Raw genomic sequence first — 64,510 nt, 5'->3', positions numbered from 1 at the left:
GAATCGGTTCAGTAGATCAGAGATTACCCCCACAGTACTTACTATACAAACTTTTTTTATAATATTCGTACTAGAGATGAGCCGAGTACTCGGTTGATACTCGGTACTCGGCATACTCGGCGGATTTTTTGATATTTTTTTGTTTTTTGATAACTCGGCCGAATAACTCGGTCAGTGAATGTCGAGTATACCTTGTTTAAGAAAAGCATTATTTAGGTACCTACATATAATTATAACAACAGTGTTAATCAAAAAGTATTAGTAATTTAGGAAATCTTTGAAAATCTCAGTTAAATTTTAATATAATTAAAATGAAAGATTTAAAAGTTGTTGAGTTTTCTGTCGCTCTTCTCAACAGGAGACTGCGCCTTCTGAGCGACTACAAATAGTCAAACTTAACGTTTCTAAAGAAACTAAACTTAAAGCTTGTAAACTAAGCCTACTTGAAAAAAACAATTTTGAATTGAATTGAATTGAATTATCCTTGTTTACACGCGCGAAATGGGAATTTGATTCAATCGAGTTACTCGGCCGAGTACTCGGTGAAAAAAAATTTAACCGAGTAAAACTCGGTACTCGTTACTCGGCAAAAGTGTTACTTGGCGCATCTCTAATTAGTACCTATAAACTACCAGAGGCCCGCTACTTCATCCGCCCTTATGTCTGCAACATCAAGTAAGCTCACATGCCTTCAGAGCTAACGGCTTGACATCCGATAAAACTGATTGTTTGTTGGTCGCGTTAATCTGACTCTCTCGGCTTTCGCAATATGGGGTTTAGCAGATGTCCACTAACTATTAACTACCTTCCTGCCAAATCTCAACTTTGTACCTACGTCAAGCGGATTTCCAGACTCCGTGATGAGTTTCACTTTTAAATTTAAAGAAAGAAGAAAAGCTAAAAGGTGACTGCATCATTTGAACGATTTTTTTCTCTTATCTCTACGTATAATGTATTGTTCTATTTTGTAATCTTATCTATGCCCCAGCTAAATAGGTTACTGCCTCAGCACAATGATTGCAACTGCAGCGCAATTTTTCAGACTTAATGACAAAGACGCTTGGAGGCCATTGGACCAGCTTCCACCTTCACACATTATAATAGTATGCAATAGGAAATTGTAATTAATTTAACCATTATACACTATGTATTATTATTTAAAATAGCAACTGTTGAATATAATTTAAAATTAAATTCAAAGCGGATTGGCACTTGTTGTGGGCGACACGTGGTCAGACTGACAGACATATGGAAAGTGTCTTATATAACAATTCATGCTATGAAATATTTGCCAAATTTGTTCAGCCTGAATTTTTATTCTTTCATGAATAGATAACAAAAATCAAAACTGCAAATTTGACACAGCTTGTATCGATATTTTTTCTGGAAAATCATATGCTAGCCTTAAGATAAAACAACAATAATTGTTGGAATTTTTTCTACTTGGATGATTTGTATTCACAATATAAAATATACTAACCTTTATATTATATAAAAAATCTATAGATTTATTCATTTCTGAATACCTATAATACGTACTAAGGTGTTTAACATTTACAATTCACAATTAATCGTTTAAGTAGACAATCAGGTATAAAAGCCTTTTTTATGAGTATTTTTATGATTCGTTTTACTATCTGTAAAAGATATATGAGTATTATGAATTGAATACAATATTTTTTTTTTATGGAAAAAACCCAATAAGGAACTTAAGCTAACTTATCCTATTAACTATAAAAATCATGGAATGGTGGCAAGATTACTGGCTGCATTTCTGCGCTGGACAGCCAGGCTGATCCTTTGCGCAAAAAATGAGCCAGCCCTTCTGTCACCTGTTGAGGCGACTAGCCGCGGTGAAATGATCCGGAGACATTTTTTGGCATTGCGACTCTTTGGGCCAATGGTCTCCACGGCAAAAGGAATAATTATGTAACTCTGAGACAGAGAGGCACTTACCGGTTTCAGCTTTTCGTAGTGAAAAGTATAGTGTAACACGCGGGGCTAAATCCATTATAAACTCGGTTTCTATTTAGTGGCCCTCACCTTAGGGATCGTGCCCTAAAAAAACCTCGTATACAATGGGTCTTTTTAGCCCCTTGTGTAACAATCTACTATTTTAAGGAAAGAATCGACCAAGAAGATTTTGGCTCTGTCACCAGTTAACTGGATATCCAAATATGTCACGTTGACAATGTCTACAGTCGAAGGCCTCACTCTACTGCAGACTTCTATACCAGACAACTTGGACCATGTTATAGACATTATAAACAAGTATAAAGTAAGTACTTTTTATAACTTACCCGACTGCCAAGAAAGGTTATGTTTTGGTGCGTATCCAGTATGTATGTATGTACGTATGTAACATTATTTATTGCCTCATATCTTCCAAACCGCTGAACGGATTAACGTAATTAAGATATCGTTATATTTGTCGTAATAACCTAAGTGCATTTATATAAGTATAATTAATAAAACAAAATCAACATGACGACTGTGAGACGCTATAGACTCGAGGTGAGGAAAATTATTTTTTTCCAATACTACAATATGGGTATCAATTTAAAGGGTTCATTATATTATCATGGTTATGTTTAAAAAAATACAATGTGAATAACGTTATTTTATTTATTATGGACGCAAGGTGGTTGACTATGTGCGAACAGGTTATTTTACGCCTAAATAACAATAATTATTGTTCTTAGAAGTATGAAAACCAGACAAGTGCAAGTCGGATTCGCCCACCGAGTGTTCCGTACTTTGTAAGATATTTGCCTAAATTCGGTGGTTGATAAGCGATTACGTACTTTAAATAAAGACGAAACTAGCAAAGTATATCCTATTGTTAGCTCAGTGGATATGACTCATCCTTCGATTCAAAGGGTGTAGGTTCAAATCCGGTACGGAGCATGCACCTCTAACTTTTCACCTAAGTACAATTTAAGAAATTACACGTGTCTCACACAAACATCGTGAGGAAACCTGCATAACTGAGAATTTTCGCAATTCTCTACGCGTGTGAAGTCTGCCAATCCGCATTGGGCCTGCGTGGTGGTCTATAAGCCTAAAACTTTTCATTCTGAGAGGAGACTCGTACTCAACAGTGAGCTGAATATGGGTAGTTAATGATGATGATGATGATTTTCTGTAATAGACCAGAATGACATCAAACATTTGCCGTAACAAGTATAATTTCTCAGAACGATACCGACACAACGTTCGCAAAAATTCAAACAGGTAATTAGTAAACATGAGTATTATATTATGTCCAAACAAAAACGATGCATTATGTTTCTCGTACGAGTTGATGGGGCGTGTTATGTAATACAACTTGTAGGATTATGATCAATGATAATTTTGTATACTATAGATCGGTTACGTCAATACAAAATCACCGCAAACAGTGATCCGAATAATAGGCTACAACACTGAGCGCACACATGCACAATTTTGTCTTTAATTCCATTATATATTTATGTATATTATACATATAGTTTTTACACCTCCTGAACACACAACTCGATATTGTAGACGATATTTAGGTACTATTTGCTTGAATAATCTTCGTTATTGACCACAACTAACATTGAGTTGTGTATAAATTTCTTCTTTTGAGCGCCTCATTTATCATGCGCTAGTAACAAATCTAACATTTAACATCATTGATTATGATGTAATTCCGTTTGTTTTTCCCTAAATCACCTTGGCCTCTGCAATTACTCGTACAGCTATTATCTCACGTGCCTACTAATAAAACTTCATGTAGGTACCTACAACTTTGAGAACTAAACGAGTCATCATGATAATCATTTTTTACTTAAAATAGACTAGCGGATGCCCGTGACTTCGTTTGCGTGATATTCTTTTGACAAATTTCGCAGAAACCATAGATTTACAGGGATAAAAAGCAAGTTAGAGTGATCTCCTCTATCTTTCAGTGACAGTCCCACGAACTTAAAGTCAGATCGGCCCAGCCCAGCCATTCCAAAGATAAACATATAGACAGAAAATGGGTTAGATAAGGGTAAGGTAGGTTAGGGATAGGGGAGGGTAGGGTAGGGTAGGGACAGGGCCGGCCCGTTCATCCGGCGAACGGAGCAGTCGCTCCAGGCGCCAAATCCTAGAGAGCGCCTAAATGATAATCCTACTCAACCGTAGACGGTACTGGGCCAGATTTTCAATTGGTCACCCCAGAGTATGGTCGAAATCTTCGTTCTATTCTTACTTTACATTCATAATTTGGTATAGGTATCTGCATATTATTAGGAGCAAACAGGAGAGGCGCCATAATTGGATCTCGCTTCATTTTAAAATTTACTTCGGGACGGCGCTGGGTAGGGAAGCTTCACAGGGTCCGTTATTTATAGTATACTCGTATATATTGTTGTGATGTAATTAATGCCTTATAAGTGGGGTATGATTCGAGGTACCTACTCAACTTTATCATCATCATCATACTTCACTAACAAATTTACTGGGTTATGCCACATAACGCAGGATAATGTTCTGCCGATTAAAAAAACAAATTTTGTTGTGTGGCATAATGCTCTAATAAGGAGTTTTTCTTTCTTTCTAATTTCAATAAATGAAAAAAAGTAGTATACCAATTAACCAAGTACTTAAATAGGTACCTGTTCTGTCTGGACCTTTCTCTCTTAAGCCTAAACTAATTTCTGTGTCAGTGGCGTAGCCTGCTTTGGAGGGGCCCTGTATCAAAATTTGTTAGGGACCCAAATGAAGGATAAAGATTTCTCACAAAAATAACAAAAATGTTTAAAATCTATAAATTTATGCCAAATCTGTTAATTTACACAGTATTTTAAATTTAAATTTAATATACTGTGTAATTAGTTTTAATTTATATATTTTATTCGTCATTCTATTGTACGGTATAAAAGATTATCTGCTGATCTTGCTAAGTATTTATATAAAGATAAGTATCTGCCATACCGATAAAGGGCAATAAAAATAACTAATGTTTATAAAAAAAAAAAAAAAAAAAACTATAATCTTTTTTTCAAGGTAACTCATTTAAAATAAATATGTATTGGGCGTACGCTTAACCCGGGCACAGAATACATAATACACTGGGAAAAAAACCGATTTTTTTAACTTTTGTAATTTCTGAAGTGAAAACTACAGCTTTTTTGTTTTTTTTTTCGGGAAGCAACAGATAAAGTGAGATTGTGGATTGCATTGTACTACTAATTTTTGCTTTCACACGTAAGTGGCTCCTGTAGTCCGGGAGCCCCGTATCATTGAGACGACTGATACGGCGGTATATATAGCTAGTTTAGCTGTTCTGTGTCAAGACAAACGTGTCTTCTATTTCTTTGTGTAATACCTGATTATGAATAATTATATTTTTTCAGCCTGAATCAACTTTATTCAGTCCCGCAATGATTGCATGTCTGCTAGCAAGGAAAGATGAAGTCGATCTAACTTGTTTCGAAAGCATTTCTGTTGCGGGATCTAAGATATATCTTGATGTTCTTACAGAATTTAAGGTAAATAATCCATCTTATTTTAATAAATCGGACAAGCAAGTGTTGAATTCGGCCACCGAGGGTTCCCAAGTCAGGAAGAGTGACCAACCTCCTCCTCCTCCTCCTCCTCCTCAACCTCCACACTCTGGAAACTATGCATTACCGTGGTGTCACCTGGATCAAGGTCTTCAGTTGAAAATCAGCGCTGTGTGTCCTATTTGCTTGGTACATGCAGCATAATGCTGAGCTGGATCTTTTTTCAAGGTTATGCCTATTGTAAAATTAAATTGTTATTTAAATATGATGTTAAGTTGTTAAGTGTGGCACAATTTTTGGAATAAATGTTTTTTTCTTTCTTTCTTTTTGTCTTTCTCACAGCTTTATCTATAGTATCGATCAACAACTGCCTTCTGTATTTGACCCTCGATGCAATAAACAAGCGAAAGGTTCATATTATAGTGTTGGTTGAAGCTTTTGCTTGTATGTACGAGTACCTATATAAAAACAACTTCAACTTATGGTTGACGATCTCCGTGGCGTATTTACAAGACGGAGGTCCTGGGTTCGATCGCCGACTGGGCCGATTGAGGTTTTCTTAATTCGTCCAGGTCTGGCTGGTTACCACTCTACCAGTAAAGTCGTATCGCCAAGCGATGTCGTGTAAAAACCGAAAGGGGTGTAGATTTTCATCCTCCTCCTAACAAGTTAGCCCGCTTCCATCATAGAATGCATCATCATTTACCATCAGGTGAGACTGTAGTCAAGGGCTAACTGGTAAAAAATGAAAAAAAATATATCAATGGAAAAGATGTCATGGTTATGGTTTTATTATTCGAACTGACTTTTTACTTTGTTTCAGAAACTCCTAGACAAAAAGTGTATGATTATAGAAGCTTATGGTCAAACCGAAATGCTTGGGCCAATCCTGGCGTTCAGCCCATTCGCTCCGCCTGGCAGTTGTGGAGTACCTGTAGACATGTACAGTATAAAGGTATTATTAGTAAAATAGCTACATATCGCACCTTTAGAATTATCGAGACCTAATGCAAAAAAAGTTTTTGCAAAACATCGAATAAAGATTAGGTCACTGTATACACTCCTTTTACACGATTTTTTTATTAACAGACGATGGGTATGTCTAAAAATTTTGGATTAGGTCTCTATAGTTCTAAGGGCGATATTGTTACTTATTGCCACTAAAAAATAAACCTCTAATTTTATAATAAAAAGTCATAAATAAACGTTGGTCTTGTCTGTTTTTTGGTCTTGTTTGTTTTAAAATAACTAAGTTTTTTCAAATGCTCAAGCATTATTAAGTGTTATTGATTGCACGATACTAATACACAAACATGCTTTTTAAAAATTTGTTTGTCAGTTTGTCCCGGCTGTTTGAAACGGCAGGACCGATTTCAATGGGATTTCACTGGGAGACAAAGAAGGTTAACAAATTAAGACACTTTTAAACTAAAAAAATCCTACTCGCGGTATTGGTGAAAAATTCAATTTTAATCAGCAGCAGCTGACGAAATCGTCCGCTATAGTGTTTTTTAGATAGCATATGGGTAAGGTTGCAAAACTTGAAAGTTTGCCGCGATTCACGATAATAGTACGTATTATGAACGTCATTCAAGCAACTGTCACATTACCCATGCTAACTGAAAAACACTTTAGTCTTAAATTAAATTAAAACTTCTTTTTACCTTACTTATATTAACTTGGTTCTATCAAAATGTTTATTTATTCATGACTCAAACTTGGCGTGTGTGATATTCACAGACAAAATTATGAACGTAACAATCAATTGATGTTGGGTCTTTTTCCTTCCAAACCATTTTAGACTTCGGTGCACCCTATAACTTTTCTCGAAAACTCATCATTGAATATTTTCTTCTTTCTTTTCCTGGGCCTTTTCCGCACTTGGCCACTAAGGTTTGGCCGTTGAAGGTACCAAAATTTTATATTTTATAGTTTGTGTTAATTTCAGTTGGTGAATCCAGACACTGGTGAAGAAATAAAAGAGGCGAACGTGACAGGCGAAATTTGGGCTAAAGGGCTTAGCTTCTCGGTTAGTCATCCGCATTTTGTACGGTGCCCTACTTTCTTTTTCTTACATCTCCACATATTACCTATGCATGTTTATGTCTCTTATGAGGAGATCCGCAGAAGAACTAAAGTCACCGACATAGCTCAACGTTGCCGATGGACGTTGCTGGAATGGCGACCCCGCACTAGTAAGCGCAGTGTTGGCCGACCCCCCACCAGGTGGACTGACGACATCAAACGAGTCGCCGGGATTCGCTGGATGCAGGTGGCTCAGTATCGTGGTGTTTGGAAGTCCCTACAAAAGGCCTATGTCCTGCAGTGGACGTCCATCGGCTGATATGATGATGATGTTTATGTCTGTCGATTGAGTAAATGAAGAATCCTGAGTTTATGTAATGTTTATCTGCAAAATTTTTCGAGATTTTACTTTACGATTTTATCCGCGCGCTTAATGTATAACCTACTCATGCTAGATTAAAGCTTTCTAGTAGGTGTTAAACAGCAGATGGACAGACGGACGTACATGGGGTTTGGCCTGGAAATTATAAGGGTTCCTTATTGACTACGGAACCCTAAAAAGAAAGTCAATAACAGGTGTTTTTCATTAGGAATACTACAAAGACCCGGAGGAAACTGCCCAGGCGTTCACTGAAGATGGCTACTTCAAAACGGGAGATTTACTGTATCGCGACCAAAACAACAACTATTACTTTGTGGACAGAATTAAAATGTTAATTAAGTACAGAAATTCACACGTGAGTTAATATTTTATTTTTCATTGGAAAATAATACAATAAGGAACTTAAACTAACTAATCCTAATAGCTATATAAAAGCCAAGACAAAAATGAGCCAGACCTTTTTGTCACCAGTCGAGTCATATAGCCGCGGTGAAATACTTTCGAGGATTTTTTTAGCACTGTGGCTTTATGGCCCAAGTATCTTCACGGCAAAAGAAATATGTAACCTCAGAAAGGCATACTTGTGCTTACCTGTTCTACCTTCTCATCACACTAATATTGTAAAGGCGAAAGTTTGTGTGTAAGTGTGTAAGTATGTTTGTTACTTTTTATGCTGCGGCTATTGAAGCTATTTGGCTGAAATTTGGAATGGAAATAGATTTTACTCTGGAATTTTTTTATTATTTTTATTTTTTTTTATTTAAACAGGCCAACAACATTTATGCACACAAAATAATTTACATAATATAATAAAAAAAATGGTAATACAGGAAATACAGATTTAAAACATAAACATCAATAATTGGCTTGTACAGTGGACACAGAAATTCTAGTATATAAGTAGAAAAAAAAACACTATAAAATAATAAAAACTACAATTAACACAAAAAATAAAACAAATAAAGAAAGCAAAAATTTGTAAGAAGAAAGAGCAAATTAATATTAAAAAAAAAATAAAAAATAAAGTAAAGTACCTACACTTAATCATTAACTTCCCTGCGCAGGGAGTTTATAACGTTACGACGAAAGCAGATCGTTTTAGAATTAAAAAGGTTGATGTCTTTATTATTTTGATGCAGAGAATTAAATAGGTTACAAATTCGATTAATGGAGGAATGGCTAGCAACTTTAGTACGGCAGCAAGGAATAACACATAGGCTACTTTTCATCCCGGAAAAATCCATGGATCCCGCGGGATTTGTGAAAAACTGAATTCCATGCGAGCGTCCGCTAGTGGTAAATAAATTTGGAAATGCAGTCACCACCATTCAAGTGGGCATGATTTGATTTGATGATTATTCAGACGTAGGTTCGGAACCCTTTAGATAAGTTATAGGACTTGTTCTATGATTTTATGTAGTTTTAGTATAAAGGATTACAACTTCAGTTTTGTTCAGGGGTAGTAGGGGTTCATAAAATCTGATAACAGGCGTGGCGTAGTGATCCTGCCTTGTATCTGCGGTCGTGGGTTCGATTCCCACAATTTGAAAGTATTTGTGTGTTTTTTAGTGGCTACATTGAGTGTTTATGCGCAGTCTTTATGAGGTGAAGTTTTTGAGGTTGTACGGGTAATCTCTGGATATACTAAGCCGATTTTAAATATTCTTTTACCAATAGACGTTATATTTTGTGAGTGTCATATGCTATATTTTATCCACCTACGGGAACTTACGGGAACGGATATCCCGTTCGGTACAGAGTACCTAAAACAACTTTAATTTTATTTATATGTATTGGGTATTGATTTATTTACATTTGTTATGTATATTTACAGGTATTACCGACAGAGTTAGAGGAAGTAATACAGAAACATCCAGGGGTGAAAGAGGTTTGTGTTGTGGGTATCGATGATCCCGTCGATGGCCAGAGACCGCTGGCTTGCGTCGTTAGACAAAAGGGATCTGACGTGACGGCACAGGAGATCCAGGAATTGGTAGCAAGTGAGATGATTTTTCATATAAATGTTGTATAGAAGTAGGTAACTCTCCTTTAATCTTTTTTTTACAATTCTTTACAAATTAGCCCTTGATGATGCAATCTAAAATGGATGCGGGCTAACTTCTTGTTAGGAGTAGAATGAAAATCCACACCCCTTTGGGTTACTACACGACGTCGTACCGGAACGCTAAATCTTTACGGTACGTCTTTGCCAGTAGGGTAACTAGCCACGTCCGAAGCCTCCCACCAGCTAGACTTCGACCAATTAAGAAAACCTCAATCAATTCAGCCAGGGGATCTTGTTAATCCACCGAAGGCCGTCAAAAAGGTCGTCGTGTTCCTCAAATACGAAAGTCCACTTCCTTGACTTTGACTTTTACTGTGTCTCGCTCTCTTGTCCTGTCTTTGGCCATCCGGATTGTAGACTGTGGTACTAACAGGTACGTATATAAGAGTTGTTTAAGATGCTATCGGCCTTCACTTATAATCTAACTGGTTTATGAGCGAAGCGAAGCGATTGCGAATTACTCAACCGCTTGTAATTTAGTTAATTATAATTTTTATGAGTAAGTACCGGGGTCACCTTCCTACGATTAAGCCCGAATGACCGTGAAATCGGATTTTTTGAGTTACGAACTGAATTTTGACTGTGGGTGATTTCCAATGATAATTTTATACTATAGATCGGTTACGTCCCTACAATATCACCGCAAAACGTGACGTCCAAGATGGCGGACAGGCTATTTGAAATGCACTTCCATGATATGGGTATCAAGCGTGTTTCTTAGTTTTTAAACTATTCATTTTTCAGGTAATCTTTCGTCAAAAAAGGAACTTCGCGGAGGCGTAATATTCTGTGAAAGTCTACCATACACGTCTTCAGAGAAGCTTTGTAGAAGTAAAATCAAAGAGATGGCTCTAAGAATACTGAACAACAGTTAATGTCTACAGTAGTCTCAATAGTTTAACTGGTGGTGGACTGACATTCAATTCGCCTGATTAGCTTCGATTCAAATGACCCATGGACTATTGTCATACAATTAGTATTTTTAGTAAATTGGTATACAATAGTCCAAATTAGTATTACTTTCCGTTTAGTTAAATAAGAATTATTAATTATAAAAGTACAAGTAACCATTAAAATATAAGATATTTAAGTATAATCTTTAATATATGAGTAAGCAAAACATTTTGAGAGATTAAAATAATTGTACCTAATAGTAGTATTCTTAATATATTCAAAATAGTATTATGTTTAATAATTTTACACAATAATAGATGAAATATGAAATGTTATTTTGAGCTGTATTTATTTGCCTTGCCTGCACCTTACCAAATGCACAAATATAAGAAGTAAGAAAGAAAGAAGAGTAATTTTAAGAAGAGAAAGGAGAGAGAGAAAGAAGTTTATTTGACACACACGCACGCAATACAGAGAAGAGACGTTAATTTAATTAAAGTGACTAAAGATAAAAGAATGAAAATAAAATAAAAAGATCATGTGTTTGGTATCAAAAGTACAAATAATTAAGTACCTAAACCTTAATTGTAGGTTAGGCATAACGAGGATGAAGTCGCAGGCGTTGAAAAGCTGCAATCGAGAGACTTTTAATCTATACTAATATTATAAAGCTAAAGAGTTTGTTTGTTTGATTGAACGCGCTAATCTAAAAGGAAATACTGGTCCGATTTTTCAAATCGGACCAGTATTTCCTCCGATTCCTCCGATTCCGATTTTTCAAATCGGACCAGTATTTCCTGAGATTAGCGCGAATCCAAAACGTGAAAAATCGAAAATGTATCCAAAACTATATGTTTTCAAAAAATTAATTAAAGTATATCTTTTAGAGCTACAAAAAAATTAAACCAATATTTTGCAATACATTTTTTCTTTATTAGTATCCCCCCCCCCCCTCTATTTATTATTTATTAATACTCCTAAACTTTTCTTTAAGCTTGATGATGTAAGATTAATATGTACCTATTATTACTAATCGTATATTATTTTATATAATTTTATTATTTTATAATTATTGTTAGCGACGCCGCAAAAGTATGTCCGATCGGTCCGTGAGCTCACCCTGGGGTCATGCCTGAAAATCAGCACTACAGCTCTCAACTGTAGTATCGAGCTGAGGCAGCTCCCCTTTCAGCTGAATTTCTTTATTATATTATTATACTAAGTACAGACAGAGGAACTTTGTAATTTAAGCAGGTATCTTGATTTGATAGGTTTGTAATTTCTTCTTGATTTTTTTCATTTGTTTTTTTTAGCTGAATAAAGGATTTTATTATTTGTATTAAAAATTCTTTCTGTTTTAGATAGCCCATTTATCGAGAAAGGCTATAGGCCATATATTATCCCCGTACTCCTACGGGAACAGGAACCATGCGGGTGAAACTGCGCGGCGTCAGCTTTTGGAAGATAAAGGAGGTTATCGAGAAATATACAAGCTACTTTTTATCCCGGTAATATTCCTATGGTTCCTGTGGGGTTAGTTAAAAACCGAAACCACGCGTACGGGTGACCTCTAATTTTAAAATAAAACACTGGTCGTCCAGATATTCATAAAACAAAGTGCTCCCAAAAACGGCTGAACTGATTTTCGACTTTTATTATTAGACGGGGGATCAGAGCATGAGGATGGATTATTCTTAGCGTCAGTTACCACCCTACCTAGTGACGGATTTACAAATACAATTAAGTAATATATATTCTACAGAGGATTTAGCAGTTTTTCAAGCTTGCTTAATGGGGATGATGACTAGGTTTGAATATATTGATTTTTATGATACACTAGCGGACGCCCGCGACTTCGTCCGCGTGAAAGTCGTTTTAAACTTTCAACTACCCCTATCCTACCCTACCACTACCCTACCACTACCCTACCCCTACCCTACCCTACCCCTGCCCTACCCCTACCCTACACTACCCCTACCCTACCCTACCCTACCCCTACCCTACTCATTAAGGCTGCACTTCTTTATTTATTCCTCCCACCGCGAGTCGCGTCGAGCGCAATCAATAACCGTTACACAAAAATAATCCTTAAAGTATGAATTAGAATTCACGCGCGATGGCTTAGCGTATTTCATGTGTAACTTTGGTGTTTCTTTACCGATTTTTATGATTCTTTTTTTATTGAATAGGTAATAATGTTAACTTTCTTATTAGGGACTAGCGGACGCCCGCGACTTCGTCCGCGTGAAAGTCGTTTTAAACTTTCAACTACCCCTATCCTACCCTACCACTACCCTACCACTACCCTACCACTACCCTACCCCTACCCTACCCTACCCCTGCCCTACCCCTACCCTACACTACCCCTACCCTACCCTACCCTACCCCTACCCTACTCATTAAGGCTGCACTTCTTTATTTATTCCTCCCACCGCGAGTCGCGTCGAGCGCAATAACCGTTACACAAAAATAATCCTTAAAGTATGAATTAGAATTCACGCGCGATGGCTTAGCGTATTTCATGTGTAACTTTGGTGTTTCTTTACCGATTTTTATGATTCTTTTTTTATTGAATAGGTAATAATGTTAACTTTCTTATTAGGGATGAGTGATGAGTGTTATAAACATAAGAGTAGACAAATATAATTAGAAAGCTCCGAACTGCTAAGCTATCGGGAGTTACACGTGTTATTGTGAGTCAACCATAAAAGATAGACATATATATGCTGTTGTGTTTTTATAGATAATTTTAAGGAGAACATTTCCGTCTTACATGATTTCTATGTAGCTTTAACCATTAAGGCTGTACACGCGACGGAAGCTTAACAAATTGAGTAACTTCTCCCGTTTTCTCAACATTTCTCTTCACTGCTCTGCTCCTATTAATCGTAGCGTAATGAAAAGTATACTATAACCTGCCCAGGAGTATGTTGAATAATTGTACCAAGTTTCGTTAAAATCCGTCCAGTAGTTTTTGTTTCTATAAAGAACATACAGACAGACAGACAGACAGACAGACAGACAGACAGACAGACAGACAGACAAAAATTTTACTGATTGCATTTTTGGCATCAGTATCGATCACTAATCACCCCCTGATAGTTATTTTGGAAATATATTTCATGTACAGAATTGACCTCTCTACAGATTTATTATAAGTATAGATTTGGGTAAATAGGGTCAATATTAACTAATTTATACATAAAAAGCAAAGATTGTCTGGATATTAAAATATCCAGACAATCTTTGCTTTTTATGTATATATAAATGTAATGAGAATGAAAATAAATGAGATTATAAAATTTCAAAACTATTAAAAATAATTTATCGTAATTAGATGAAAACTCATACAGTTTTTAGCTTCCTTACATTAAATGTGACATTTTTTAATATAGGAACTATAAGCATAAACGCACAAATAACAAAGATATTAGTAATTTTGTTTGAACGCGCATACAAATCTAACGATCATTACATTGCCTATGACGTCATTATTTCAAGCCATTTTGTATGGGGCGTTTTTCAGGGATCAGGATCAGCAGCGCCGCAAATCTGACTCTTTAAATCCCTGTATCTCCGACAGTAATGATCGCAGATACCCTGTTCCTTTTACAAAATTGCTTTACTATTAGTATACTCTTAATTTAAATACAATTTAAAAACTGTCATCATCCCTATTGCTTTTCCACATACAGATACAGTTTGTAATGTTACTAAAGATGCTATAGTTACTAAAGATGTTCAGTAACATTACAGACGTTAGTGTCACGAAAATGAATACTTGTATTCTACGTTTATCATGTTTTTCTTTATTTCTGTAATACGAAATATTACAGAACCGCCTTAGGCTTTAGCCAACTTAGCCTGCTGGTAAATCCACTACTGACCCTACCAGGAAAGACGTATTGCCAAGTAATTTAGATATTTTTTCAGCAATATGTCGCGTAACCGTCCAACATAAATATACGGTTAGTTACGGCCAGGAACTTTCGATCTAGTAATTTTGAATATTATTCAAGAAAAATGGGGTCTTATGTTTTTAAATATTTTAAAACATGTTCACTAAAACTAAAGAAATAAGATGGAGTATTGATTATTATATTAATTTACGTAATTGTTGTTATATTTTGAAATACAAATTATGATAGAAGTTTGTTTAGACGGTTGTCAAGGAAACGTTTGATGTTTGATTTTTTTTATAGGTTGTACCTACCGGCTTCACACGTTAGTTGTAAAGACTCACTCTGGTTACTCAGTGCAGGTAGGTATACGTGTTACATACATTTTTATTCCAAAATGTATGGTTAGCTCCAGCGGCGTTTGTGAAAAATATACTTTTAAGCGAACGGAGTCGCGGGTATTTGCATATACAGAAACGGTTTAATTATTATTATTAATCAAAGTTCAAGGCGTCTATAACGCAAAATACACTGATAAATAAAATACTTATCAGATGTTTTTTATCAGGCTCGCTTTTCGTCATTTCATATTAATAATACCTACGGCCTTGGCATATTACGAGTACAATACGCATTTAAGTACATAACGTCAAGCATCCAATTTAGCGTCCTAGTATGAGTCCTAACCTAACCTAAGAGAAATTGAGAATTCTAGAAACTCGTTAAGGTTGCTGCGATTTTACTATAAATAATATCTTATAAATTGTTTCACCTTTTCAAAAACCAAAACGTTTGTTGCAAAAATTTTACCTATTCTTAGTACACGTTAAATTTTATAAAGCTATGCCGTTTCCGAGCTATAAACTGAAATGAAAAATGTGCTGTTTTAATCAGAGCACATTTTTATTTGCTACCAGCAGACGCGGAGTCTCCGTTCCCGTTGAAATATGGGGATAAATATAAAGATTAAGAAACTCACAAACATCGTGGTTTTCTATTGGCAAAAGAATTTTCAAAATTGGTTCACAAACTTTACCTCTTTATAATAGTATAGATATAGATGTTTATTGTAAAAGCCTATATGTTGGTAAATCCTAAGACAGCATGTACTAAATACTAAACTCGACTCTTCAAAATTGTCCTTCGATTGTCTATTTTCACACAAGTTTGAAACTGTGTTGAGAGGCCAGTGTCCACACAAGAGGTCGTCCTTCAGCAGTGGACATCCATCGACTTTTAATGATGATGTATATTCTGTAGAGACACAATCCCTACTATTTTATTAAGAATACAGACAAATCCATTTTAAAGTACACACAAGCACCTTTACATATCTTTCCCGCACAAAAAGAATTTTCAAAATCGGTTCAGGTAGAAGTAGTTCAGAATTTACTACTACCTACAGTTTAATCAATAAATAGGTAGATAGAGCGCGCGGAACAGAACGGTGTCGTAGCCACTCCAAATACACAATTAAAAAAAAACTACGACACGAAGCGTTGCATCAGTAACATTCAATATTAATCACGAAAAATGTGTCATCATCAATTTTAAAAACTGTTTACAAAAACTTTTTTGGTAATTTATTGATTATTATATTAATTTACGTAATTGTTGTTTGTGTTAAATTTTGAAAAACAAATTATGAATAAAGTTTGTATATGCGGATGTCAAGGGTAGGTGAGTGGGTTATCATGGGTTTCACCGGCTTCACCACGCTGCTTGTAAACACTCATTCTGTATGATCTTTATTCTGTGCTACTACCTGACAAACTCACAAACCTCTTTATAATATAAGTAATTACTAATTAGATAACACGTACAGATTGCTTGCAACGTGGATAAGTTCCGAGCAATCTGAATATTGTATTCTAAAACGGTGCGTGGTTCAATAACCCACAGACGGCAAACGAGTAAAATTAGCATTTGAACATTTTTATCGCTGTTATTCAGTATTTAGATAAAATTATCTTAATAATATCTGTTTTATTACTGTACTTTGTATACCGATAAGTTTTCCTTGATAGTTGTAGATTCATTCGCGATTCAGACGAGAATAGAGTCACATCTGTCACGATGAGTGTTACCGAGCAAAGTGTTTTACCGCCTAACTATAATTACGGGAAGTTAGTGTTCGAACGAGTGCGACGGTATAAGGATCGTATTTTCCAGGTTTGTTTTTAACCCTCCTCCTTTAAAATATTTCATATCTATTCATGATTTTGGTAAAATATGATGATGATTCAGCCGTTTAATTAGTTATGGGAGTGGAAGAGGGGATGAATAAACGATGATAAGCCAATTTATCCGCGTGGGGTATTAAATGAATGGATTTCGTTTGTGTTTGACAAATTATCAGATGAGAGAGATCTAAACTTCTGTTAGAAGAGTTTAACATTCGATGAGATCGCTGTAAGGGGCTTACTTTTTGTTTAATAAAAAATATTGTTAGTGTCATCTCAGGTTGACTTTATTTAACCGACTTCAAAAAAAAAGAAATAAATTACAATTCGATGCATATGATTTTTTTTTAAATGTAAACAATTTTGAAAATTATGTTTTGTTTGAAAGATATACTTCATGATTGGTTATGTATTGGAATTAAATGGAGCCAACGGTTTAATAATTTTGAGTTAAAATGAAAACAATGAAATTGCCCGTTCTGTGGGCTAGGAGCTAAGACACACTAAAACAAGAAAAATCAACTGACTTCAATATCACAAAAATAAACTAAAAAGCGAAAAAAAACATCGTATGTGCTACCTTCTAATCACTTTGAAGGTGGTGCCAACACAGTAATGCATTAACTTAACCGTTTAAATCATAAAGTTTTAGGATTTTTAGACTGTTCTTTCCCGTGGCTCTTTCAGAAACGGCTTTAATTAATACGCCACTTGCTTGGCATCGCCTTAACGTACGATGTTATTTTTCACTTTTTAGTTTATTTTTGTGATTAGTCAGTTGAGTTTTTTTGTTAAAAATATTTTATTTTAATGTATACTAAAGCTAAAGAGTTTGTTTGTTTGTTTGAGCGTGCTAATCTCAGAAACTACTGGTCTGATTTGAAAAATTCTTTCAGTGTTAGATAGCCCATTTATCGAGGAAGCCTATATATCATCCCCGTATTTCTACGGGAACGGGAACCACGCGGGTACAACCGCGCGGTGTCAGCTAGTGTTATCATAAAATGAGTTTAGAATTTGCTATGAAGACTGAATGACTTAAAGAAATGACAAGATTATTTGCGAAATACAAAATCACTCAAAATCATGGTCAAGGAACTTTGGTGACTTGCGTTATCAGTCATTGAAACTGTTAGCAAAGTCGATGAAATGCAAGTAAAGAATATATTGCTGCAGGGTTTATGACCTCTAGATTGTGACTCATCATCATCATCATTATCAACCCATATTCCGCTCACTGCTGAGCACGAGTCTCCTCTCAGAATGAGAGGGGTTAGGCCAATAGTCCACCACGCTGGCTCAATGCGGATTGGCAGACTATACACACACGTAGAGAATTAAGAGAATTCTCAGGTATGCAGGTTTCCTCACGATGTTTTTCCTTCACCGTTTGAGACACATGATATTTAATTTCTTAAAATGCAGTCAACTGAAAAGTTGGCATGTCCAAGACTGGATTCGAACCTACGCCATCCGGAATCGGAGGTCATATCCACTGGGCTATCACGGCTATAGATCTGTGACTACCCAAAGATATTATTAATAGTGGTCCATAAAATCTGGTATACGCTATGAAGGGGGAATAACGTTCACTTAAGGGAAAAACGCTCTGTTTTTCAAAGTATTAATTTAACTTCAAACATTTTTAAAATAACAGTTTTTTTATTTATTTAGTAATCAACTTAATAACATAAGGATCTAAGTGACTAAGTTTTGTAGAATAACGTGTTTATATTGGTCTTTATTTACCACCAGCTGACGCCGCGCGGTTTCAGCCGCGTGGTTCCTGTTCCCTTAGAAATACGGGGATGATATATAGCCTATAGGCTTCCTTAATAAATAGGCTATCTAACACTGAAATATTTTTTTTATTTGGACCCGTAGTTCCTGAGATTAGCGCGTTCAAACAAACTCTTGAGCTTCATAATATTAGTATAGATTTTTCTAAATTCAGATCGATGCAGTGACAGGTGAAGAAGAGAGCTACGGATCAGTATTGAATCGCTCCATCAGATTAGCGCAAGCGCTGAGAGCGTTTGGTCTGAGCCCGGGAGATGTCGTCGCTATAAGCGGTCCTAACCATTTGGATATTCACATACCGTTTCATGCATCTCTATATAATGGTTTCCCGATTGTTGGCGTCGATCCCTATTTTAAATATGGTAAATACTTAATTACTTATCTTACTTTTAATGTTATAGTTGAGAAAGTTATTTATTGAGTAACATTGGCGTTGGCGATTGGCCTTACCTTACCTTATCAGCTGATAGACGTCCACCATAGACTTAGGCATAGACCTCCAAGCAAAACGATCTCGAGCCGCCAGCATCCAGTGGCAACCTGCTTGATATCCTCGGTCCACCTAGTGGGGGGTCGACCAACACTGCGCTTTCGAGTTCCAGCACTTTGGGACCCCTACGTCCATCGGCTCTTCGAACTATGTGGCCTGCCCATTGCTACTTCAGCTTCGCGACTCGCTGAGCTGTGTCAGTGACTTTGGTTCGTCTGCGGATCTCCTCATTCCTGATTCGATCACGCGGAGAAACTCCAAGCATAGCTCGCTCTATCGCCCGCTGAGTGACCTTGAGCCTTCTAATAAAGCGCATAGGGAACACGCACTGACGCGGCACTTGGCACTATTTTAAGTCAGCTCTATAGATACTACTCCAGTAAAGTCATTGTTGATCTCGGCCATGGATGGACTCTTCTAGTCGAAAAGCGCAGGTTGTATCTCTCGAAACAGTATCAGAGACATGAAAGACATCTTTACCATTTGAAATGTTTATGCATGGGCAGTGGCGGATTTACCAGTACGCTAAGTAGGCAGGAGTCTAGGGCGGCAGATTTTAGGGGGCGGCAAAAGGGATGGTCCATTTCAGGTCAAATCGACTACTGCATCAATCCGCCATTATAACCCATATTAGTGTTGCATTTCTTGTGAGAGAATAAATATTATTTCGAAAGAATTGAAGTACATTTGTAGATTTGTATAATCAAAAATAGTTAAAAAAAAATTCTTTAATTTCCGCCAGGGTACAAAGTGATCCTGGGCTCCATACAATTTTTGACCATCTCCTTTGACAATAAACATTGAAAAAACTTGTTTTTAAAAATTAAGCATAATTTTAATATTTTAGTCCTGTACGTACTGTGCAGTATCAAAACATTAAAGGAATAAATGTAAATTAATTAATATTATTATTGCGAACTAAATTAACTGGTTGTAAGGGCCAGGCTTAATAAAAACACAGTTTTACTATTTAAAACGGCTTAAAATCGGGAACGTATATGGTGACGCTTAGGCACTTGGCGTAAAAGTCGTTGATTTTATTAAAAAGGCTGTCAAAGTCACATTATTTATGACACCACAGACGTTCCGTTTTCGGCCCTTTATTGTAAGGCACAGATTACATAATTATTAACATTTGCGTCGCTAACACACTCCACCCCAGTGCTGGGTCAGCACTCTAACCAAGTCGGCGGAATATGCGACGCGTATTGTCGGCCACCGAAGCGGACGGAGTGCCGCTCACGTCCAGTACCAGCAGGCGGCCGTGCCCGCCACACTGCTCCATCTTGATGACGGCGCGGGTCCTCGCGCCTCTTGCCACGTTGAGGTCGCTCGTGGATGCTTATTCGTTGACCCCCTAAGGCCTGGAATCTGTAGTAGTAGGGTAGTAGCGCAAGAAGTAGGCATGCCACCCTGCGATGCCTGGATCGGTAACTGTGGTCCAAGCCGAAAGTCATTTCGCGTAGTGGAACATTCAATGAGGTACCTGAAACAAACTGATTAAAATTTTCAGCCCCAGTTGTCGCTAGCTGGTTCCGTACTAAGGTGAGTGGAGCATAATTTTCCTTTAGGTCCATCTCTGATACCAAGATAAGTGCCCGCTCTGTGGGCCCCTGTATTTTAAATTTTGCTATTAGATGATTTTGTGCTCCACCCCAGTGTAGGCTACAATACGGCACATAGCTTTGTTTAGCATCGTAATCCATGATTATAAAATTACAAATTACAGGCATCGGCTTTATGCGATCATCCATTGGTAATAATCGCTGTACTTCGTAAGTCGGGGGAAGTATTTTTTCTTTACCTACTATAATTTCAAATTTTCCTATTTTTACGTTTTTACGGTCAACAAAACATTTAAAACCCAGTACGTATGACGGTATTAAAAGAATCTCCACGCGCGACGTATCAGTGCCGATAAGTTTATTGTCCATTAAAATAACGTTGTCGCTAAAAACATTAAATTGAAGCGTTCTCAATGCGTACGCGCTGCTGTTCAGTGCACGGACGGTAAGTGTCGGTGCATAATTTGCTGTCTCAATCGACCGCGGTATATCTCGCTCTCGTCCCGGCATATCGATACAGTACATTTGTGTATGCGATTTTGATCTGTCAGTCGTTCCACTAAAAAGTTCAAATTGCTTTACCATTTCGTTATAGCATTCGATCGCATTGTTGTCCAGCAACGCACATCTGTGATGTTTCTATGTCCGCGTAATTCCACTCGTTCGGCGAGGTGCGAGCAATTTAGCAAAACAGTTTTCTCATCATTACTAAGTGAAGCGGCTGTTGTCTCTGTTCCCGTCGGCCTGTGTATTTTAACGCTTATAATATTAGTTTTTGATAGATTAAACTGTTTGTTGTGACTTACATGTATTGTTTCGGTGCTCGGTTTTGTTCTACCTGTGTAATTTTCTGTTTTCTTTGTCTTGTAATCGAATAACAGGCATTGATCCTTAGTGCAATGGTTATTTTTGCTACATACTGGTGCCGAGCAAGTGCTTAATAAGTGTGTTGTTGTTAATAAGCGCTCATTTTGTAACATCATAGTGTTATAATATTTACTTACGACCTTTGTGGGATATTTATCGTTATTACTACTCGTAATGTAGTCTTTCGTCGGTAACTTAGACAACACGGCCGATGTAGAATGAGTAACTTTCATGATTTTTAGGTGTTCTTCAGTGTCACCTATGTACTGGACTTTGGTGCTGCCCGTGTATGCAGGTAGGTTTTCCTTGGTGCTGATATTGCTAAGCTTAGCGTCGGATGCGTTGTGGTTGGAGTTGCCTGTACCATTAAGTGCACTAGTCAACACTCGAACAGTCCCATCAGTGCCACCGTCTGTAGCGGCGGGCGTGCACAGCTCGCCTAAACGTAAACCATAATGCTGGTCGAGCTGCGCTGACTGTTTGTGTTGCCTAGGCTGCAACCAACTACCTACACTATCCTTAAAAGTACGCACCTTATGCTCCTTTGATAGCTTTTTCTTTTTCTAGTGCCGCAATATCAGCTTGCAACCTTTTCTCAATTAGTTGCATATCAATGCGGGCTTTTGCTTCCGCTGCCGCTAGTTCCAGCTGTGTTTTCTTCACAAGGTAGGCTGCTGCGCTTAGCTTTCTAGACCTACTTGTCCTCCTGTGCGTAGAAGCTCCATCCGGTGCCACTGAGTGGCTGCTAGTGACTTTGCCACTGGTGCATGCTTCTAGCTGGTCTAGAAGTCGTTTTGTTCCTTCCTCTGACATGAGTGCCTGGTTACCTGTTAGTGCTGCCCTTGCAGCTCGCTGGATCTGCTTCTGCTCCGTTAGCTGCTGTTTTTCAACAGAGCTCCATCGGTTCACCATAATTGGCGGTGGAGTATGGAACATACCACAATGATCCGACTCGAAGACCAATTTGTAAGGGCCAGGCTTAATAAAACACAGGTTTACTAGTTAAAAACGGCTTAAAACGGGAACGTATATGGTGACGCTTAGGCACTTGGCGTAAAAGTCGTTGATTTTATTAAAAAGGCTGTCAAAGTCACATTATTTATGACACCACAGACGTTCCGTTTTCGGCCCTTTATTGTAAGGCACAGATTACATAATTATTAACATTTGCGTCGCTAACACTGGTAACGAGGAATAGTAGGGGCGGCAGAAATTGGACAGCCTATTGGCGGCAAATTTGTAAATCCGCTACTGTTTATGGGATGTAATGTAATTAATTAAATTTTCAACCTTTTTTTGAGACAAGTAATTTGTGTCTATATTTTCAGACGAAGTGCGTACTCTTTTTAACTTAACGAAACCAAAAATAGTATTTTGCCAAAATGAATCCTACGATACTTTTGCGAAAGCAGCAGCGAGTCTCAATTTGGATGTTAAATTAGTGACTTTCGACGAAGGAGATCATCATATGTCAAAATTTTTACAAATGTATGAGTCGTCGGAACCGAAAGAAGATTTCAAGTAAGTACTATATTTAATTCGGTTGTTTTATAGATTACTAGCCGACGCCGCGCGGTTTCACCCACGTGGTTCCCGTTCCCGTGGGAATACGAAGATAATATGTAGCCTATAGCCTTGCTCGATAAATGGGCTAACTAACACTGAAAGAATTTTTCAAATCGAAGCAGTAATAATCCAGTAGTTTCAGCGTGATGCCTGAATAACAAAATACACGGACAGATAGACAGACAAAAATATTTTTAGTTTCAGTATTTTATGTATAATGCACCCCAACAAGAAAAAATACAAAATATCTTCAATGTACAAAATTCATATTATAAGTATAGATTCTAGGTGGCGCTGGCGTCCGTAATGCCAGGGTAACGTTTGGCGTTACAAATGGTTTAAGTAAAATCTCAAATTGCGAATAAATGTATAGAATTCGACCAGTTTTATTACAAGTATAGATACTCGTATAGATAACGGTAATAGAACACTATATATCTATCACGATAGGATATCTCAATTTTTTTTAAATTATTGTTTTAACAAGTTATTTTATATACTGTTACGCATGTTGTTTTTAACCGACTTCAAAAAAAGGAGGAGGTTCTCAATTCGTCTGTATGTTTTTTTTTTGTATGTATGTTACCTGATTACTCGAAGACGCCTGGACTGATTTGAATAATTTTTTTTTTGTTTGAAAGGGTATACCCCTGAGGTGGTCCCATTGTCACCATTACAGGATCTGATGATGGGATCCTGGAGAAATCGAGGGGAACTTTCAAAAATCGTAGGGGTTTCTCAGGTAAACTGATCATCAGTTAGAACATAATATGATAGATAGAACTTTGTATGATGTTATTTTTCGCTTTTTAGTTTAGTCAGTATGTTTTATGTTTTTGAAGTCGGTTCATTTTTTTTTTACAATTTTTTATTTATGTATTACAGAGTGGCAGAGTACGACATAGAAAAAATATGTCCCTATCTTATATGTACTAGTGGTACTTCGGGAAAGTTAAAGATTGCAGCCCTGAAAAATAAATCCATGCTGCTAAAAGACGAACTGGTGACTAAAAACCAAGATGATTCGTAAGAACATTTCAATTATTATTTTTGTATTAGTAACTAAATGTCACAGCATTGTCTCATGTAATCAGATATCTAAAGACTAGACGTTTTGGGGCAAAATAGCTGTTTACGACGGTCTTGTTTTGTCTTGAAGGTCACCTTCACGGGTCTCACCTTCACCTTTTAAAGTATATTCGTTAGCCGTTTTATTATTTAACTTAATTGTCGAGTTTTATTTCATAAATTGGCTGTAACGGCTTGTAATGGTTATTTTAGTAGGTAATCGCGTTATATGACTTCTGCCTCAGATTCCGGAGGGTGTGGGTTCGAATCCGGCCCGGGGCATGCACCTCCAACTTTTCAGTTGTGTGCATGTTCAGAAATTAAATATCACGTTTTTCAAACGGTGAAGGAATACATCGTGAGGAAACCTGCATACCCGAGAATTTTCTTAATTCTCTGCGTGTGTGAAGTCTGCCTATCCGCATTGGGCCAGCGTGGTGGACTATTGTTCTAACCCCTCTTCTTTCAGAAGTGAACCGAATATGGGTTGATAACGATGAATCGTTGACTTGAGCTTGGATGTATGTTACAGAATCATCATAAGGTTATTGCTCCTGTCACCAAATCATTGGATATCATTCTACTTTGCTTCGACTACCTCGGCGGCTACGGGAGGGACATTAATACTAACATCCAAATTTGATAATTACATCTATAACGTGGACCACGTTATAGATATAATTAATAAATACAGAGTAAGTAATATAAAATGTTCGTATTAAGGCTTATAAATCTAATAAAAAAACTAAAAAACACGATTTTAGCACGCACTAAAAATTACAAATGGAGTTTTTCGTATTCCTGACAGCAAATCCTTTCGTTTGATATCCATATCATGGGGGTGCATTTCAAATAGCTTGTCCGCCATCTTGGACGTCCTCCATATTGGATTTAAGTCTCGTGGCTATTTTTTTCGTATTCTTGACAGCAAACCCTTTCATTTGATATCCATATCATGGGGGTGCATTTCAAACAGCCTGTCCGCCATCTTAGTCGTCCTCCATATTGGATTTTTTCACGTGGCTATTTTTTTCGTATTCCTGATAGCAAACCCTTTCATTTGATATCCATATCATGGGGGTGAATTTCAAACAGCCAGTACACCGTCTTGGGGCGGCTGTCAAATTGGATTTGTAATGACATTTCTTAGCTAGTCGTATATTGTCATCAGAACTCAAAGCGTGTGCAAAATTTCATCTTAATTGAAAGTGGATCAAATTAAGATTCCAACGTCAAAAAGATTTTCTTACATACATAGTTACAAGTGAAGCTAATAATATTTTCTACTTAATAATAATAACATTAAACCATTTTTTTTACAAAATAACAGAATACGCATGAGTAGTCCAACAAAATTTTAAACTTGGTTTCTGGGTTGATTTGTGGGTCTTCTCCTCCCGATGTGGTCGGGCGGGGATACGGACTTCGGGGCATTGCCTCTATGTCCGGGTACGTCTTTTTCCAACTTCTTTCGTTGTTGAGGCAGACTATGGGCTCGTTATCCTGCGCTGGTGCAGTGCCTATTCCGGTGCGTACTGCAAAGTGTCCGCTATCTGCCTTATCATCTCAGAAAATAATAGGACCTCGTAGGCTTGCTTCAGTCAGGAGCCCTTCGCGATCTTGGCTTTGCACTTTACAAGGAAACTCTAGGGATAGGCCAGATTGCGTGAAGCTCGGCTGTTCTGCCCAACTTAACTTTGAGTAACAAGAAAACCAACTAGCTATTGTGGGTAATAGGGATGATGACAGTTTTTTAAATTGTATATAAATTAAGAGTATGCTAATAGTAAAGAAATTTTGTAAAAGTAACAGGGTATCTGCGATCATTACTTTCGGAGCTACAGGGATTTAAAGAGTCAGATTTGCGGCGCTGCCGCGGATCCCTGAAAAACGCCCCATACAAAATGGCACGAACTAATGACGTCTTAAGTAATGTAATGATCGTTAGATTTGTATGTGCGTTCAAACAAAACTACTAATACCTTTGTTATTTGTGCGTTTATGTTTATATTTCATATATTAAAAAATGCCACATTTAATGTAAGAAAGCTAAAACTGTATGAATTTTCATCGAATTACGATAAAATATTTTTAATAGATTTTGAAATTTTATAATCTCATTTATTTTGCAAATATCCAGACAATCTTTGCTTTTTATGTATAAATTAGTTAACATTGACCTTATTTACCCCAATGTATCATAAAAATCAATATATTCAAACCTAGTCATCATCCCCATTAAGTCACGTGATTCGTAATCACAATTAATTTATTGCTAACTTATCAAAATTACTAGCCGGTGTGTTTGCTATAATGATTTTTGTTGACAATGAGTTTTATGAGCTTTACGAAATACTAAAAAATGCGGTGGAGCGTTGACAAGCGGTTACATTTTAGATAGTTACTTTATAAGTCATGCACATTATTTACTACGCTACTTTTTATATCTTTTTTTTGTACACAAAAAAAAATATTTGTGTCGGTACTTTGTCATTAAATGGTTAAAATATATAGTATAAAGTCAAATCATATTCTGATATACAATACAATTTATGTTCCTTTTTTATTACAGCCACACTCAGCACTTTTCAACCCTGCACTTATAGCATCTTTGAAAGCTCGGAAGGAAGACGTCGATATGACCTCCTTTCAAATGATCACTATTACAGGGGCTAAGCTTTTTGAAGATGTACGTCAAGAATTCAAGGTATTTCTCCATTTCTATACATAATTGTTGGTTTAACCAAGTTTGACTTATATTTCGATATTTTTTAACAGGATATCAGTCATCAAACATTCAGCTTTGTGGCCTTTCTAAACAAAACTTTTATTCTTTAAATAACGTTCGTTGTTAAATAAGCGACCAAATCAAATTAAGTAAATTTTCCACATTTGTCCGCCTCAGTTTTGATGCGTTGATGCCCCATCTCTAGTATAAAATATCATTGACGGCCACTCTCTCTCACAAACAAATAAGGTTTTTTCGCAACAATAATGCTCAGTTTCAGCAGTTATAGAATAAAACCCTGCAACAGCAAGACCTACTTAATAATCCAGAACTAAAAGTTTGTCAGCCCATGCTATTACCGTAAGTACGGTAAGGAATTATGTAGATAGTTGTAGGGAATCATGGAGTTTGGACTGGTTTGGCTTTGGTCAGGTTTTTGACGACCTCCGTGGCTCAGTGGTATGCGCGGTGGATTTACAAGACGGAGGTCCTGCGTTTGATACCCGGCTGGGTCGATTGAGTTTTCTTATTAGATCCAGGTCTAACTGGTGGGAGGCTTCAGTAACGTGGCTAGTTACCACCCTACCGACAAAGACGTACCGCCAAGCGATTTAGCGTTCCGGTACGATTTCGTGTAGAAATCGAAATTACTGTGGATTTTCATCAACTTCCTAACAAGTTAGCCCGCTTTCATCTTCGATCGCAACATAAATTAAATAAATAATACCTAAATATCGTCTACAACGTCGTGTTGTGTGTTCAGAAAGTGTAAAAACTATATGTCGTAAAAATCGTAGAGTCATTAATAAAAATATGGACAGAACCGCTGACCTAACCTTGGTCATCGGCTCTGCCAATTACAATAGGTATGCTATGCTTAACCTCACTAATCGCTTACACAATACTACTCTTAATTTTACTATTTTACCCTGGTAGTTGTGGTAGAGGAAGTACATCGAGCAAGTCCCAGGACTTGTGACCATTGGGTGTGGTTTAAAGGCGCCTTTTAATACTAGTAAACACTCACCAACCCTGCCCGACGTGCTCTCCATGCCCACAGTAAACAATTTAAGATCAATAATTACTTCATCACGAAACATTATCGAACAAAATCACTAACGCGACAAGCAGCATGACGCCTCAAGCTGCTCAACAAAGAATTGAACCAATTAATAGCCCAAGTCACTAATCACTTTCCTTTTCTTAATAACACTACTTAACACTTCACTATTTCACTATACTTAACAAATAGAAGACGACTATTCCATCTTAAAAGCGCGATTAGAACTGAATTACTAAATCAACAGACTACGGAGACAGACGGAGGCAGGATGCCTCACTAGAGTGAATACACAGTGGCGGTACACGCGTACGCGCCATTTGTGACGCGATGCTATTGGATGAGAGTTACGTGATCATTTCCTATTGGTCGATCGCCGCCACGTTCGTTATGGTGGTAACGTTTTACAATCTTAATTACTTAAAGAGTAAATAATCAAAACCTAATTACATGAAAACTTGATTCTAAATTTATTAAATTAATTAACGTAGATTTTGCTGACCATTACGACAGCAAAATCTCAATACAGAACCTAAAGAGTTTCTTTTCTACTGCTGTCAACTGTCATCATTACTTGAGAGACCAATTATTAATCAAATCAAAACGGAACAGTATTTTGACTGCAAAATGATCAGACCACTAGATAACAAGTCGATTCGAAATAACCACAGAGCAAACATGACAACTATTAGGTCTGAGGCCATAGAGCCCTCAGTGAGCCAAGCTTCCCCGGCGACACGGCCATACTGACGTGCGGTGCGTGCTCTGCAGCGCCTCCAGTTCTTTTCTGTAAATAAAAAAAAAAAATTCTGAAGCTAGATACTTTCACAATTAACCTAGGCTTTGTTTGAATCTAGAAACTTGTGTTTTTGAATAGTTAGTTACCTTAAACAAGGCTTAACTTCAGTATCTAAAATTAAAACGTTTAGTTATCTTGGCTGAACGTGACAAGGCTGAACTATAAGACGTGTGACAACACAAACTTGCTATGAATGTTGAGAAAGAGAATATTCATAAGTTTATTTCATATTGACACTGCTTGCTACACGCGACAACAGCTAATGATTCATATGTACACTGCTCGCTCCACGCGACAACAGATAATAATAATTTATATTGACACTGCTCGCTCCACGCGACAACAGATAAATATTATAATTATAAAATAAGTGAGTATGTTGTGTTTTAAGTGTACACGTAGACACTGCTCATAATTTTCATATGAATACAGTTATAACGTGGTGTGTAGTATAGGTAGGGAATCAGGTGAGATAGATCCACGTAGAAGGCTCTAGGGGAGTTTGGGAAGGTCGATGCTGTGGTGCTAAGCGGTTATCTAGCGCCGTGGTCCACAGGGGATAGACAAGGTTGGTCGTTATACAAGGCACCTCAGGCCAACGACATCTTTTGGTGGTCGCTGGTCGGCTCCATACGCCAACGACATATTTTGAGTGCCACATGGCATCTTTTGGTCGTCGCTGGGCGGCTCCATACGCCAACGACATCTTTTGAGTGCCACATGGCATCTTTTATTAGTTATAAACGACTCCACGCCGTCAATAAGTAAAATTATAAATATTCTAATTACTCTTTCTTTTAAAGTGTTTGTGATGATGTTTGTGTAAATGTTAAAATAATTGAAACTATATTCACCGGGAATAAATTGTCCACGCAGTGGTCAATGTAGTAGACGACACAGGCAGCACGCCAGCTCCAGCGGTCGCAATAGCCGCAGGCTGCAACGACTGCAGAAGTAGTAGCGGGCTGCGCGGCTGTAGTGGCGTTAGACGTTTGACACCGTTGATACCAGAGGCGACACGGCCGCCTGAAGATCACCAGGGCGAGCAGGTGGCCTCAATTGGTTATCTGTGACCCTGCAAGGCCTCCAATGACGACCAGATACCGCTCTTGAGCACTCTGTGTACTTCACTATAAGGATTGCTAAACAAAGGTGAAGCGACGTTTGGTTGTTTTTAATTAAAACCAAGTAGTCTACTTACTAATAGTGGTTTTTTTTCTACAACCGCCTCGGCCATTCTACTTTGGATGTAAACATGCAGGGCTTCTATATCGATGACCCTACTGTCAAAGTCAACTAGACTAAGAAGTTTAGGTACTACACAATTTTGACTACATACAAGAAGTGTTAACGAAGCTATACCAAAGATTGTATGTACTTCACAGTAAAAAGAGCATTGCAAATAACCAAAGATAGTATTTCGTTACCTGGAGTCACTATGTGTAGTTCGTTGCAATGCCTGTCACAATAACTCTTGGAAGATTCTGAGGAATTGTCTTCCATCATCAATAATTTATTTTGGGGATGTAAAGAGTCGGACAAGTTCTTAAAGTAAACCCTTGATACAATCTGAATTAAATGAAAAGTAAGAGACGCAATCTAACTAAGGACAATGCCGTACGCCACGTAAACGCAATATCTATTTTGAAATTATCGGTAAAAGATTCGCACACTCGGCTCAAACCATCGCGGTTTTTAACTAAAAGTACTCAACTCGCAAACGCATAACGTTTGCAAACGATAAATCTTAAAAGTAATACAGATTGCAGCGTAATGAACATTTCTCAAATTTTTTTTTTTTTTTTCTTTTTCTTTTTTATTTTTCTCTTTGTCTTTTACGTTATTACATTATTTATTTGGATGCGATATGGCGACACGGGCATCACGGCAACCATTGCCGATTCAACTCAATGACGCATCAATATTAAATTGTCAAAACTATTTTACGGTTTTAAGTCCAACTTAGTTACCACAAGAAAAACTGAGGGTAGTTATCAAATAAAATTAATTTCATCAGGGATTTCACAAATTTCAAATTAAGTTGCACTTTCATTGTTAATGTCAGGATTTGGTACAGATTGACCGGCAGAAAGGGATCGCTGGAGCGATACCACTTCTGATGTCGTAAAAATCGTAGAGTCATTAATAAAAATATGGACAGAACCGCTGACCTAACCTTGGTCATCGGCTCTGCCAATTACAATAGGTATGCTATGCTTAACCTCACTAATCGCTTACACAATACTACTCTTAATTTTACTATTTTACCCTGGTAGTTGTGGTAGAGGAAGTACATCGAGCAAGTCCCAGGACTTGTGACCATTGGGTGTGGTTTAAAGGCGCCTTTTAATACTAGTAAACACTCACCAACCCTGCCCGACGTGCTCTCCATGCCCACAGTAAACAATTTAAGATCAATACTTATTATTATCTTATTACAATATTACTTCATCACGAAACATTATCGAACAAAATCACTAACGCGACAAGCAGCATGACGCCTCAAGCTGCTCAACAAAGAATTGAACCAATTAATAGCCCAAGTCACTAATCACTTTCCTTTTCTTAATAACACTACTTAACACTTCACTATTTCACTATACTTAACAAATAGAAGACGACTATTCCATCTTAAAAGCGCGATTAGAACTGAATTACTAAATCAACAGACTACGGAGACAGACGGAGGCAGGATGCCTCACTAGAGTGAATACACAGTGGCGGTACACGCGTACGCGCCATTTGTGACGCGATGCTATTGGATGAGAGTTACGTGATCATTTCCTATTGGTCGATCGCCGCCACGTTCGTTATGGTGGTAACGTTTTACAATCTTAATTACTTAAAGAGTAAATAATCAAAACCTAATTACATGAAAACTTGATTCTAAATTTATTAAATTAATTAACGTAGATTTTGCTGACCATTACGACAGCAAAATCTCAACACAGAACCTAAAGAGTTTCTTTTCTACTGCTGTCAACTGTCATCATTACTTGAGAGACCAATTATTAATCAAATCAAAACGGAACAGTATTTTGACTGCAAAATGATCAGACCACTAGATAACAAGTCGATTCGAAATAACCACAGAGCAAACATGACAACTATTAGGTCTGAGGCCATAGAGCCCTCAGTGAGCCAAGCTTCCCCGGCGACATATATAATGGAACTAGCGGACGCCCGCGACTTCGTCCGCGTAAAATTCGATGTCAACTTTCAAACCCTATTTCACATTCTATTTTGCAAGTTTTATAACTTATACCTAATAAATAGTCCACTTATCATTTTACATTTACAAATGTACCTAGAAAAATTAAGGACTTTCCGTACAAACTTTCTACCCCTACTTCACCCATTTCTGAGTTTTGTTTTCGCGACAAAAAGTATCCTATTATCCTTCTACGTATTATGGTCTCAAATCGTCTTAAGTATCATTTGAATTCATTCTGTAGTTTCAGCGTGATGCCCGGTCAAAATAAAGGCAAACAGACAGACAAAAAATAGAAAATAGGCTTCAGTATCGATCTCCTACCTATACCCTACTCCTACCCTACCCGTACCCTAACTGTATCCTACCCCTACCCTACCCGTACCCTACCCTACCCGTAATCTTCCCTTTCCCTACCCCTAGGATAGGGGTATTATTTATTTCCCTACCCCTACTCCTACCCTACCCCTAACCTAGGCATACACTCCCCTACCCTGCCCCTACCCTACCTTTACCCCTACCCTACCCTTATACAACCCCTACCCTACCTGTACCCCACCCTACCCTACCCTATACCTTCCCTACCTTACCCCTACCCTTAGCAAAATCGGTCCAGCCCTATGAGCGTGGTGCGATGACAAAGGAAAATAGAGACTTCTATGCTAAAATTATAATCTTTGGATCTATTGGACCGATTTGAAAGATTGTTTTACCAATAGAAAGCTACGTTATTTGCAAGTGTCATAGGCTATGTTTGATTCCCATATTCACACAGGAACGGGAACTACGTAATTGAAAGCGCGGGGCGTCATGTAGCGGAATTTCTGCGTATTTTAGAAATTGTGTATTATCTCCGAAACTATTTATCTAATTAACATACTATAAAGGGCAAATCTTATCTCCATAATATCCTTGTGATTATTAAATAATTTATTTTGATAAGGATTTAAGTTAAGTAGCATAAATAATGGCGCAAACCTAAGTATATAAAATTTATAATTTTTAAAACACCAGAGGTACTATATCTGCTAATATATAGAAGATAGATATATGGTGTCGCGGACTTTTTTGTAGAACTTTTAAAGATACATAAAGCCTCCATACATTAATTTCAATTTTACACAATGGTTAAGGCAGCGCATGCGAATAAGTCTGCTTAAGAGGATTTTCGGTTCGACCTGTATGACAAAAACTGTGTTAACTCGGCGAATATATATCATACTAATATAAAATAGCACTTCCCGATAATGTAGCATTCTACTGGTGAAAGAATTTTTGAAATCGGACCAGTAGTTCCGAAGTTTACCCCATTTAAAAAATGTGACAAACTTACAAACTTTACCTCTTTATAATATTAGTATAGATATAGATTAAGGACAAAATTGTGCATGTGTGCGCTCAGTGATTTGGCTAAATTCGGATCACTTTTTGCGTTAATTTTGTAAGGACGTAACATATCTACGAGCATAGCATAAAATTATCATTGGCGGCCGTTGCTACGTTCATGTCAATCAGTGAAAGTGATTGGTTTTTCAGAAACTTCTTGCCAAAGATTGTCTGCTTGTGGAGTTGTATGGTCAAACAGAAATGATTGGTCACGTTTTGGGTCCAAGTCCATTGAGTTCCCAAGGCAGTTGTGGAGTGCCGATGGATATGTTCGATGTAAAGGTAGGTATAGTTTATTCTTGTACTTCGTATTCATCATCATCATCATCATGTCAGCCGATGGACGTCACTGCAGGACATAGGTCTTTTGTAGGGACTTCCAAACATCACGGTACTGAGCCACCTGCATTCAGCGAATACCTGCGACTCGCTTGATGTCGTCAGTCCATCTGGTGGGAGGTCGACCAACACTGCGCTTACTGGTGCGGGGTCACCGTTCCAGCACTTTGGGACCCCAACGTCCATCGGCTCTTCGAACTATGTGCCCGCCCATTGCTACTTCAGCTTCGCAACTCGTTGAGCTATGTCGGTACTTCGTATTACATGTTCCAAACTAATCCTAAGTTTGTTACCCTTATGAGTCCGTGATAGCCCAGTGGACATGACCTCTGATTTCGATTCGAAGGTTCGAATCCAGTCCGGGACATGCACCTAAAACTTTTTAGTTATACTTTAAGAAACTTTACGTGTCTTAAGCGGTGAAGAAAAAATATCTTAAGGAAACTACCTGAGTTTTTTCTTGATTCTCTATATCTGCTAATTCGCGTTGGGCTAGCGTGGTGCCTAACCCCTTTCATTCTGAGTGGAGACTCGTGCTCCACAGTGATTCGCATATGGGTTGTTAATGATGATGACTTAACTATAGTTTGTCTTAAACAGTTGCTTTACCTTTTACTTTTTAATAAAAAATGCCAACTGTAAGTTATTTATGGAGTCAGAACGCATTGATAATTCTTTTGCAATAATTGTTTAGACGTTATGAAACTTATTATAGCATTTATATAAAAAATATATTAATATGATGCTAAAAACTTTTCCTGTATGCATTTCAGTTGGTCGATCCAGACACTGGTGTGGAGATAACGGAAGCAAACGTGACGGGTGAAATTTATGTGAAAGGGCCTGGTTTTTCGGTGAGTAACATACAAAATGCTTTTCGGTGAGTAACATACAAAATGCTTTTCGGTGAATAACATACAAAATGCTTTTCGGTGAGTAACATACAAAATGCTTTTCGGTGAGTAACATACAAAATGCTTTTCGGTGAGTAACATACAAAATGCTTTTCGGTGAGTAACATACAAAATGCTTTTCGGTGAGTATCATACAAAATGCTTTTCGGTGAGTAACATACAAAATGCTTTTCGGTGAGTAACATACAAAATGCTTTTCGGTGAGTAACATACAAACAATTAGCCGTTTTAATATTTACCTTAATTGTCGAGTTTTATATCATAAATTGGCTGTAACGGCTTGTGATGTTTTTTTAGTAGGTAATTGACTGATAGCCCAATGAATATGACCTCTGACTTCGATTCGGAGGGCGTAGGTTCGAATCCGGTCCGGGGCATGCATCTCAAACTTTTCAGTTATACATATCTTATACGGTGAAGGAAAAACATCGTGAGGAAACCTGCATACCTGAGAATTTTCTTAATTCTCTACGTGTGTGAAGTCTGCCAATCCGCATTGGGCCAGCTTGGTGTACTATTAGCCTAACCCCTCTCATTCTGAGATGAGACTCTCCCTCAACAGTATATATAATATGGGTTGATAATGATGATGATGATGAGAATGATGATGATTAATAAAAATATTACAGGGATACTACAACGATCCGGAGGAAACAGCAAACTGTTTCACGGAAGATGGTTTTTATAAAACAGGAGACCTGTTATACCGAGACAAGGACAATAATTACTTCTATGTCGATCGTATCAAGACACTGATAAAGTATCGAGGCATACACGTGAGTAAATTCATTACGAATTAATGAGAAAAAATCACCATACGATCATGAACAAATGTTACTAAGTCTGAAATCGTAGATTATAAAACTATAGCATTATATAGATTATTTAGAAACATTAGATTAGATTAAATTTGAACGTAAGTAATTTGCCATAAAAAATTATTTATAATTCGGCAGTGTATTTTTTTAACCATACGTAAATCTAAAAATCTCTAGCTGCATTACAATCTACACTAGTATTTAGAGGAAATATTTGTATTTTTTGTATGTAACGAGTAAACTTAAAAACTACTAGACCTATTTGCAAAACTCTTACTCCGTTAGATAGCTACATTATTAGGAACTCACATAGGCTATATTTTATCTTCGTATTTCTACGGCAAAGGGGACACCTGAAACCGCGAGGTTCTGCTAGTATCAGATAAAATATAATTTATAGAATGTGTCTTAATTTTTAACCCCTGACGCAAAAAGAAGGGTGTTATAAGTTTGATGTGTTTGTCTGTCTATCTGTCTGTCTGTCTGTGGAACTATAGTTCCCGGATGAAGCGAATTCAATTTAGTTTCTTTTTTGTATGAAAGGTGACTTACGGGGGAGTATTCTTAGATATGTTTGATGAAAATCGGTTAAGCTGTTTAAAAGTTCTGGGGCTTGAAAGTGGGGAAAGATTACCGAGTGTCTGCAAATATACTCGAGTGGAGACTCAAATGAAAGTACACTGAAAGAGAATATTCATCACGTGATCGGGAGTGTTATTAATAATTTCATGACCTTCGAGGGTTTTTAAAAATTTCTTAACTACTTTAACTTATGTATCACCGTTTTTAAATTTATCCTTTTTACCTCACAGATATATCCCATAGAAATAGAAGAAGTAATACGCGAACACCCAGCAGTAGCCGAAGTGTGTGTAGTCGGCATAGACGCGCCTGTTGTTGGCGAAGTGCCAGCGGCTTGTGTTGTGAGACGCAAAGGCTATGACGTCACTGCACAGGAGATAAAGGATCTAGTAGCAAGTGAGATGATTATTCAATAGTTTATGTAGTTTTGTCAATCAAAATATTCATAACTTAATATTTTTCAGGTAAGCTATCGGAAAACAAGAAGCTCCGAGGAGGTGTACTGTTTCTCGACTGTTTACCCTATACGTCATCGGGAAAAATTCGTAGAATTAAACTTAGAGAAATAGCTATGCAGGCCAACAGAGAATAATAATTAATAATAATTAATGAAATTTTATAAATTAAAAATAGTAAAACAATAAATCGAATAATATTATTTATTACTTTTAAAAAGCCCCCAATTTCATACTTTTAGATCATAATTCTTCCTAGATAGAGCCCTTGAATTTGATACCCATATTGCAATAATATTTTTTTTCACGTCGAGTTTATAGCGTCTCAAATTCGTCGAGTTGTTTTTTTAATTTTACCTATCTAAAAAACTTGGGTTATTAAGGCAGATCTAACGATATCTTAATTACTTAAATCCGTTCAGCGGTTTGGAAGATATGAGGTAATAAAGAATATTACATACATACAAGATATGCGCAAAAACCATAACCCTTCTTGCAGTTGGGTAAATATTACACTATTACCCTGTAGAGTATGTCGTACTATTTACAGCACACCCTGTTTATTAAATACGTCTATAAAGTGGTAGAAAGAAAATTAAAAAAAAAAGACATTTTTTTGGGTTCTTTCACTACTATAAAGCGAGGATTAATTTTTCTCGTCTTATCTTATAGTGTGGAGTATCACTTTCGGTTTTTGTGCATTAGTTTAAAGTACTAATTTATTCTACGGAACCCTACACAGAGCGTGGCCCGACACGCACTAGGCCAGTTTTTATAATCTAATGTCAATGTTTTTCATTCTATCTTAGGCGTAAATTTATCACTTCTGAAGTTCACAAACCTACACGTAATTAGGTATCCGCCTCGTGTACTTTGCATAGATAATAGGTATCAGCAGCGAGGTATCTAAACAATACGATTCCTAGCGGTTTACCTTTTAAAAATCCATACATACATGTACATATTCATAATTATAGTTTATTTTATATGCTCGAGATATATATACAGGCTGCTAGGGAGTATTTTCCATAATTCTGGAGTTATGTTCATTACCAAAAATTAATTAAAAATATTATAGTAAATAATGTTTCTTTTGTAAATAGATCTTTTAATGTGTCCCATAAACGCATTTATAAAATTATGACGTAGCCAAACTTTAAAATTTTAAAATGCAAAAATAGATACTCAAAGGCTGATGTTACATGGATAGTCGGAATTGTTTGAATTACTTTGTATGAAAACATAAAAAGTTTTTATTTTTTAGTAAAAAAAATATTAGTCAACACCTTGAAGTTATGGGAAATACTCCTCAGAACCCTGTATAATATTACCAGAGCATTTCTACAATCTTTACAATAAACGCCTGCGCGCAAAAAACACACGATCGGATTACGTATCCAAATTTCACCCTTCGCTACTTGTAGATACATTAACATTTTTCTTATTGTTATATTTGTAATATGGTCATGATATACTATTTCAAGATCCTCATGAGGACCGTTTTATGATAGCACGTACAGCAGTATTTTTTCTCGGTATACGTCTCATGCGTTTGATATCTCGTTTTTTTTTGTTGGATATAAAATAAAACTTATATTTTGTTACGAGTTACGTTCTCCCATAGAGATACTCAAAAGCAACGCAACTGCAACGCATCCCACAGGGTGTCGACTAGCCCAGTCAAATAAGGATAATAAATAGGTCTACCTCGGAATGAGAGATAATAAACTACCCTCCATATTAAAAACGGTTGGGCGTATAAAATATAATTAGTAACTTGTAATAACTAAAAAAACTTTGTAAGAAATTTTATGCTCTGTAAATGTTTTAATAAATGTTATCATTAATATAATGATTATCATTGTAGCTATTAGAATTCGAAATAATCGCGATTTATGTGATAGATTTTAGTGACATTTTACATTAAATAACTTGAGATTTTATGAGACTTTTGAGACAGCTTTTAGTACACCAAAATGACGTTGGCGACTTTTCTACTTATTCCCAAGGTTAAGTCCTTATTTGACTGGCGTATATCCAGCGTGCGACTGACATTAAACGTAACTAAATAAGTACGTACGTAAATTAAACGTAACTTTAACTAGGGTAACGCACTTGCACAAAATGGAAAATTCCTTATCTAATACAGGTTCACAACAAGTCAGCATAGTAGGCATAATTATTATTGCATCTATGAACTGTGCGCTATTATAAACCCCGCACAAATTTCCTTTTGGTAACTTGACGCACAACCAGGACTTCAGGAGAAAAAGAAAGTTGGTAAAGTTGGTAATTTGATAAAAAACTGTCGAAGATTTATTTTTATTCATTTATTTATTTTAAACAGGACACCAACAGGTTACAATAAAATCTTATAATAAAATATATAATAAGGATACAGGTTAATGAAAAAATCATTGCTGCAACCAACTATTTTTTATACTGCAACTCCTTTTATGTGGTAGTTTAAACAACTAAAATAACTTCTATTTTTTTAATTAGGTATCTCAATTGTAAGTTAGGCATAATTAAAGAAAAAATTTACAAATGGGTAATTAAAAATCTATTAATAGCTGCTGTTGTTTGTATGGACGTAAATTAATCACCCAGTAATTGCTTAGTACATTAATAAATTACCGAAATAATTTATGTTTAATTATTTCACTTTACAAACACCGATGAGTGTTCCTTGTGAGTTATCGTTGTAAATTCATTCGCAGTTCAGACGAGAATTGTGTTACATCTTCACAATGAGTGTTACCGAGCAAAGTGTCTTACCGCCTAACTACAACTTCGGGCAGTTAGCCTTCGAACGATTGGGACGGTATAAGGATCGCATTTTCCTGGTTTGTTTTTGCTATAATTATATACTTACTAGCGGAAGCCCGCGACTTCATCCGCGTGGAATTTAATTTTTCACAAATCCCTCGGGAACCATGGATTTATCCGAGATAAAAAGTAGCCTATGTGTTAATCCATGCTATAATATATCTCAATACCAAATTTCAGCTAATTCGGTTCAGTAGACGAGGCGTGAAAGAGTAACAAATATTCATATCATCAAAATAATCAGTTTTCGCAAATCACAGGAAATCATGGATTTTTTCGGGATAAAAAGTAGCCTATGTGTTAATCCAGAGTAAAATCTATTTCCATTCCAAATTTCAGCCAAATCGCTTCAGTAGTAGCGGTAAAGAGTATAAACTTCCAAATAAACATCCATACAAGCTTTCGCGTTTATAATATTAGTAGGATACAAGAAATTCTTCGAGAATAGCTCCCGCCACCTGTTGACTGTGAGCCTTCTTATGATGCCCATACTAAAGGACCAAGTCTCGGATCCGTAAGCCATCAACACGCACTGAGGAATTTGGGACATTTTTTGGGAATACCATTTCCAAAAACTGTTCCATATTCCTAAGCGACATGGGGACGGCACCAGAAATCGCAGTGTTAATCGACCCTCCTCTAGGTAGAGTGAAGACATCAAGCGGGTTGAAGGTAGTCGCTGGATGGAGACGGTTCATTACCATGTTGTTTGGACATTCTTAAGAGTGTGCAATATGTAATTTGGTGGTTACAAATGGTTCTGGATCTCAGATTCTGGAAAAGTTAGGAGCCTGATATTTGGGTAAATGATAATTCAAAGTGTTAGCTTCGTTATGACTATACAAAATACACAATTTGTAAAACTTTTCTCTATAGTTTATTTTTTTGAAAAATACATGTTTTGCTCACATTTTGCGTTCAATCTCAGAAAAAGCAAATTTATTTTCTTAAATTTTTGTTTTGTATAGAAAATTAGGTATATATCTTGAACATGGCCATTTTGTTTTTCGTTATGTTGTTTAATTTACTTGCAATTAGGTAAAAATGGTTTTGGCGCTCACGTCATAAAATTTGCGTGGCGCGTCAATCGCTCCGTGCTTTTCACTCACGTGAAAGTCATAATTCGGCGTCTCGTTTGCGCTTCGAATTTTATCCATATCGTACCGACGCGCTGTTCAAGGCTGATAATCGCTTAGATACTTTGTTTTTTTTAATTATGTAGACTACCGTTTGTCTGATATCACTCCTGATGGTAAACGTGATGTGCACAGTGAAACACGCTTGCTTAGAAGGTAACTTTACTCTTGATTTTAAGATACCTACGTTGTAGATGGTAGGGAATCCACCACCAGTTGGAAGTGGAATAATTTCGCATAAAGCAAATACAGCTATGAAGAACAAAAACGAATCGTATTAGGGGAGTAATGATGCAGAGTGATACGAAGCCTTGCAACTTTGTAGTAAAAGAGTGAAAGAGGAATTAAATCGCAAAAATTCTGTGCAAAGTCTCTGAAATAAATATTGTAGATAGCAGTCTGTCAGGCAAATTACGAAAAATTTTCATTTAACATTAGATACCACTTTGTTAACAATGCTAAAATCAATCTGTTCCAATTTCAAATTTTCATCAAACAAACATGGTTTTACATATGTATACTCGTACCCACCTATGATGATTCTTTATACGAATAAAACCTCCTATGTTATATAATGTCATTATTTTAGTATTTTAAATCTATGCTCGTAACAGACAAAAATTAAAAAACAAAATTACTTTAGCCCCTAGAGGCTGAAATGCTTGTTAAGTCCCGCTGTGGAGTGGTAATTACAGTGTCTTACATTATTAACTGCATTATTGCAGAAAATTTGCCCTCTAGACTAGTGATAAAGATTTCACTTACAAGTACTTATTGTCTTCTAATCGGATGACGGCTCTAGTTAATTTGTGATATTATTTTTCCATTTAAATGATGATTTATTAAAAAAAATCAATTGATTATTATTTGCTACTTGCCTTATATTTATAGAACTTGATTAAATGTTTTTTTTTTTAATTCAGATCGATGCAGCGACAGGTGAAGAAGAGAGCTACGGATCAGTATTGAATCGCTCCATCAGATTAGCGCAAGCGCTGAGAGCGTTTGGTCTGAGCCCGGGAGATGTCGTCGCTATAAGCGGGCCCAACCGTATAGATGTTTGCATATCGTTTTTTGCATCTCTTTTCAACGGTTTACAGATTATTGGCGTTGATCCCTATTCTAAATATGGTACGTAAACTATAGTTATATTATAATTGAGGATTTCATGTTTTACCTAATGTAATTTTTTTACCAACTTCCGAAAAGGAAGGTTCCGTGTTCGGCTGTCTATGTTATTTGAGTTATCTAAACGTTCTAAAGCTTAGCGCCTTAATAAACCAGTTTCACCGTTGCGAAGGTATTGATAGTTTCAGCCACCATAGACATAAATTCGGAAAGCGCAAGTCATTTATGGCAGATGCTAGAGTTTTCTCAAAAAGGGGCTATCCTGTAAAAAGAGATCACTGAGCTGGTCATGGCTAGCTGGAGTATAGTGGAATAAAAAGTGTTATTTTTAGACTGCTCAAAAATTGTTAAAATATAATGAATCACTCATTTTTCGAGATTTTTGTTAGTGCTTTTTGTTTACGTGTGTCTTTGGTTTTAGATGAAGTGCGTGGTATTTTTGACTTAACAAAACCAAAACTAGCATTTTGCCAAAATGAATCTTACGACACTTATGCGAGGGCAGCTGTGAGTCTTAATTTGGATGTTAAAATAGTGACGTTCGATGAAGGAGATCATAAAATGTCGAAATTTTCACAAAAATATGAGTCGTTGGAACAGGAAGATTTCAAGTAAGTGCCCACTGAGTAGGCAGGCTGTGTTAATTTAGCTAGCTAGAACATGCACTGACACAATATGCTATCTAAACTGCTCTTCAATTACATTTTTTACTGGGGTAGATATGTAGGTTTGAATATATTGATTTTATGTCTCATTCGGGTAAATAAGGTCATTATTAACTAAATAAAAAATAAATAAGATTACAAAATTTCAAAATCTACTAAAAATCTTTTATCGTAGTTAGATGAAAATATATACATTTTTATTTCCTTCCCTTTTCTTACATTAAACATGACATTTCTCAAAATATTATGAACCTTATACATAAACGCACAAATAACAAAGATATTTGTAATTTTGTTTGAACGCCAATACCTATCTGACGATCATTGTGATCAACGACGTCATTTATTCGTGCCATTTTGTATGGGGCGTTTTTCAGGGATCCGTGGCAGTGCCGCAATTATGACCCTTTAGATCACTGTAGCTCTTTACTTTACTACAAAATTGCTTTACTATTAGCATACTCCTAAATTATGTAAAATCTGTCATCATCCCTATTGATATATAATACTATTTGTGTATCTTGTTTTTCTTTTTTGTGTATTACAGAGTGGCAGAGTATGACGTAGAGAAAATATACCCCTTTCTTATAAGTACTAGCGGCAGTTCGGGAAAATTGAAGATTGCAGCCTTTAAAAATAAATCCATGCTTCTAAAGGACTGGTTGATAAATAAATACCAAGATAAATCGTAAGAATATTTTATTATAAGCTTTTTTATATTCATATATTTATACACAATTATGTTCATTTTTGTTATCGCCGCATTGGCTGCTTTTAAATTTACATGTTGTTAATAAATTACTATTTATTAAAGCTAATAGTAATCTATGACAGATATGACGTCGCCCGATCTCGTGTTGGCTTCAGTGTGCTCGTGGCGTTCGAGCCGTCCACATCTCTTGTTTTATAATTATTTATGGGTTACTTGGGATAGGCGGGGAGAGTGACTTGAGTGGAAATCTGTCAAAGGCGCCTTTAACCCTACACACATCGTTCATAAGTGCGTGACTCCACTCAAGGTCATCTATTATTCTCTGCCATTCTAGGGTCATATTTTGGTTACAGTTTGATTTGTTAATTAAGTTGTTAATTAAGTCCTGACAAGTGTCGTGAATTGTTGTTCGACATTAGTTTTCTTATATTTGTAATCACTTTTGAGTCTTCGTATTTTGCGTAATAATGCAATATCATGACATTGGCCTGATTTGATGATGAATCTGAATGATAGCCACAGGAAGTCCGTAATTAAACAACACAATAACATCGTGTCTGAGCTCATTTGATTCGTCTTGACTACTACCTTGGTCCTAAATGGTAAGCAAGGTTTGGTGATGAAGCTGAAAGGTGGCCATAGGATTTTAAAAAATATTTTTTTTAGGGTTCCGAATGTAGGTAGGTAGGTACCTACAAAAATGGATTTATGTTTTATTATTTCATAAATAAATATATGGTCTTAGGTCAATAGTCCACCACGCTGGCCCAATGCGGATTGGCAGACTACACAAACGCAGAGAATTAAGAAAATTATCTGGTATGCAGGTTTCCTTACGATGTTTTTCCTTCACCGTTTGAGACACGTGATATTTAATTTCTTAAAATGCACACAACTGAAAAGTTGGAAGTGCATGCCCCGGACCGGATTAGAACCCACACCCAGAAACGGAGGCAGAGGTCATATCCACTGGGCTATCGCTGCTTTTTTATTATTATTATTAAGTTAAAATTCGACTGTGTGTTACAGAATGACAAAGACATTGCTCTTGTCACCAGTTCATTGGATAGCATTCTATTTTTTTCCGACTGGCGTGGCGTTTTTAGGAGGAACATTGATACTGACATCCAAATTTAATAACTATAGCCTTAACATGGACCATCTTGTAGAAGTTATAAATAAATACAGAGTAAGTGATACAAAATTCTAACTTCGTGTATAATATAACAAATTTACAAATAACTTGTAAAAAGCACATAAATGTATGTTTTACAGTGAACGAATGCATATCTCATATAGTCTGGCAATTCGTTGATAACACTCTCATGATATGCGGGCGACAGGGGGAAAGACTCCGCGGATGTGACATCGTGCGTGCGGGGAAGTGACATGCATCAGTCGTGGGTTTTTCATTTATCGCTACACGCCTCCCTCCCGCGCGCAACATCGGGAGTGCTACGAACGAAGTTGCCAAGCTATAGTAGAATACTAATGATTTTAATAAAGATTACTTTTATTTTTATTGCAGCCGCAAATAGCACTATTCACCCCTTCGCTAATAACATATTTACTAGTTCGGAAGGAAGAAGTTGACATGACTTCCTTTCGAAGAATCATTGTTGGAGGGTGTAAGTTTCTTAAAGAAGTACGTCAAGAGTTTAAGGTAGGCCTATTTCTGTACTGATAAGATGGAAAAGGGATGCAAAGAAGTTTAATCTAACTTCACTAATATGTGACCCATAGTCAGACATACTAGCTACCGGCCACCTACCTCCTTTTATGAAGGCTGTTAGTCTGCCCATGCTCTTACTATGAAGGCTTTAAAATATAGCAGGTTTCAACGCTACATAACCTATAAAGACCAAGTATAAAACGTATTTTTTTCATAATATCACAGACTCTCGTTTTATTCTACAAAAACTGGGTGCATTGCTGTTGTGAAAAAAAAGGGGATGATGATGAAAATATAATTTTTGATAAAATGATTTCATCATCATAGACCTTTTGTGGGATCTTCTAAGCATCATGATCCTGTGCCGCTTGCATCCAGCGAATACCTGCGACTCGCTTAATGTCGTCAGGCCACCTGGTGGGGGGTTGACAAACACTGTGCTTTCTTGTGCGGGTCGCCATTCCAGCATTTTTTTTATTATTATTTACAAATACGCGCTTGACAACAATCTCACTTGATGGTAAGTGATGATGCAGTCTAAGATAGAAGCGGACTAACTTATTAGGAGGAGGATACAAATCCACACCCCTTTTCGACATCGTACCGGAACGCTAAATCGCTTGGCGGTACGTCTTTGTCGATAGGGTGGTCACTAGCCACGGCCAAACGCCGAAACCTCCCACCAGCCGGACCTGGACCAATTAAGAAAATCTCAATCGGCCCAGCCGGGGATCGAACCCAGGATTTTTACACTTCCTGAACATACAACTCTACATTTTAGGCAATATTTAGGTATTATTAAATTTGGTTAAGTAACTTTCGTTGTTTACTATGCGATTTTTATTCGCCTTGTGGCATACTTATCAGTATAAAATATTTGCATGTACCTTTGTGAGGACCATTCTTCCTCTTCATGTTGACCAGTTAAAATGATTTCTTTTCCAGAAACTTCTTGCCGAAGACTGTCTTGTTATGGATTTGTATGGCCAAACAGAAATGATTGGTCCATTTTTCGGTCCGCGCCCATTATTCTCCGCTGGCAGTGTTGGAGTACCATTAGATGGGTACACTGTAGAGGTAGGTATAGTTTACTCATGGAAAATAACAATTTAGAAATAGACATAGCTAGATTGAGTCTTAAGTTTTTTGGAATTCATCATATCAGCCGATGGACGTCCACTGCAGGACATAGGGCTTTTGTATGGACTTCGAACCATCACGATACTGATCGACCTGCATCCAGCGAATCCATGCGAGTCGCTAGAAATCTCTAACAGAGAACCCCTGATGAAGTGGATCATATATTCTAATAAATCAAAGGACTTTATGAATTCCCGATTGGTCTACATCACACTATTATTATAAAGGTGAAATTATAATATTCATAATAATTATTATTGTATGCCTTTCAGTTGGTCGATCCAGACACTGGTGTGGAGATAACTGAAGCAAACGTGACAGGTGAAATTTATGTGAAGGGGCCTGGCTTTTCGGTGAGTACCTAATAGGTATAAGCCCGGGAACAAATTTGCAAGTGATTATCAAGTTAATTCCATTTGTTTTTATAGGCTGTTTTTACTGTATTGTTTAATTAGTAGACAAGGGAGCGAAATAAAAAAAAAATATTTATCTAAATAATGCGGGTTCCTAAAATTCAGAAAATTATTTCCTCAACAGCAATTTGTATCTTCTATCCGTAAAAAAAATATCGACCTGCTTGTAAATTATAAATAATAAAGGCCCATTTTGGGACATGTCCTTTGTTTAAAAAATGCTCAATAATTAAATATGAAATTACAGGAATACTACAACGATCCAGAGGAAACTAAAAATTCATTCACAGAGGATGGTTTTTTCAAAACAGGAGATCTGTTATACCGCGATGAGCGCAATAACTACTTCTTTGTCGATCGTATCAAGACATTAATAAAGTACCGATGCACACACGTGAGTAGTTTACGAGTTAGTTTACTATGAGTAGTTTTAGATTATGCGCTTTACGGAATACGAAAAATGCAGTTGTTATTCATTTGATGTTATTTATATTCATCATCATCATCATCATTATCAACCAATATTCGGCTCACTGCTGAGCTCAAGTCTCCTCTCAGAATGAGATGGGTTAGGCCAATAGTACACCACGCTGGCCCAATGCGGATTGGCAGACTTCACACACGCAGAGAATTAAGAGAATCCTCTGGTATGCAGGTTTCCTTTCGCTGTTTTTCCTGCACCGATTGAGATGTATATTTAATTTCTTAAAATTTACTTAACTGAAAAGTTGAAAAGGAGGTAAATGTCTCGGGCCGAATTCGAACCTACGCTCTCGGAAACGAAATCAGAGAATGATGTAGGTAATTGAAGACATATACCTACAGAATTCTTTAAATATTATTGACTAAGATAATATCCTTGAGTTATATGTATACCTACTTACCTCATTCTTTAATTATTTTTGATTAATTATTCTTGAGATTTATAAGTACTTTATCTCACAGATATATCCCATAGAAATAGAAGAAGTAATACGCGAACACCCTGCAGTAGCCGAAGTGTGTGTAGTCGGCATAAATGCGCCTTTCGTTGGCGAAGTGCCAGCGGCTTGTGTCGTCAGACGCGAAGGCTATGACGTCACTGCACAGGAGATAAAGGATCTAGTAGCAAGTGAGATGATTATTCATTCGTTTATGTAGTTTTGTCAATCAAATTATTCATACCGCGATAAAATGACGAGATTTTTTAATGCCGAAATTTCGACCCAGTTGCATGGATCGTGGTCACGACGGCACTGAAATTGCGAGATGCGAAGTTGACAACAGCTGTTAGGGGCCGAAACGATCTACCCTCCTCGCGTTTTTGTCTGTTTAGGCAAACCACACTCACGACGTCGTTTTTGCTATTAGATTTTTCGCGGCGCCCCCTTGGTTTGCAAAATTCTACCACCGGGTTCCACTCGCTGGCTAGTTTGAAACCATCTTCCCGATTGAAATTATTGAAATTATTATTTTCGAATTTCAATGGCTTCTCGAACTACTCGGGGTATATAATTATATTATATACCCCGATAATTAAATCTAATAGCAAAAACGACGTCGTGAGTGTGGTTTGCCTAAAACGCGAGGTTGTTGAAGAAAAAAGAAAAAGAACTAGAAAGAGGGTAGATCGTTTCTTCCCCTAACAGCTGTTGTCAACTTCGTATCTCGCAATTTCAGTCCCGTCGTGACCACGATCCATGCAACTGGGTCGTAGGTCAACATTAAAAATCTCGTCATTTTATCGTGGTATGTACCCGTTTAAATAAATAATATTCATAATGAACAACCACGAAATAAGTTTAAAATCATTATTCATAACTTAATATTTTTCAGGTAAGCTATCGGAAAACAAGGAGCTCCGAGGAGGTGTACTATTTCTCGATACTCTACCCTATACGTCCACGGGAAAAATTCTTAGAAATAAACTAATGAATATGGCTATGCAGGCCAAGAGGGAATAATTAATAATATTTAAAAAGTTTTAAATTATAAAAAACTTCTTTAAATTAAAATAATTAAGACAATAAACTGCACAATATTATTTATTTGTTTCTTTTAAATGCGTCCTATTTACTAGTAGATAACATTTTTTTACTGTTACATAAAAAAAAAAAGAAATGAGTACTTATTTATTTTGGACCTGAAAACGTTATCACTACCTCTGCAGCTCGGTTTAACTTATATGAAGGTGATAGGTATTATCATATTTGATACTTTTAGTAATAATTTAATTAAATATTAATCATTAATAACCCATATTTGTTTCACTTTTTAGCATGACTCTCTTCTCAGAATGAGAAGAGTTGGGCTACAGTCCACCACTCTGAATGCGAATTGGCAGACTTTACACATAGATAATTAAGAAAATTCTCAGGTATGCAGGTTTCCTCACTGTGATTTCCTTCACCGTTTGACACAAGTGATATTTAATTACACAATAGATACACATAACTGAGAAGTTGGAGGTGTTTGCCCCGTACCGGTAAGACTATCGATATCGACGAGATATTGCAACTGGCACTCCACACTTTTCTAGAAAGCTACTTCTTCATGTATCAATGAATTACTTTGGATAGGTCATAATATAAGGATGTGACATAAGGCACACAATTTAAAATCTATTTACAAAGAAATATTTTTTACTCCGAAAATATTAATTTTAGAACACATGTTTCTTAGACATTTTTTTGAATTAATATAACCCTAGAGTTATGAGAACTACTCCTGAGCACCCTGTATACAAGTTATACCTTTATACACTACATAAAGTTACGACTTTATTAACGATAGCTTAGCGTTTATGGTTGTGTTATCGACAACGTAGATGGTTGAACCGAATGCGCGATATGCCATAAGTAATCAGTTATTTGTCTCACAATATCAGAACTTGTTTTAATGTATTGTCGACACAGTCACGGTTCAGTCGAGACTACAGTCGGATAGTTATTACCGTATCGCTAATATGGAGTATCCACCAAACTACAACTTCGGGCATTTAGCGTTCGAGCGAATGGGATGCTTTCCGAATCGTATTTTCCAGGTTTGTATATATTTTCACTAAATACTCGTTTAAATTAGAACTAAAGAAGATTAGAAAAGAAAATTAGAGATCCAGGGGTGTAGCTACCGCCGTATCAGCCGTATCAATAATATGGACAATAATACCCACGGACTACAGGGGGCCCTTACAAACGTAACAAAGCAAAAATTTGTAAAAAGTAATTTACAATATTACTTACTTTGGTTGGTGCTTCCCGGAAAAAAACATACAAAAAACTGCAGAATAACAAAAGTAAAAAAGCAATACTTTATGGTAGATCAAAAACTAGACATTTTTCGGGATTTACCGCTCGTCTATTTGAGCCCCAACTAATTTTGATTCAAGGCCCATCCAAGGCACGCTATGCCACTGAAGAGATCTTTATTTCTATAAACGACCCTGTAACTAAAAATAATTCGCCAAAGTTCCAAGAGTCTTCTGGAATTTTCCTATAAGTTTTTCGCCGCACTGAGTTTGTACGGATTAGAACAACTGTACCTGAGTTTAGGGTGAAAATTTTAGGGTGAAATTTTAGAGTGAAATTATAGGGTGAAAATTTAAGGTTTGGTTGGTGGTGAAAGGCCAGATAAAGAGAAATGGTTCAAAGAAGGATCTCCACCCATTGGATCGATTTAGTCAAAGCAACAGCACAATCATCCATGGTGGAGTGTTCCCATAATGCAGCCAATCGCCAAAAGCATTGACCACATGTTTTCTGTGGCATTGTCCCGTAAATAGTACGACGTATTCTATATTATTACAAGTGTAATAAAATGTAATATTTACAGGACATTCTGTATACGGACCGCACTGCCCATAGTGCACGACTATGAATTTTTATCAATAGAACAAACAACGTCATCCGCATTGAAACCCTAAAACCCCGACATTCTTCATTATACTTGTCATTAACTTTCCTCTTGAATCACTATCTATTGATGAAACGTATTAAAATCCGCTGCGTAGATTTAATTATATTTCGTTTACAAAAGGAGAAACCCGGTCTCCATAAAAACTCGGGCCCAAATTATAAGAATAGTACAGAGCTGAAAATTGGCCATAAATTGGGACAATTAAAGAGAACTAATAAGGCCAATTTGTCAAAGAAATCTATATTTGCCTAGTTAGTTAAATTACTTGTTACAACAATTCGTATCCCTTTGACATAAAAATCATTGCATCATCAGTGTCAAACTGACAGGCGACAGTTTTGATAAGGATTTGACACTAACTTGACCCATTTAGTCAAAATACGACAATGTATAATGTCAAATCCTTAGGAAAACTATCAGTTTATTATAATATAATGTCAAATATTTATATAGGAAAACTATCAGTTTGATAAACAGAACATTTGACAATGACAAAGTCATCAATGACTGACATTGATGACTTTGACATTGACAGCCCGCGTTGGCAAAGACAACTGACAATCAGTAAAATACGCATCAAAGAGAAGACATCAATCGCTACGATCGGTGTGACAAAAATGAAATTAGCTTATTTTCCCTGTTAGCGAATATTATATCGGCTAAGATTCTAATGGAGTAGGAATCTAGTAAAATATACAAGATTTTTAATAAATTTTTCATTTCTATATCGTTCTAGAAAGTGGGCCCAATTTCAGACATCTCCTTTTAATAACATTTTACTAAATTCAGATCGATGCAGCGACAGGTGAAGAAGAGAGCTACGGATCAGTATTGAATCGCTCCATCAGATTAGCGCAAGCGCTGAGAGCGTTTGGTCTGAGCCCGGGAGATGTCGTCGCTATAAGCGGGCCCAACCATATAGATATTTGCATACCGTTTTTTGCAGCACTGTTCAACGGTTTGCCGATTGTTGGCGTGGATCTCTTTTATAAGTATGGTAAGATTTATGCCTATCTTCATTGTTATTCGCCTATTTTAACAGTCCATTATTAGAGCCAGGCCTCATAGAGGAGAGGGGATCTTCTTCTTTTTTCCTGGGCCTTTTCCGCACTTTGCTACTAGGGTTGGTGCTGGTCCCCGCTGGAGTCACTCCAGCCAACCGAGCTCGCTCCAGAAGCTTAGCAGGCCGCCCAGGTCGCCGAACGCCTCTTGGAGTGTTGCTGGGGATCCAATGTGTGCTGCACGTTGTTTGGATACACCTCTGCATCTGAGCATAACATGTATCGGGGTTTCCTCTTCCTCCATGCATGCTCTGCACAGAGGACTGTCGGTTATACCTAGAACCGAAAGATGTTTATTTAGTGAACAGTGCCCTGTCATTAGTTCCGTTACTGTTTTAAGTTTGCTACGTTTAAGTTTAAATAGTTTTGTCGGTAGACGTGAGAGGGGATATAGAGGTTACACCCAAAACGTTGCTCCAATGATGTGACCAGGACCGACGACTAAGTTGGGAAGTTGGTGGTGTTACACCCCCCGGACTTCAAAGCAGGGGGGTGCAAACACCACCAAGTTCCCAACTCTGAGCTGATAATTTTAGACTGAACATTTCTCAGTAGCTTGACCCAGTATTCGAACCCAGGACCTCGTTATCTGAAACCACAAAAGCTAACCACTGGACCAACGAGGCGGATATACTTATCTTATTTTATACTAATATCATATATAACATGAATAGTAAATAACTATAAAACACGCTTGATACCCATATCATGGAGGTGAATTTAAAAACAGCCAGTCCACCATCTTGAGGAGGCTCCATATTGGATTTGTAACTTTTCTTAGCTGATGATTTTCTCATAGACGAGATACGCGGTAGCGTATCAGCCCAATTCGAGCGAGTGCCAGCCAGTATTTTATACTACGAAACATTTAGGTTATTTTGACTTATAAGATGTTATCTATTAAGATCATTTCTTTTGTCGGCGAAGTCGATAGCGTCATATTAATTCAATTTATTATTGAATTTGACTTCCAATTTCACATTAATGTTGTGGTATATAATTTAGTATCTCATCTTTCATATATTTATTTAGATGAAGTGCGTGCGCTTCTTGACCGAACGAAACCCAAAATAATATTTTGCCAAAATGAATTATACGATACTTTTGCGACGGCAGCAGCGAGTCTTAGTTTGGATATCAAACTAGTCACTTTCGATAAAGGAGATACTACAATGTCGAAATTCTTACGGATGTATGAGACATCAGAACCGAAAGAAAATTTCAAGTAAGTAACAGATTTAATATATTACGTTAGGTACTAACTATGATAGTATATTCATAGGTTGTGTGCATATATATGATTAGGTACCTAACAAGGTACCTGACAAGATATGTCGGTACCCATAAATGATAATTATGATATACCATTCTAAAATATCTAAATATTCTAAAAATGTGAAGCTCTTTCTCGAGTTTATAGCGTCTCACAGTCGTCGTGTTGGTTATTTTTAATTTCACCTATCTAAGAGTACCTACATGGGTTAACAAGACAATTCTAACGATATTCCAATCATATTAATCCGTTCAGCAGTTTGGAAGATAATATGAGGTAATAAAGAATCTATACCAATATTATAAATCTGAAGAGTTTGTTTGTTAGTTTTAACGCGCTAATTTCTGGCTGTTATTAGTGCATTTGCCTAAAAAAAAACGCACGCACTTCGCTATCTATGTAAAAATGACAAGCGTATCAAAATGTCATCATAAGGAAAACAAAGATGCAAATTCGTGTTCAGAAAGTGTGTTCAAAAAGTTTGTTTCCTCGCAAATGTGTTATATATAAACGTCGTAAGACATACGTGCGCTTTGACAATTACAGTCTCTGCTTCCTTACTATAGCTCTCGCCAAGGCTCGAGCTGCAATATCGCCTCGGCTGTAATTTTCAACTTACCGCACTTATAACTTATTGTACTATATTTATTTATTAATTACAGGATCGCAGAGTACGACATAGAGAAAATATGTCCTTTTCTTGTATGTACTAGCGGTACTACGGGAAAATTAAAAATTGCGGCTTTCAAAAATAAACCGATGCTCCTTAGAGACGTATCGCTAACTAAAGATGTGGACAAATCGTAAAATAATATTTTTTATATAATCACTTTAAGGAACAAACTATATTTTTTCTTAGTAATTTGAAAATCAACTTATATATAATATACTATATATAATAAAGAGGTAAAGTTTGTGAAATTTCTTATGTACTGAACCGATTTTGAAAATTCTCTATTACATATCCAAGTTAGTGAGTATCATAGGCTATATTTTATCTCCGTATACCCACGGGAACGGGAACTACGCGGGTAAACCTCAGGGCGTCTGCTATTCACCTAAAAACAGATCAACTTCAACAAAATTTATAGGACATGACAATGAATACGTCCTAAAAAGCGGCGTTCCCGGATAATAAAATTGTAAATGCAAAAAGCTGAGCTTTCAGGAAAAATAAAAATAGCTCTTTCTAATCCAAAGAAATTTTGAAAAATCTTGAATTAAACCATTTTTTAATATTATTTTGGTAGTACACATAAATTTTTACATAATATGTAACTTGAAAAATGAAGGACTTTCCATACAAACTTTCAACCTCTTTTTCACCCTCTTCTGATTTTATTTTCACAACATGCAGTATCTTTTAACCTCCTTTCTGTTATGGTGTCAAGTTCAAGTTTCATTTGAATTAATTTAGTAGTTTCAGCGCGATGTCCGGTCTACAAAAAGAGGCACAGGCAGAAACATAGCAAATATATTTTTTTTGTTTGTGTCGATTACGTAATGCCCTCTTCTGAAATTTTCAAAACAACTTCAATGTAGGTACAGAATTGTACCTGTTACAGTGTTATTATAAGTATAGATTACAGTTTTTAATGGAAACTTGTGAATACCGTGAGCAAGTAACAGGTCGCTTGGTCATTAAAACTCGAGTGTTTTAATGGCAAGTTATGCACGTTTCATACTATACTTTATTTAAAATCGTGCAATAAATATAAAAACAACATATATTTGTTCAAAAGAAAACAATTACCATATTGATTTAACTTAAGCATAATTAACACAAGGCATAGATAAAGGTAGCGATTCCCTTCGTGCCAGAATATCCTAGAATTCTAAATTCAAAAATTTTAGACGCGCAATCTTGTGTCATAGACATAGAGGATATAGAGCGAACTATGTGCGTAAAAAAAATTAAACATTGTAACTTTTTTATATACACAAAGTATATTCGCGCTTGAATTTTCGTACAACACTTTGTTTACAAAGTGCAGAGACCATTTCAATAATTATAACCGGCGGACTCGATCAAGCGAATTGATTCTTAAAAGTTTGTATGGAAAATAGAAAAGGGTTGTTTTTCCGGCAATTATTCTAATTTTTCTCACCTTTTAAACCTTCCCTACACCTCCACGAACATTTCAAGACCAAGTAAGACAGTCAATCAATCGATCAATCAATCAATCAATCAATCAATTTTTATTTCGCCAGAATATGGTACATTTACATAGGTCTTATATTATATTTTAACACATATCCTGCCATAGTTGGCGTGCAAAAGTTAACAGATCTTACAAATTAATTTACAAATTACAAAGGAGATCATTCATTTTGGTTGGATCAGTGATTTAATATGTAAATATGGAGTAATAAGACACGAGATAAGATAAAAATTAAAGGTGTGTTACGTTACAGAGTTATTACTAAGTCATTGGTATTGTCACCAAATCACTGGATGTCATTCTCGTTTGCCCCGACTTTAGTGGCGGCTAGAGGAGGCTTACTGTTGCTAACTTCCAAATATAACAATTATAATTTTAACGTAACCCACGTTACAGAATTAATTAAGAAATACAGAGTAAGTTGTAAAAAAATAATTTTAACTTTAATCATAGACTAAAGAATGATCCAGAATGAGTTTTGTTTACTTTACAAGCCGTACGGTGAAGCCGGTGAAACCCATAAACAATGCAAACTTCCAGTCACCTTGACAACCGCATGATGTTGTTTTGTATTTCAAGATTTAACACTAGCAACAATTACGTAAATTAATATATAGACTAATTATCGATATTTACCTATAAAAATACTCCATCTTATTTCTTTCGTTTTGTGAATAGTATTACAGTGTTAAAATATATAAAACTTGACGCCATTTTTCTTGAATAATATTGGAAATTGCTGGATGATTTGTGTCGTACTGACTCGAGAATTCATTTTTGAATTTGTATTTGGAATGACTGCATCACTGTCGTGTTCTGTACGTTCTATCTGCCTATTATTCTTTAATCTGTGACTTAAATAATTTTTATTGCAGCCGGTAACTGCACTATTCTGTCCGTCGCTAATACCATCTATAGTACTGGAAGCTCAGAAGAATGAAATTGATATGACTTCTTTACGGAGGGTCACTATCGCGGGGTCTAAACTGTTTGATGATGTATTTCAAGAGTTTAAGGTATTTGTAGACATTTTCTATTACGAAAATAATAAACGTAAACATTTTTCTGTTATTGTACTTTGACTAAAATGAGGCGGTCATCATTAACAAACCATATTCGAATAACTTTTGAGCACAAGTCTCCTCTTCAGCTTCGCGACTCGCTGAGCTATGTCAGTGACTCTGGTCTGCGGATCTCTTCATTTCTGATTCGATCACGCAGAGAAACTCCAAGCATAGCTCGCTCAATCGCCCGCTGAGTGACTTTGCTATTTCTATTACTTCTACAAAATTGCTTTTATCTTAATTTGTATACAATTTACGGTTAAAAAGCTGTCACTATTGTATTGGATATTTAGCTAGATGTTTAAAATAATTGGTTATTTTTCAGAAACTTCTTGGCGATAATTGTCACGTATTGGAACCGTATGGTCTAACAGAAATGATTGGTGCAGTTTTTGATCCCAGCTCTTTGCGCACCTCTCGCAGTTGTGGAGTACCAATAGATATATACACTGTAAAGGTACGGTTGCTCCGTTGATCCAGTAGTTAAGGTGTGTGGCTACGGAATCACGAGGTCCTGGGTTCGAGTCCTGGGTATACTAAGGTTTTTACTGTCTTTTTAGAAAATTTCAGTTGAAATTCTAAATCTGGAGTTGAGAAGTTGGTGGCACACTCCTGTGCCTCGGAGAGCATATAAAAACCTGGTGGACTGACGACATCGAACGAGTCGCAGGGATTCGCTGGATGCAGGTGGCTCAGGATCGCGATGTTTGGAAGTCCCTCTAAAAGGCCTATGTCCTGCAGTGGACGTCCATCGGCTGATATGATGATGATGAAATATTTAGAAAAAAAATATTATCTGAAACATTTACTCTATCTCTTTCAGTTGGTCGATCCAGACACTGGCGTGGAGATAAAGGAAGCAAACGTTACTGGTGAATTACTGGTGAAAGGGCCTTGTTTCTCGGTAAGTAACAGCTCATCCGTTAGTCCTTAACCTTAATCTATGTGGGTTAACATACTGTGTCCGAATCACGAGAAGAAGAAAGAAGAAGAAGAAATATACTTTATTGTACATTAAAAACAAAAATAAACAATAACTTATAATAACACTTAGAAACTAATGTACAAATGGCGGTCTTATCGCTAAAGAGCGATCTCTTCCAGACAACCACTGTGGAAGAGAAAAAAAAAAACGTAAGCACCGATTCGGGTATACGCACACAAAAAATAAAAAAAGTTAAGTAATTTAAATACATAAATATTAAGCAATAATACATAATAATAATACATAGACTATACTTAACTACATCATACATATATACAAAGAAATACATATATACATACATACATACATACATACATACATACATACATACATACATACATACATACATACATACACACATACATACATACATACATGAAAACCTGCAAAACATAAAAACAAGACGGCATCTAATGGAAGACAAAAGAAAAATAAATAAACAAAATAATTCAAAAATAATAATAAATAAACATACACATACAAGCGTAATTTGGATTAATAAGTTAAATTAAAAGATCAGGGAGGAAAAAAGTGCATGTTTACCAGCCGTTTGAAAGAGGTTAGAGATTGGGCACGCCGAGTGTCTAAGGGCAATGAATTCCAGAGCCGAGCAGCTTTAACAGAAAAGGATTTAGAATAGAAGGAAGTATTATGGGAAGGAATTTTTAAGATTAGGTTGTCTTCAGAGCGAAGGGAGCGACAGTGAGTATCACTTAGAAAGCTAAAACGCTCTTTTAAATAAATCGGAGTCGTAGGATTAAACAGGACATTATACAAAAAAGACAGAATGTGAGTATTCCTGCGAAGGCGGATCGAGGGCCACTTGAGTTTTTCGCGAAATTCGGAAACATGATCATATTTGCGAAGTCCAAATATGAATCTTATACAAACATTCTGAATGCGCTCAAGTTTATCCAGTAATTCTTCACTCAAATTTAGATAACAAGTGTCTGCGTAATCGAGAATTGGTAACAGGAGAGATTGTGCAAGCGCAATTTTAGTAGATAAAGGAAGGAAGTTTCGTAACCTACGAAGTGACCCCACGGATGCAAACACCTTCCCACTTACTCTGCTTACCTGAGGGGCCCAAGTGAAATACTTGTCAAAAGTAACTCCGAGATTTTTAACCGTGTCACTAAATGGCACACGCGTTCCATCAAAGATTACGTATGGAATATTATCCCAGTCAATACGTGCAACCAAACTGTGACTGCCTATAATAATAACTTGGGTTTTAGACGGATTGACTTTAAGGCCATAAGCCTTACTCCATTGCACTATACAATTTAAATCTTTATTTATGGCATCTATTGCATTGGGTAAATCAGCCAGTTTGGACTGAGCATATATTTGGAGATCATCTGCATACAGGTGATAGAGCGAGGTAAGTTGAAGAGTAATAGAACTTATAAAAAGAGAAAAAAGAAGAGGAGACAACACGCCACCTTGCGGTACGCCGGCAGAAATTGTGCACCAATCAGACACAGAGTCATTGACTCGCACACGCTGCCGACGTCCGAACAAGTAACTATGAAACCAGTCAATCACATTAGGAGATATGTTGAGAGAAGCTAGTTTGGCTAGTAGAAGTTCGAAATCGACATTATTAAATGCATTGCTGAAATCTAGTAAGGCCAACACTGTGACACACTGATTGTCCATATTAAAACGAATATCTTCGGTAATTTTTACTAATGCAGTAGTCGTACTATGACCAGTGCGGAAACCAGATTGAAAAGGATTTAAAAGATTCTGTCGGGTTAGGAAAAGGCTTAATTGACGATGGACTAAACGCTCAAAAACTTTCGAAAGGAATGGGAGGATGGAAATAGGCCTATAGTCAGAAAAGCAGGAAGGATTTAATTTTTTGGGTAGTGGAATGACTTGAGCATCCTTCCAAGAGGAAGGAAAACTCCCGGAAGACATGGAGAAATTGAATAAGGATTTAATTATTGGAGCTAGTAGGTTAATGAGAGGAATAATCATCTTCCGACTAATGCAGTCAGTACCAATAGCATCAGAGTTGACCTCACGAATACTTCTCTCAACATCACTATCAGTGACTTGACAGAAAATAAAAGCAGGATCATCAGAAGTGGGTAAAGCTAGTAAATTATTTTTAGTAGTAAGTTTAGTGGCGTCATCAATGACGCAAGTAGAGGAAAAGTGGCTATTAAGCTGATTTAAATTTATGTTGAAGGAGCTATTATTTTGACGCGCTTTCCCAACTCCTAGAGACTTAAGAAATGTCCACACTCGACCTGAATCTTCTTCTTCGAGTATGGATTTGTGGATATGGCGTCGTTGCATGTCTCTACACAACCTGTTGCAGCGATTCCGAATAATATGATATTTTTCCTTATTGGCATCACAATTGTTGGATCTATACTTGGCTTTAGCCGAGTTTTTTTTACCCTGTAAAATTTTAATTTCCTCAGTAAGCCAGGGAGCAGGGAGCAGGTTCTTGGTTCGACTCCTGGGTTGGCCTGTAAAGTACTTACTGAGCTTCTCTTTCTTATAAGAAATTTTAAGTAAAACTTCTCAGACCGGAGCTGGAAATAGTCGGTCCCAGTTATTCTCATTAACATTTCATAACGATCGTTAAAAGTTGAAACTTATATGGTGATAATGGCAAGCGCCAACCCGTATTGAAACAGCGATCGTGGGTCCTTTTCAAATCTCTTCTCGTATAAGGAGAAGGTCTGATAATGATGAACTTGACAAGGACCATGATATGTATATTGTCTAAGCATTGTTTTGAGATCCGAGATCTGGTCGCTAACTGTGGCCCTCATAAAAAGGCTTATAGTCAATCAGCAGGCTATGGAGCGAGCTATGCTTGGGGTTTCTCTGCGTGATCGAATCAGAAATAACGTTGGGGTTGCGGGAGATGATATATGATGAATAAATAAGTTTCTGGTTAAAAATTGGTTTAAGTATGTTTCTTAAAGAAAAAACATTTTTTTATCAAAAAAATTTGCTTGCTCACCGGTGTACCAAATAGTCTTGTTAACTTAAGCCATTTAGTCAAAACTTTTTCTCCGTCTCTTAAAAACATGGTTGAGGTTTCATTTCATTTGGCTAGTTTTTGAAAAAATTGGAGGGCCCCTCGCAAAAATTGCAAAATTTATAGGCAATTATACTAAAAATAAAAAAATGAGGTTTGGTTTTTTACCTATATGTCAAAAATTATTTAAGATAATAGGTATTTCCAATCTGACAAAAGATTTAATAAAAAAAATTCAACCGACTTCCAACTCAAAAAATAACTTTAACTAAAAAGCAAAAAATAACATCCTACCTATGTGCTACCTTCTGATCAGTTTGAAGGCTGTGCCAAGCCAGTGATATTTTAATTAAATACGTTTAAACTACAAAATTTCTGTGGTTATTCCAGAAACAGCTTTAATTAAAACACGACACTGGCTTGGCACCGCCTTCAAACTGATCAGAAGGTAGCACATAGGTAGGATGTTATTTTTTGCTTTTTAGTTAAAGTTATTTTTTGAGTTGGAAGTCGGTTGAATTTTTTTTATTAAAATTTTTATTTTTTTATTTTTAGTGTTAGCATACCCAATGCGTGTGTACAGTCACAACCTATCTAAGTGGAAAGTTCTTATCAATACAAAATTATCAAGTCCAAACACAAGGTAGCTACTGTGAGCCGTCGAGGAGTTCTCTTCACTGTGCTTCGTCTTCATCACCAGATCCTTAATACAGTCGCAATCCATCTAGGTGGAAAGTTCTCATCAATACAAATTTATCAAGTCCAAACACAAGATAGCTACTGTGAACCGTCGAGGAGTTCTTTTCACTGTCCCTCGTCTTCATCATCAGACCCTTAATACAGTCACAATCCATCTAGGTGGAAAGTTCTCATCAATACAAATTTATCAAGTCCAAACACAAGGTAGCTACTGTGAACCGTCGAGGAGTTCTCTTCACTGTCCCTCGTCTTCATCACCAGACCCTTAATACAGTCACAACCCATATAGGTGGAAAGTACTCATCAATACAAATTAATCAAGCCCAAACAAAAGGTGACTGCTGTAAATCCTTGACGAGTTCCATCGTCTGTGTTTCGGCTCCATCATCAGACCAACTCCAAACCTTCATAAAATTGTAGTGGTTTAAAATACCTTATGGAAACACTAACAAACGTACTAGCCGTCTCTACAACTTTCGAAAGTTCCCCTCAATTCCTCCAGGATGCCATCATCAGATCCTGACATGAAAAAAATGGGACCACCCTGGAAGTAAACCCTACAAAATAAAAAAAGAATTTTCAAAATCGGTCCATAATTGACGAAATTATCGCTGGACATACATAAAAAAAAAAAAAAAAAAAAAAAAAAAAAAAAACATACATACAGCCGAACGTAGAACCTCCTCCTTTTTGGAAGTCGGTTAAAAAGAAAAGGAATATTCCTAATAATGTCTTAATAGTATTTGTAACTATAGGACCAGTAAGTATTTATACTTTTTACCCAGGGTTGAAAATACGTCCGAAAACAGGTAATCGGGCTTGCCCGCCCAGGGCCAGCCAAGCCCTGGAAATATTTTAAAATAGTTTTCGAGATATAGGTAAAAAAACCAAACCCTTTTTTATTTTTAGTAAATAAATTTTGCAATTTCCGGAAGCGGCCCTTAATTTTTTTCAAAAACTACCTACATGCGATTCCGAATCGAATGACATCATCCATATTTTTAGGAGACGGAGAAAAAGTTTTGACTAAAAGCGGCAAAGTAACATTTGAAGCTGTATTATTTTTTTTCTGTTACAAGGATAACAAACAGGAAAAAGAACAAACAAACCACTAATAAGTCTTCCAAAAATTTCTTAAAACTCAGGCTGTATGGTCAACGGTCTTTGCTTGTTCCACTAATGGAGGAATGGCGAACTAAAGACGAATTATAAATATCGTAAAACGTTGTAGCTAACTATTTTTGGTTAAGTAATGATTTTATTATTAAAGTGGGTTTTTTTTTATGTAAGAAAATTGCCGGGTGGTTAGAGTAGGCCAGGGCCGGGGATGAGCAATCACTTTGGACTCTTTTAATTTACTTCTTTTATTTGTTATTTATACTGATATAATAAAGCTGAAGAGTTTGTTTGTTTGTTTTGTTTGATTGAAAAACAAAAATAATCTCAAGAAAATACTGGTCCGATTTGAAAAATTCTTTCAGTGTTAGATAGCCCATTTATCGAGGAAGGCTATAGGCTATAATTATCCCTGTATTCATACGGAAACGGGAATCACGCGGGTGAAACCGCGCGGCGTCAGCTAGTATTATATAAATTCATTTTTAATTCATTAAAATTCTGTTTATTATTATATTATATATTATAGGAGTATTACAATGATCCCGAGGAAACTGCAAAAGCATTCACAGAAGATGGCTTTTTCAAGTCAGGGGATCTGTTATACCGCGACGAGGACTATAATTACTTCTTTGTTGATCGTCTCAAGACTTTGATAAAGTATCGAGGCACACATGTGAGTAAGAAACTCTTCAGTCAACATTCTCAGTTCGGAACAAAAAAAATTCTGCCTTCGGGCCCCATCAGGCGATGTTTTTACGCTCGCCCAAACCCCCTGGTGACGCCGCTGAGGTCCATTAAGGGGCCTACGGCTCACAATCAGAAAAGAACGTGAATTGTACCGTAATAAGTAGCGTTTAGTGAGGGTGGCCGAGCTGTGAGGGTCTGGTGATATTAAGCGCACGCCGGAAGGTCGAATTCAGTATACAGGTGGATGGACCGATCCGCCCATGATCTGTCAGCACGAAGCAATGCTAGGCGGTTTCGTGCTGACCGAGGATTGGGGGAGGTTATTTTTAGTCCGTGCAAGTTGGATATGTCCTGCCTGATGCCAGAAATCCGTAGGGATTTATCCTCCCGTCGAAAAAGAAACAGTAGATCCGTCTACGATCGGTCAGCACGAAGTAATGCTAGGCGGTTTCGTGCTGACCGAGGAATTGGGGGAGTTTATTTTTAGTCCGTGCAAGTTGGACATATACTGCCTGATGCCAGAAGTCCGTAGGGATTTTATCCTCCCGGTCAAAAATAAAAAATACTGGTGGATGGACCAATCCGTCTACGATCGGTCAGCACGAAGTAATGCCAGGTGGTTCCGTGCTGACTGAGGAGTTGGGGGAGGTTATTTTTAGTCCATGTATGTCGGACATGTCCTGCCTGATGGCAGAAGTCCGTAGGAATTTATCCTCCAGGTGAAAAAAAACAGAAGAAAGTAGATCCGTCAACATCTTTCGTAGACAGATTACTATGAGTTAGGCTGGGAAAATCTCTCTTTGTCTCGTGTAGTGATTTAATAACTAACTATTTTATTTTGGTTACATTTTGATTCATTAATTTAACTGTCCTGATAAGTGTTGCGACTTAAAACCATTGTTCAACTTTGGTGTCCATATTTTTAAATCCTCATCCTGAATCTCCTGAGAATATATTAATAAGTATTCAACTAAATCCTATTTCTACTAGATAAACTTAAGTAAACTGAATTGTTATTTCGCAGATATATCCCCTGCAAGTGGAAGAAGTAATACGCGAACACCCTGGAGTAGCGGATGTTTGTGTTGTCGGCATAGATGATCCTGTTGAATTACAAAAATCAGCGGCTTGTGTCGTGAGACACAAAGGCTCTGACGTCACCGCACAGGAGATAAAGGATTTAGTAGCAAGTGAGATAGTTGTTTTGAGATTGTAGTCAAGGTGTAACTTGACAAGGAAAATATTATGCTTGAGTTCTTAAAATTATTAGGAATATTATTTATTTTCTGTCCTCTCAGGAATATTATGTTTTTGACGTGACAACGTCTTATAATTCGATGAAGTCGGCTGCACAATCGAAAAAAGATGACGTCATACGTCGTTTCCTCGTTCTAGGGTTGCCAACTTTTTTTACTAGAAATAAAGTATATTCTGGTCTATAAAGATTGTTAAACAGTATTTTAGAAAAACGAACATTTTCTTTGGAAAAATGCAACCATTCCATCAGTATTTTATTATGACGTTGTCATGTTCAACTATCGTCAGTAAACCGACTTTACAGACTACCGATTTTTTTTTCTATACCGCTAACAATGAGCATACAATGATTAGGATTGGTTAAACGTAATTATAAATAAAACCTATAGGCCAAATACTAAATCGGTTAAATGTTTTTTTTTTTTGTTATTTTTCATTTATTTTTCAGGTAAACTATCCGAAAACAAGAAACTGTGGGGAGGTGTACTATTTTTTGACAAACTGCCCTACACGTCTACAGGAAAAGTACTTAGAGGCAAAGTTAAAGAAATGGCGATGACTGCTGAGAGAGAATAAATTTATTTTTAGCACCAAATTTCATATTTATAAAATGAAACAAATATTTAAATTTTACAATATGATTTATTCGTTTCCCTTAAAATGCGCACAGTTTTATTTAAATTAACCAATATCACAATGTCTATGGATTTAACAATAAGTAATAGGTAGCGAATTATACTCCAGTCCAGTGCAAAAATCCAGTTTTTACCACATATATTATGTGCATCAGTTTCTATATAATTTTTATCATATGAATAATATGGTTTCATCGGTTAATAACAAAATACCCATTACAGAAGATATTACTTCTTCTCTGTCTGTCTGTAGCAAAATGCTGAGTTGGGGCCTTTTTCTTGGTTATGTCACATATTGCTGGGCATTCTTCTTTTGTTGCTCCACTGTTTGCGTGGACAATTAAGATATTATGTAAT

At 36.6% G+C, this 64,510-nt stretch overlaps 3 protein-coding genes across 3 annotated transcripts in view; all 3 read left to right on the top strand.

The window, feature by feature from the left end:
- LOC112046026 (luciferin 4-monooxygenase-like) overlaps positions 1-11,173 on the top strand; it is a 15,890-nt gene extending 4,717 nt beyond the window's left edge. The window contains exons 5-11 of the mRNA XM_024082471.2: positions 2,122-2,278; positions 5,370-5,504; positions 6,343-6,474; positions 7,468-7,548; positions 8,135-8,281; positions 9,761-9,926; positions 10,736-11,173. Of these exons, the coding sequence (XP_023938239.2) occupies positions 2,122-2,278; positions 5,370-5,504; positions 6,343-6,474; positions 7,468-7,548; positions 8,135-8,281; positions 9,761-9,926; positions 10,736-10,866 (949 nt within the window). The 3' untranslated portion in view covers positions 10,867-11,173. The remainder of the gene's footprint in view (positions 1-2,121; positions 2,279-5,369; positions 5,505-6,342; positions 6,475-7,467; positions 7,549-8,134; positions 8,282-9,760; positions 9,927-10,735) is intronic.
- A 5,473-nt stretch (positions 11,174-16,646) lies between these two features.
- On the top strand, positions 16,647-36,758 carry LOC112046027 (uncharacterized). The gene is made up of 11 exons (XM_024082472.2): positions 16,647-16,956; positions 18,922-19,129; positions 23,018-23,210; positions 24,141-24,281; positions 24,856-25,018; positions 26,896-27,030; positions 33,658-33,789; positions 34,620-34,700; positions 35,390-35,536; positions 36,391-36,556; positions 36,625-36,758. Exons 1-11 carry the CDS (start codon positions 16,861-16,863, stop codon positions 36,750-36,752), a joined length of 1,590 nt encoding a protein of 529 aa, XP_023938240.2. The 5' UTR covers positions 16,647-16,860; the 3' UTR covers positions 36,753-36,758.
- Positions 36,759-39,300: 2,542 nt separating this feature from the next.
- On the top strand, positions 39,301-64,109 carry LOC112046028 (luciferin 4-monooxygenase). Its single transcript, XM_024082473.2, has 19 exons — positions 39,301-39,461; positions 41,504-41,711; positions 42,130-42,319; positions 42,921-43,061; positions 44,115-44,274; positions 44,614-44,748; positions 45,703-45,834; positions 46,170-46,250; positions 46,558-46,704; positions 47,256-47,421; positions 48,126-48,238; positions 50,994-51,173; positions 54,913-55,116; positions 55,576-55,716; positions 56,090-56,221; positions 56,588-56,668; positions 62,101-62,247; positions 63,286-63,451; positions 63,967-64,109. The coding sequence occupies exons 1-19, from the start codon at positions 39,366-39,368 to the stop codon at positions 64,092-64,094; spliced, it is 2,748 nt and encodes a 915-aa protein (XP_023938241.2). The 5' UTR covers positions 39,301-39,365; the 3' UTR covers positions 64,095-64,109.
- Positions 64,110-64,510: the final 401 nt, after the last annotated feature.

Source organism: Bicyclus anynana, chromosome 8 (genome assembly GCF_947172395.1).
Source record: "Bicyclus anynana chromosome 8, ilBicAnyn1.1, whole genome shotgun sequence".
Classification (NCBI taxonomy): domain Eukaryota; kingdom Metazoa; phylum Arthropoda; class Insecta; order Lepidoptera; family Nymphalidae; genus Bicyclus; species Bicyclus anynana.
The sequence above is the reverse complement of the archived record's forward strand: the minus strand, read 5'-3'. Positions and strand labels throughout refer to the sequence as shown.

What these genes read in the sequence shown, in the direction of transcription:
- LOC112046027 (XM_024082472.2), top strand. Translation starts at nt 16,861, where the DNA reads ATGAGTGTTACCGAGCAAAGTGTTTTACCGCCTAACTATAATTACGGG. An exon ending in ATAAGGATCGTATTTTCCAG is followed by an intron (nt 16,957 to 18,921) that starts GTTTGTTTTTAA and finishes TTCTAAATTCAG; the next exon opens with ATCGATGCAGTGACAGGTGA. An exon ending in GAACCGAAAGAAGATTTCAA is followed by an intron (nt 23,211 to 24,140) that starts GTAAGTACTATA and finishes TATGTATTACAG; the next exon opens with AGTGGCAGAGTACGACATAG.
- LOC112046028 (XM_024082473.2), top strand. Translation starts at nt 39,366, where the DNA reads ATGAGTGTTACCGAGCAAAGTGTCTTACCGCCTAACTACAACTTCGGG. An exon ending in ATAAGGATCGCATTTTCCTG is followed by an intron (nt 39,462 to 41,503) that starts GTTTGTTTTTGC and finishes TTTTTAATTCAG; the next exon opens with ATCGATGCAGCGACAGGTGA. An exon ending in GATAAAGGATCTAGTAGCAA is followed by an intron (nt 47,422 to 48,125) that starts GTGAGATGATTA and finishes AATATTTTTCAG; the next exon opens with GTAAGCTATCGGAAAACAAG.